This window comes from Eleutherodactylus coqui, chromosome 6, assembly GCF_035609145.1.
Source record: "Eleutherodactylus coqui strain aEleCoq1 chromosome 6, aEleCoq1.hap1, whole genome shotgun sequence".
Taxonomy (NCBI): domain Eukaryota; kingdom Metazoa; phylum Chordata; class Amphibia; order Anura; family Eleutherodactylidae; genus Eleutherodactylus; species Eleutherodactylus coqui.
In genome coordinates, this window is record NC_089842.1 from 183,838,497 (window position 1) to 183,910,585 (window position 72,089).

Genomic DNA, 72,089 nt, shown 5'->3' on the forward strand with positions numbered 1-72,089 from the left:
TGTTTGTCTTTTGTGGTAATCAAGCTACTGTGAGTGTGATGTGGCACCAGAAACACTGCTACTATAATGTCCTAATAATTACTACCCTGTTTCCCTGAAAATAAGACATACCCTGAAAATAAGACATAGCATGATTTTCCAGAATTTTTGAGGATGCAAAATGATTTTTCAGGCTTTGAGGATGCTTGAAATATAAGCCCTACTCCAAAATTAAGCCCTGCTAACAGTTAATTTAAAAAGTCAATTTAAATAGTGTCCAGGCAGCTATACATGTAAAAAAGTTAAACCTTTTTGAACAAAAATTAATATAAGACACTGTCTTATTTTCGGGGAAACACGGTAGTTGTATCTGTAAACGCAGGTTGCATTTGTTTTTGTTCAAATTATAAATAAAACTACCTCTGAAACACACATTGCGTTTCAACCAGAACGCCATACATCACTACGCAATAGCTCCCACGCAAACTCCGTAGATGACGTCACTGCTCCCAGAATCGGCGTTCTGAGCCGAGTAATGAACATGCTAATGAGTAAGCCTTTTAACTCTTATAAATCTCTATAAATGACATTAACTGTATGCTTGAGAAAGGCGCGTGTTGCGCTGAAACAAGATGCTTATCCCATTTATTTTGTTAATAAATTTATGTAATAGTAAAACGGCCCATTTTTCCTGATCCATCGACCGTGGGGAACTTTTTTCTTTTACCTCGAGCTGCCTATATGCGCTCTAGGGAATAGGGTACATATTCTCCTGGTCGTCTCTACGGACTACCTAGATCAGGACGGGATCCAAGTGTGGCTGTATATTATACACGGCAAAGCGGGACAAGAGGTGCTGGCGGGCAGTACTCTTTTGAGGGACCCCCGCTGGATACCAGGTTCCTAAGCACAAGACGCTGTTCACCTGTTTTTTTAAAAGCGTAGAAGGAGTGGGAGTCCTAGAGGGACCTAAGGGCTCGTATGAATGCCTCCCCAAACCTCATTTGTTGCAATACATAGAATAAATAGTCCCACGAAAAGGAATTAAATGCCTTCTCAATATCGAAGGCTAAGAAAGTTGGGAGTGGTAAGGTCCATTTAGACGCAATGATTATCGCTGAAAATTCGCTCAAAAGCCATCTTTTGAGCAAAAATCGTTTCATGTAAATGTGCCCATCCTCCAGTTTTCTGCCAAACGACGGATTTCAGTTCAGCTTGAACGGGACATGCTCTCCTTTAATATTTGGTCTGATGGTTAGATGTTTCCATGAAGACACAAAATCTACAAACAAGGCCATCAACTAACTTTTTTGAATGTTCCTGGAGAAGCCCGCTCCAAGTAAAGCACAGGGTAAGGAAAAGTTCAGCGACTTTCTAACATAGTTTGCATTTCAATTTTAAATATTCAAGATCTTTGCTTGCTGTCGGCAAATGGAAATATTGTTTACATGTCAAGACAGTATTATTGTATCTTGTCACCACCAGGAAGCTAGGGGTTTGACAGGGCTTGGATGGAGGAACGCCCGTCACACCCGTAGCTCCAGATTGGGTGACTTCTGTAAGGTCCTTGAAGGTCCTAGCTGCAGCCTCTGTACTGCTTTTGGCTGCCCTGGAGGGTTAGGGATTAGTTTTCCAGTTAGGCATTAGCTATAAATGCAGAAGTCTTTACAGCTATAAATGTAAGCCTAATAGGAAAACTAACCTCTAACCCTATAGGGCAGGCAAAAAGCAGTACAGATGCTGCTGTCCTCCGCTGCTCCGACTGTTGCCGCGGTCATCCTCCCCACTTGCAGTATTGCTCGTCGTGTCCTCTGGCAGTGGTGACCAGGTACAATAATACCTCTTAAGGCTATAAAGCTGCCCTTGATCATATGCTGTTCCTGGCATGTTACAATGTATCAGAGCTCTCCCTTCTAGTGAGCAGTGCAGCTGTGTGAGCAGGATACGTTTTCAACTTCTCGTGTTTGCATTCACTGATAGCAAGCAGAGATTTTGAAAATTGTCAGCAAGGGATACACAAGTATATTAGAAGTTGCAGACCTTTTCATTATATAATGGCAAGAGTGATTCTGTAGAGAACTCTGGCAGAACGCACTCAGCATTAAGTGCCCGGTGGCGCCCGTCAGTTGGCTCCAAACAACCTCATTTTCTCAGCAAGGAGCTGGGATCGGACAAAATCTGATACAGTCCAAATCTGATCCCCTCCTCCATCAGACGCAAGAATAAATTGACTTCTTTGTTAAAATAGCACGGGAGGGTCAGCATGTGCAACATCCCAGAGGGGAGACTCTGGGCACCTGGCTAACGTGAAGAGCTGGGAGGGTGAAATGCTGACGTGTCATGGTGGCACTCACCATGCTCTGGTCCTGGAGGGATGACACGCTGCCAAGGCTAGTGTAGATTGCCGGCCGGGCTTCGCATTCCTTTTGGCTGGGAGTGCTAATAATGGGGGATGAGGGGGGTTGTAGTAGATATCACATTGTGACACTACCATTCCCACACACCATTATTCAATGTGGCAGAGTAATAACACAGAGATTGTGTGTAGTACCTCAGATACGGTTGAGGCCCGGTAAAACTTTACTTGAATAAACTTGAATAAAACAGGTAGTTACAGGTATCATTCACTTGCAGAAATTACAGGCTAGAGCTCAGAGGTAGGAAGGATACACTCTGGCGGACAAAATTATTCAGAAGAATGGCTTAGCCTAGATGCCTCCCGCACAACAGCCGCATGGGTGTCACAGTTATGTACCTCTGTGCGGTGATCCTATTGACGGATGGCCGCACAGCAAAAAGATGCCTGTGATGTGAATGGGTACCTGTTTTCAGTAAACTGGGGTAGTGCGCTCTCTCTCTGAAAGAGACTCACTCCTCTCACATCCACTCTCCAGACGTTATGGCTAGTCACTCTTTTTCCTCCATCTTCACCGACATAGAAGCTAAAGGTGCTTCCATGCGGCTCTGTGTTAGCACCCTACAGCAGGCAAGATAGAACCCTACTCTAACACAGATTGAAGAAGACAGACCTTTTCCCGCTCTCAAACACTCACTTTTATAACCTCACTTGAGCTAGAGCTGACGGGCAATGTTTTTATGGGAGTTAACCCCTCAGACGCTGCAGCTGTGCAACACACTTAAAGAAAATGACATGACAACTTTGCACAGTGCATCCACATGGGGCAAATCATGTATGACATTTATAGAGGGGACCAGGATGGTGTTCTGGGCCACTACAGTTTGACTTTAAATAGTTCCTCAAGTAAACGAGCACTGCCGACCGTTCCTGGTTTTGCTATTTAAAAGTTCCCTGTGTGCGTGGACCATGTATTTCATCATTTTAAAAGTTCCCTGTGTGCGTAGACCATGTATTTCATCATCCGGATTCACAGCAGAGGAAGGAACGGCGTCGTCACCCGTGACAAAAGACTGTTAAAATGTAAGACAGAACATGTATGACAATTATGGAGGGGACCAGGATGTTGTTCTGGGACACTACACTTGAAAGGTATGGCAAAAGCTACAAAAAGTGAGTTCTTCACACCCAAACTATTCCACCTTCTTAGCATTACTAAATAACCTAAGTTTCCAAAGCCACGGATCTTGGGGATAATTGCCACGATGGAGGGCTGGAGGAATACATAACATCAGCTGCTTACTGCAAAAAAAACCCAGAAAAGATATTAACCCTTCTAGAACTACAAGAAAAATATCCGCAAATCCATATCACTTTCTTTTCATACCTACAAGCCATAAGTTACATTGATAAATTGCTTGCTAACATTCGGCCATGGGAGGGATCATTGCCTGATAACACTTACTTGGGCCATACGTCGCACATGAGGAAACATACAACAAATATATACAAACTCCTTCAACGCCCATAGATTACACTTCCTCTCCAGCGGCAATTATCAAATGGACCATGGATATCTGGGATTTAAACAATACCACAGTTACTAAAGGCCTTGAAATATAGCTTGTGTGCTCTCCCCTCAAGCCCATACGTAGAGATGACCTTATAGATATACCACAGGGCATGCATTAACCCCCTCAGGGGATTCAGAATGGGAGTATTCACGGATAGTGGTTTTCGCTGCCGGAAGGCGGGGTGGGTCCCTGCCATTGTCTGGGATTGCCCTGTTCAAACCTTTTGGACCAGAGTGTATTAGATTCACTACCGCAGATCTAACATCAGCCTGTCCTTTTAACCCAATATGGGCAATTTTTGGACACATTAACCCCATAGAATTTGTGTATATTTGTTAAAAATGTCAAAACTGGGAAAATGTTAAAAAAAACGCATCATTTTTTCACATTTCAACTACAATATCTCAAATATGTGCAAACATAATAGACATTTTTGATAAGATATATATTTCCATCTGTTTAATTTATTCTGGACGTACATTGGAAAAACTTGTTTTTTTAACCATTTATGAGATGTACAAATTTAACATTACCTAACATTTTGAGGAACACTGTTTTCCTGCACCAAGCCAAGATTGCAAAGGCTCATAGGTGTCAGAATGATAGATACCCCCAGAAATGACCCCACTTTAAAAACTACACCACTTAATGTATTCACTGAGGGATGTCATTAGTATTTTGACCCCGCAGTTTCTTTTCAGGAATTAATGCAATTTAGAGGAGAAAAAATAAAATGTCATGTTTTTTCAAATATGTCATTTTAAAGACAGGAATTTTTCTATAGTACACGTGAAAATGAGGATTTGCACCCCAAAATGGATACCCCCATTTGTCCTGTGTTCATAAACATACCCATTGTTGCCCTAATCGTCTGTCTGTATGCACAACAGGGCCCAAGCCGAAAGGGGCAGCAGGTGGCTTTCAGAACAGACATTTTGCTTGAAGACATTTTAGGCCCCCCATTGCTCACTTGTAGACACCTTGAGCCGGCAAAACGACAGAGAAACCCCACAAATGACCCCATTTTGAAAACTAGACCCCTTGTCAAATTTATCTAGGGGTCTACTGAGTATTTTGCCCTCACAGTTTTTGAATGAATCTAAGCAAAGCAGAAGGAAAAAAAATTATAATTTTTGTTTTTGGCAATTGTGTCATTTAAAAAAAGTTTTTTTTGTACAGCATACATATGAATGAAGACTTTCACCCCAAAATGGATACCCCCATTTGTCTTGTGTTCAGAAACATACCCATTGTGGCCCTAATCTTTTTTCTAAATGCACAACTGGGCCCAAACTGAATGGAGCATCAAACTTTAACTGTCTTTTAACTTTTACGTGATCGCCATTTCCATTGGATGCTCCGCAGCTTCTGCTCGTGTCTGCAATTTTGGGGATGGGCGCCAAAGTTCCATAGATAAGGATCCCATTGGGGGACATCACTGCAGGCCTTAGGCAAGTAATTTCACCTCCCCTCATGGTTTGGATCCATGACGGAAAGTGAAACTTTAGCTTTTATTTACTATTACATGATCACCGTTATCCATTGGATAATGGCGATCACGTGACCAAGAACCGCATACTGCGGCCCCCTGTGAGATCTCCAGGCTCTCGGCTACATTTAATAGCCAGGTGCAAGGAGATTTGGCAATCTGCGGCTTTTGTGCATGCATCCACCATTTTGGCGACAGGCACGTGCGCAAAAGCCGGGGTAAGGTCTGGGGCCTTAGGTACCTAATTTCATCTCTCCTCACGGATATGAAAAACGTTTTTTAACACTTTTAAAAAAACTTTTACATGATCGCTTTTATCCATTGGATAGCAGTGATCGGGAACCGCATCCTTTGCTCAGTTTTTAAATTTTCCGTGTCTCCCGGCCCTCTGCACGTGACGTAATGACGTCTGGCGCGCATGCGCAGACGCCGGCATCAGGTCCTGCAGGACATTGCGGAGGACAGGGGTGAGGATTCTCAGCTCCTCTTACCAATCAGATCCTCCATAAGGGCACCTCCGGTAACAGGCAGCATGGAGCTGTCACATCCAGAGCCTGCAGGGTTTTAATCCCCAGAGGATGCATGTTTTTACGTCCTTGGGGATTAAAGCCCAGCAGGCCAGGACATGAAGACACTATGGGGTTAACCAAGATGAGACGAGATGCACATCAGGTAGCCGAAAACTATTACACATGGTAGCTATGGCTGTGGTTAACGCATTTCCCCCTCCTCGTATGCAGCACAGTGCATAACGCAGCTGCATGGGACTGGGGGCGGAGCTTAAAATGGTAATAGCGAGCTAGATGGGGGGAGGAGTTAGGAACGGAAGAAGAAGGAAGAAGACAGGAAGAAGAACAGAAAGAGAAGAAGCGTGGAAGAGAGAGGACAGAGCCAGGCAAGACGAGACCGACTGTAACCGAAGGCAAGAGAAGAAGAGAGAAGAAGAGAAAGAACAGAAGCAAGCGACTGACCAGCGGAGGACGGGAGATACATCGGGAAGTTTTGCAAGAAGAGAGACGGAGGACAAGCGAAGAAGAGAAGTAAGATGGAGGACCTGATGGCTCGGATCCAGGCGGCGGTCATGCAGGACGGCACCGGCTGGCTAGAAGAACTGCTGTCGAGCTGCAGGACGGCTGCGGGAGCGGCGGAGCCAGAGGGACCCGGAACGCAGCGGAGCAGAGCCACAAAGTGCCGCCGGAAGCCGAAGAGCAGTCGCGGGGAAGACCACAACGGAGGAAGCAGCCTCCGGCGAGGCTCAGCCCGAGCCCAGCGACCAAACGCCGCAGACAACGAACCAGCCGGGGAGAAGAAGGAGCGGCGGGAGCCGCGAGCACCAGAGGAAAAATGGCGCCGGATTCAAATCGGGTGGCGGGAAAGCGGCCCGCCATGAGGCAGCGCTCACCGCCGGCGAGCGGGCGCAGAAAAAAGACAATTGGCCGTCAGCAACAGCTGCAGCAAGCTCCGCACCGTCAGAGCAGCGCGCATCCGGGCGCAGGACGTCGCAGAGAGGGAGAGGTGAGCCAAGGAGAGACGGAGAAGAGAGAGGGAACACGCGGGGAGGGCGCGTACCCCACCAAGATGTCGGATCACCGCGCCGTCACATAGAAGTAGAGCGCGGCGATGCACAGAGTAGGCGAGCGAGGGAGCAGCGTGGGGGGGGGGGGGGTACAAGTCAGGGGGGAAATATACCACAGGCGGCGGCCCCCTTTAGCACCCCCACCAGCAGCGCTGCAAGCAGCCCTGGCCCCGCTGCATTAACCCCACTGAGGAGCCAACGAGGGGGGGCTAGCTCATTCTCGGGGTCCCGCAGCCCGACCCCTGAGCCCCACACATCTAGCCGCCCGGGCCATAGGCGCAACCGGGCCGATTATTACCCTGGGAATAGAGCTGAAGCTTCTCAATTTCGCAGCCAGCAGGCTGCGGTACACCCTACCCAGATGACAAGCGGACACGCTTCACAATTCCCACCACCCACTACTGCCATACAGCGCCGTTGTTTTGTTAATCCACGATACCTTGACCCACTGCTGCAAGAAACTCTGGGTTATTTGTCCCAAACGTCGGATAATCGCGCTAGCAGTAGCCGCCAAGGTCAGGGCGCCAGGCGTAGGCAGAGGGATAGAACCAGAGCGCTAAGACAGGAGGCCAGGCGTTCCAGGCAGATAGAGCAGGCAAGCTGAGCTTCTAGTAGCAGCAGCTGCAGGGTGCGAGGAGTCAGCAGGGCAGATGGGAGCAGCTCAGAGGAAGAGATACGGTGCTCAGAAGATCAGCGTCAGCCGCTTAACTCACGATCTATGCAACGCGGAAAAGACCACAGGAGCAACAGGAATCAAGGCCTTTCGCAGGGACGGTCAAGCAGACACCAGCCTGGCACAACCGCAAAGGGCGCAGGAGGCTACGCGAACAGTCAGTCGGCAGCCCACGCCCGAGCACAGGATCCGGAGGAGGGAGACAGCAAGGACATCACCCTTGGCATCGCCGGAGGTCGGTCGAGCTGGTGAGTCATCATTGCATAATGCTTGGTGTAAGGTGATGGATCCCGTGAGGGGCGCGGATAAACAGGATTTGGTCACGGTGTTAAAGTCATTGTTGAGCAAGGTGGATCCGCAAGAAGGGCTTTTAGTGTCCTGTGGTTCACCAGGGGCAGAGGCCCGCCTGTGAGTAATGTGTCTGGAAGCTCAACGTTGTGTACAGATGGTGACCCAACGGAAGGTTTAAGATATGCCGATTCTATGTTTTGCGGTGTTGCCCCTCTGGGGGTAGGTTTGGCTGATGATATTACGGAAAAGATCAAAAAAGGCTTATATGTGGATATTTGGTCCTTGCTTTCAGCGGACCATGTTATGGTAGACAAAGAACGGTTGTCCGAACGTGGAGCGGAGAAAAAACCAAAAATCGCTAAAACGTTCGGGAACTGGCTTCAAGCTTATCTGGTTTTGGGTCACGTAGTGTGTCAGCATCAGCCGAGTAAAGGACCGGAGTTGATGGTTTATTTAAACACCATCTACAGCGCCTACAAGCTGCACGGTGGGTCAGCTTGGTGGCGCTATGATGAAGACTTCAGACGGCGGGTATCGGGAATGAGCCACATAAGCTGGGCCACAAAAGCAACTGATGTGTGGATCCAGCTTATTCTGGCGCAACGGCCCGCCAGAGCGTCCTTTCCTACCGGAGCCGCAGGAGGCGGGCAACAGCCCCCCGCGGCAGCTCAGAGACCCAATGGCTCTTGTTGGCTTTACAATGAGGGCCATTGCAGGTTTTACGCTACCTGCAAATTCTGACATGAATGTTCGGTTTGCGGGGGCCAGCATGCAGCAATTCACTGCTTCAAGAAACAAAGAGCATCTGCCACAGTGGGCGGTGCCGGTGGAGCGCCGAACCCCAGTGAGAAGCCGGGTCCTGGATCTGTGGTTAGACAAATACCACATGAAACAGGCGGCAAAAATTCTTAAGTGCGGTTTTTCGGAAGGTTTTGTTATTTCGTTTGTGTTCATCCCCGCGTCTATGTTCGCCCCCAACTTAAAATCGGCATTAGATAATATCCAATTAGCAAAAGAAAAATTGATTAAAGAAGTGGAGCTGGGCCGCATGGCCGGCCCTTTCGAGGTACCGCCTTTGACGAATTTGCGGGTGTCTCCATTGGGTCTAGTACCCCAAAAAGAAACTGGGAAATTCTGTTTAATTCACCACCTATCCTTCCCAGCCGGAGATTCAGTTAACAACGGCATATCAAAAGAACAGGCAACGGTCTCGTATACGTCGTTTGACTGCGCGGTTTGTTTGGTCAGGGCGGCGGGTAAGAGAGCTCAGCTAGCAAAGACGGACATTGAGTCCGCTTTCCGCTTGTTGCCAGTGCACCCCGATTGTTTCCACCTCCTTGGGTGTTGGGTTGACAATCAATTTTTTATAGACATGTGTCTGCCGATGGGATGCTCAATTTCATGCTATTATTTCGAATTGTTTAGTTCTCTTTTGGAGTGGTTACTCAAGTATGAGATGGGCATCTCATCGGTGATACATTATTTAGATGATTTTTTGTTCGTGGGCTCGGGAACTCAGGTGATTGCGCTTTCTTGCTTAAAACTTTCCAGTCCCTCATGCGGCGGGTGGGGGTCCCGTTATCAGAAGAAAAAACAGTGGGCCCTGTAACCCGGATCACCTTCCTTGGAATCGAGATTGACTCTGAGGATATGATGTTTAGACTACCGTTGGAAAAAGTAGCCCGGTTGCGCCAGGCGGTCATTGAGGTTGCCAGTTGCAAGAAGGTCACCTTGCGTCAGATTCAGAGGCTGGCAGGCCTGCTCAATTTCGCATGTAAAGTTATCCCCATGGGGCGGGTCTTCTCGAGAAGACTGACGTTAGCTATGGCGGGGGTACGGGAACCCCATCATTTAGTTCGTGTAACACAGGGGATGAGAGCAGACCTACATATTTGGAAAGTGTTTCTGCAATCCTTCAACGGGCAAGTTATGTGCCCGATGGAGGAGGTGTCGGGTAGCAACATCTGCTTGTTCGCGGATGCGGCCGGAGCGGGAGGTTTTGGGGTTATCTTTAACAACCATTGGTGCAGGGAACCCTGGCCTCAGAGTTGGTTGGATAGGAAATGGACCAAAGATATTACACTATTGGAATTTTTTCCGTTGGTGGTAGCGTTGGAATTATGGAATTCGGAACTTCAGGACTGTAAAGTTTGTTTCTGGTCGGATAACGTGGCTGTGGTTCATACTATCAATAAACAGTCCTCGGCTTCTCCACCCGTATTGGCTTTGTTGAGACATGTGGTTTTGAGGTGCCTGCAAAACAATATCTATTTGCGAGCCAGGCATGTTCCGGGATGTGACAATGGAGCGGCTGACGCACTCTCTCGTTCACAGATGGAGGCGTTCAGGGAGCGGCACCCACAGGCGGAGGCCGAGGGGGTACGATACCCTCCTCACTTAGGGAGTCTGGCAGAGCAGAGTTGATGAAGCTGGTGGAGGCATCGGTCACGTGTGCGACCTGGAAGAGTTACAATTCCATTTGGTTGGATTGGTTATCATTGGCAGGAGGCTGCGTGATCGAGGGTGAAAGGGCACGAGCGGCCACTTTGGATATGTTGTTAGTTTTACGGAATAAGTGCCTGTCGGTCGGAGCAGCTAAAAAACATCTATCGGGAGTAGCTTTCTTGTTAAAACTACATGGAAAGGCGGATGTCACGAAGGAGTTTATTTTTCGACAAATAATACGCGGTTGGAAAAAAGATAAGACGCACATCGATAGACGACGGCCCATTACGTTTTCCCTGTTAATTAAGCTATTAGAGTTGTTGGAAAGCGTATGATCGGAAGCATTACTATTCAGAGCGGCTTTTTTGGTGGCGTTTTTTGCGGCAATACGGATTGGAGAGCTGGTTCCGGCAAGTAAAAATAAAGCTGGCGGATTGCGACACAACGACGTAATTTGCTCGGGAGAGTCGTTGCGAATATGTATCAGAAAGTCCAAAACGGACATTTATGGCAGAGGCGAGTGGATAGCCGTTAACAGCCTGGGCTCCAAGTGGTGCCCGGTAAGCACGGTACGGTCTTATATGAGCTCGCGTAATATTTGTGACCAATTTTTTGTACACTCCGCGGGTGTTCCCCTTACACGGTTCCAGTTTACGGCGGTTTTTCGTTCAGCTCTACGTAAAGCAGGTTTGGATGCGTCCGAGTTCGGGACGCATTCGTTCAGAATAGGCGCGGCAACCATGGCAGAAGCACATGGTATGCAGGAAGAGGAATTAAAACGGCTGGGTAGATGGAAGTCGCAGGCCTATAAATCATACATTAGACCGGACTTAATATTATAAGAACATGAAGGTGTTATTAGTTTGGCCATGTTATGGCGTGTTTCGGTTTGGTTGGTACGGGGTTTTTTCTTTGTTTTTCTGTGTTTCAGCTGAACCATGGAAAGTCTGGATTATCGGTCATTCCTTCCTGTATTGGGCGGAATAGAGGGCAGCAACTCGGCCATTAGGAAGGAGCTTAGGAATGACGGATACGGTGGTAAACTGGCATGGAATTCGAGGTCTACAATGGCCTAGGTTGCTGCAGATCGTGACGGAAATTAGCAGGTGGACCCCCCGGAGAGTCATTCTGGTCATGCACGCTGGGGGGAACGACCTAGGCAAAGTGAAAATGGGCGACTTACTCGTCTTAATAAAACAGGACATGCTCCGATTCAGGGAATGCTTTCAAGAATCCGTTCTGGTTTGGTCGGACATTATCGCCAGGAGATGTTGGAAGGGAGCCAAAAACCCCGAAGCGATCGAAAATGTACGAAAGGTGGTTAACCAGAGGATATCTAAGTTTGTACAATCCCTGGGAGGGATTGCTATACGCCACTGGGAGTTGGAGGACAGAGAGAGAGGTGCGCTGAGAGATGATGGAGTACACCTGAATGACGTGGGTTTGGACACATTCCTGTCAGGACTGCAGGATGGCGTGGAAGCCGCATTAGCTCGGGTCCGTGGGGTGGGGCGGAATGCGCCGTAGGCGATACGGCGCATGCCGTGTGGCTTGAACTTTCCATGCTGGATAAGAGGAAGGTTTACAAGCCCAAGGAAAGCGGGCTTACAGACGTCCGGTGGAACAGTTAAAGTTAAAATGAGTTAAAGTTAAGCGGGTTGTAGCATGGGAAGGGTTATGGAGTTAAAATAGTTAAGAGTTAGTAGAGGTTAAATCTTTAATAAAAGCTGTGGCCTACCCCACATTTACACAACAAGAAGTTTCTGGGTAAGTTTTTGTTATATGGTTAAGGGAGCGTCACTCAGGTTGATGCCCCCAGTCCTTTTGGCTTTTTATGGAGAAACTATCTTTTCTCATGCGTATGGACTGGGTAGAGACAACCTTAGCAAAAGAATCACATGTTCAAAACTTCTCAAATATGGAAAAGCTTCATTGAGATATTGGCTCGTCAGGTAAAATAAGCCATTAAGGAATCCTTTAAACTGACTTGCTGGTAAATGGAGCGAGTGATAGTAGGGGACCCGCCAATCATTACCGCATAGGAGTGTTCTGTGAGGTGGGACGGGAGACCTGTGCGTCACGAGATAATAGTGAGAAGACAAAACCTGAAATATACCTAAGGATTAGAGATAAGCGAACGTACTCGGACACGCCCCTTTTTCACTCGAGTTCCCCCCTGTTCCCCGCTCCGCCACGCCGCCCCCCGGCGCCCCCCGAATCTTTTCACCCGAGTACGGAAGTACTCGAAAATAGCGATGCTCAATCGAGTAATTACTCGAAACGAGTATATTCGCTCATCTCTACTAAGGATCATTTTGGCATCAGACAGGTTAATTGTTATTGGTTACCAGAGGCCTAGTTAAAAGCCTCTGTGGTTATCCCCTACCCCGTTCTTTCCTCCCCTCTCCGCCCCTCCCCCAATAAATATATCCCTAAGGAAAGCTATGTGGGAAGATGTTTTGAATGTCGGCGTAAAATGTGGATTGGATGGGTTACACTGAATAATTTTCAGAAATATCTGACACCATCTGCTACTGCCCTATCATATGCAAAATGTCCCTGTAAAACAAATGTATTACCAACTTACCCTTGTAAAGGGAAAAGAGTTTAATAAAAACCATTTAAAACAAAATAGCAAGGAAGGGTCCAGCTGCCCAGATACCGGATGAGCGCCTCTATGAACTGCAGGAAGCGGTCGGCCATACTAGACTCTGATCAATCAGAAGAGTTGTCAGTGACATGGAGAAGGACAATATTTAGATGGGTTGAAGACAGTTGGCCAAGTTCTGCGCGATGCTGGCAGATACTCCTTAATATGTGTAAGAACTTCTGCCAAATACCAGAATCGTTGCAGTCCTGCGCCTAGAGGCGGAAAATCTCCTTGCAGTGATAGCTCATTTGCCAGAGCTTTTTGGACGGGGTGGTAGAGTTGGCGTATGCCAGCAGGACAATGTCTTTGGTTTCAGCTAGAGCTGAGCGAGCGTACTCGCTAAGGAAAACTACTCGAGCGAGTAGTGATTTATGCGAGTACCTGCCCGCTCATCTCTAAAGATTCGGGTGCCGGCGGGGAGATCGGGGAGGAATGGGGTGGATGGAAGGGGAGGGGGGGGGGCGATAGATCTCTCTCTCACTCTCTCCCCCCTGCTCACTCCCGCAACTTGGCGCTCTCCCCTAGCCGGCACCCAAATCTTTAGGGACGGGCGGGCAGGTACTCGCATAAGGCACTACACGCTCGAGTAGTTTGCCTTAGCGAATACGCTCGCTCATCTCTAGTTTCAGCCATTGGGAAGACATTGATCATCACTTGGAAGTCTTAATGGACAACCTCAAGTCTAAGGTCATGAGCGGCAACAAATGGCTAAATATTGCACTTGAGGACTGTCCCGATTGACGGCCACTTAATGGATGCTGTGATGGTCTTGTACAAGGATTTCATGATTATCCTGGTAGTAAGGTAGCCCCCCAACATATACCTGTCCCATGGACTACTCCCCTGGACCGTATACTCCAGATTAACCCTTTTAATTATCCAACATAGAGGGTCATTGAGAATTGTTTCCGGCCCTGGTATGAAAGTCCACAGATCCGGTTCAAGTATTAGAGGCAGCAATCGTCAGCCTGGTCTAAACTGGTAATGGGGAGGCCATTACCCAGGGAGCCTCCCAACTACATGGCGAAGAAAGGCATTTCAGAGTGTTTTACCTTCAGAAAGTCCTAGAGTCTGCTAACAATGTCCAGCACCATCTGTCTGGCCACTTGTGTCTTGTCTTCGGGCACAACTGCTTTGTGGGTTGTTGAGGGTCTCTGCTCGACAAGCTGTGATATCTGTAAGCATGGAAAGAAAAGAATCAGGTTGTCCTTCGCTCCCTCTCTTGCTTTAAAAAGGAACTTGTCAACTCTGAACAGCACCGTAAAGGGAGTCGGGGGGGGGGGGGGTATTTTTTTATACTCACCTGCTACTAGTGAAGTTCGAACGCGGTCCAACAATTTGTCCCTTTTTAGACCGCTGTGCGAGCACAATCCCATAGGCTTCTACGGGAGAGCATGTGCGAAGCAGTTTGAAACGAGCGTGGAGATGCAGAAAAGTAAAAAAACAACAACAAAAAAAACCCCACATTTTTTGACTCTCCCAAGGTGACCACAATCCGTCCAAAAATTTGATTTTTTTCAAACTGCTGTGCATCCACCATGTTCCTCCTGGCACCTCCCCATACAGCACTGTAATATGGACCAATTTAGACAACGATTATCTCTCAAAGCCATCTTTTGAGCAATAACCGTTGTGTGTAACTGCACTTACATCGTGCAGTTTTAGTTAAGTCGTGTTGTCTTGCAGCGTGCTGAAAGGCAACAATGAGCCTTATCAGGGATTCACAGCGGGATACAGCTGATACTATTGTTTCAGCTGTATCCTGCTCCCTGATGCCAGCTGATGACAGGTGGGATATGAAGAATGCAGCTGTCCAGCTGCGTTCTCCATACCCCGCACAGAGCGCTTGGCTGTGTAACAGCTGGGCGCTCTGTGCAGAAAACAGCTTGTCTTCTGCATCCTCCACTCAGAGCAATCGGCTATATAATAGCTGGGCGTTCTGAGCGGGTGAAACAGCTGGATGCAGAAGCAGCAGGGAACAGCTGAATGCAGAATTCTTTTTGTTTTTTACACATTTTAGGGATGATTTTCAGGGAAGGGCTTATATTTAAAGCCCTTCCCCCAAAATCCCTGGGCTTGCTGGCAGCCCATTGCTTTTAATGGAGCCAGCTGTAGCGCCGGCTCTATTAAATTCAATGGGAGAACATCGCGATCTTCTGCTATAGCTGTGACAGCTGTGGCAGAGGATTTCTTCATCTCCGCGGGGAGTCCCATTGTCACTGGTGGATCGCGATGTTCTCTGTATGTCAATGGTGCCGCCACTGCTGCCGCCAGGCCCATTGACTGAAAGTGAAACCCCTAGTTGTGACAGCATCCAGGGATTTCACGTCCAAGCGGGCAGCGCACTGTGTGTGGAAAAATGCAGCCAAGTGAGTTTTTTCTGCGTGCTGCCCGCTTTGGTCATGCAAATTTTAGTGCGTTGGCGTTCTGCGCACAAAAAACAAATTGCACGTTAAAAACACCCATCCGACTAAGCCCTAAGGGACATTCATAGAAGATTACACGCCAGTTTCTCACAAAAAAGGAGAAAATTTTTGCACATGTGGGGATCTGTGCAAAAATGTGCGACTTTTCCGCTTTCCGTCACAGTCTGCTAATATTTATTTTTTAACCACAGGGTGTGGCTTGTCAGAAAGGGGCATTGCTACCACCGATAGACAGATTTATGTATACGCTTGTGTAAACTATACCAGAAATGAACACCAGATCGGATCCTGCATACATTTCTGAATATGTGCATGGAGAATCCGAGATGCACCTAATATATGAAGAGTCGTGTGCCTACTCATGTATTAGGTGGGTCATACGCTGGAGGAAATATTAACACCAACACTTGAAATACAGGTCACCACACATGGCCAATCGCACAGCGGGCACCCTTTTATTAAAAAATTTATTTATTGTTTACCACACACAGCCTCCGCCAGAGAGACTGCCCGTCGCTGGAGCCTCCGCCAGAGAGACCGCCCGTGTATTATGGAATACACATGATAAATATGAATTCTAATATTCAAAACCAGGCACCAACACTACAAAAACCACAAAGTGTGAACGCTGCCACACTGCTTTTCAGGTAATGTGAAGGGTGTATTTGAAGGGCAATGTTAAAGCTGTATTCTGGGACTTACTACTGATGACCTATCCTTGAGACTGGATCATGAATAGTTGCTTGGTGGGGCTCCCTGCTGATCAGCTGATCCTCTGGCCCAGTGTCAGTGCACCAGAGGCAAATAGTCACATCAGAGATCAGGGCTGGAAGTGTAAGAGACAGTTTAACTCCTATTGAAATAAATAGGAACAATGCCTTCTATTACACTTTCAGCTCCTCATTGCAGACAGAGTCGAAAGCGTAGTAGAAGGCTTCTGCCTTTCTCTGGATCAACAAGGGGTGGTGGAAACAAGCTAAACTGGATGGACATTTGTCTTTTTTCAGTTTAGCATACTATGTTACCAAGTTACCCCTAAAGATTTCATTATGAGTGAAGCTGTCTATTATATTTCCAACCCTGACCACAAAGGCAGACATCTGGCCTCAATAGGGGGCCGCAGAATCAGCTGATCACTGGGAATCCTGAGCAGCAGAGCTCCACCAAGCAACTATCGATATCAATCCTGATGACAGGTCATCAGTAGTACAAGTTGCGGAATACCCCATAACAACCACTCATACATCTTTCAGCACCTGTTAAGGGGCTTTATTCTGATGCAATTGCCTTTTTACAGTGCTGCATCAGAAGCTGCCAGAGGGAGCGGGTGCTCTGCTGTTGGATAATAGCCTGGAACTTGCTCAAACAGCGAGGAATGGAGAGACCTCCAATCCCCACTGTTTAACACTTCACATGCTATGGTCAACAACCACAACATATAAAGGGCTGATAGGGGAAGGGTGCTCCCTCCGTCACCCATTAGACCTGATGTGATCACAGAGGCCCAATGGGTTGCTATGGCACCTGGGTACTTGAATATGGACTCTGTGCCTGCCATCTATTTTATTAGCCTGACTATGTGTCCAAACAGCAGTTTATGTCCATCTGACAGACATTTCCGTTCTCGGGATAACTTGGGTAACACATTGTGGAGTGCTTCTTCTTTTGTCCCTAGAAAAAATAAATAAATCTGAGGCTAAACCTACATATTACTGGAAAAATTGGAATAAATAAAAACTAAATTCACAACACACAGTGGGGTCAAAAAATTATTCTAGCAAAATCTGCATTCCAAAAGTCCAATAGCGCTCCTTCCCTTCTAAACCGGCCCTGTGCCCAAACAGTGAACTGTTCTAATTTCTGATGCGCTTTTCTTTAATGACTGTGAAACATCTAAGAGGGAACGTGAAAACTTCCTCAACTCTTCTGTGAAATTGCGATTCTCACTCACGTGATAGGATCACAACAGTTTCCCATTGCCTTCAGTGGGAAACATCTCACGGCATGCAGTTGCCATGTGATGTATTTTAAGGTCCCACTGCATTGAAAACAATGAGGGAGGCGTTCTGAACGCCTAAACATAGAACGGGCTCTGAAGAAAAAAAAAAAAAAAATCGTTTGTGTAATTGAATCCATTCAAAAAGAGTAGATAGCAAAAAAACTGATGTGAGAATATCGTTCATGTGAATAAGCCCTTAGAAGGAGAAAAACAGTCTGAAAATTGCAACTTTCTAAATTTTCAGTAAATATTGATTTTCATTAATAAAAAGACTGCATTTATTGTTGAACATTCAAAAGTTATCAGCGTACTAAGTGACAGATGTCAGATTAAAAATAAGTTAGTCATTAGGAGGTAAAAAAAATTAAAGTTAAACCACACGTTTGATATCACTGCATGCGTAACCACCAGTATAATACATTGAGCACTGTTTAACCTGCAGGGAGAGAAAAATAAGAGCCAAAATGCTTATTTTATTAATTTTGACTCAAAGAAAACCTTTTTTTTAAAGTGATCACAAAAGCCGTATCCACCCCAAAATAGTACCAATAAAAAAACTACAGCTTGGATATAGAAGGAACAATAGGAGCTCCATCTTGCAGTTTTGCACAGATAACTGCAGCTACATATTGATCATCGCATCTCAATTACATTATTCACATTGGAAAATTGCAGCTAAAATCCGCATGCCGCGCTGTTCAGTGTGGGGTGCAAATAATTACTGGGTAGTTTTGTGGATAAACTGACATTTACCTGAAAAACAGCCTTTAAAGCTGAATATAGCAGTTTACCTGGAAAATCGTGCAGCCATTAACTACAACTGAAAACCACGCAGGACTGCAGGTCAGCAAGTTTAGGCGACAAGTGTGAACGCGGCCAGAGGTGGAGAACAAACCGGGTGGACTTTGTGTGTTTGAAGGGCAAAAAACCCCCCAAACATTTAAAATAAAATTAAAATCACTTAAAAAACATCTGTTTTTTGAAAAAAAAACAAAATGCGTTGTACGATTTCAACCAATAATGATCACTGATCATATTCAGAAAAACAAGTAAAAACACATTATGTGAGGGGCCGGACTATCGAGAGCCTTTGGATCATCAACATAATATAGATTTTCATTCTTTATTACTATTGTAAGGGGGTGATATGGGCCTTTTATTCAGTGCTTCTGGGCCAAGACATAATAGTGATAGACCTCTGAACAGCGCTGGGCTGAAGTGGGCGGGGCTGGGAGTGGGAGGAGCCTAGAGTGAGAGGAGCCTGACATAATGCTTGAAGGTTATAAGTTACAGTTGGTGAGTCAGTCGCCATCTTGAAGCTAGATGAGAACTGCTGCTGACATTGACAAGAAGTGAACCTGACTGGGTTGGATTTTGGCAGTAACAGCCAGGAAAGCTAGAAGAGGAGGAATAGCGCCAGAGAGATGAAGGAAGAAAAGGCAACAGCAAGACCTTCAGAAGATACAAGGAAATATATCCAGCTGTCAGAAGAGCCACAACGCAGACATATCCAAGGGCCAAGTGTGCTGTGATTGGGGGACTGAAGGAGCAGCACCATTATGGATATTACCATCAGCGAGAGGGACCACCGTGAAGCGTAAGTGATCAATTCATGGAAAATGTTTAAATCAGAGTTTGAGGTTGTGGATTTTGTCTTGAAGTTCGGCATTTGTCGCAAATCTCACCTTTTTGGTTGTAAAGAGTGAAATCTGCAGCAAACCGCCATCATGCTACGATTTTAAATATCCTGCAAGCAATTTTCTTGCCACACTATGGGGCAGATTTAAGAAACTGCCTACAAGATAAACAGGTCTTAGTTGCCCCTAGCAACCAATCACAGCGCAGCTTTCATTCTACCAGGACAGAATACAAAACAAAAGCTGCACTGTGATTGGTTGCCAGGGGCAACAAAACAGTTTTTCTTTTAGACGTACTAATAAATGTAGTTGGGATTAATTAAAATCTCATCCATATGGCTTATTTTGTAAATGCTGCGAATTCTCCAGGTGGAAAGTCTGCACAAAATATCTGTAGCATTTTTGCCCCATGTGAAATGTACCCTAATCAGGAGCGGACTGGGATTAAGAAAAGACAGTCCTAGTGCACAACAATCAACACCCCAAATACAATATGAACCCCCTCGCTCCAAGCCACATTGCAGATATATAATATAATAGACGCTGTGCCGCTGAAATGAAGATTTTTGCTATATGAACGCGCAATAAAAACAACAAAACAAGTTTTAACATTTTCACAGAAAACTGTATTTATATCGATACATCTGTAACACTACAAATTCAAGCACCACCCAAGCTTCAGCCGTGTAAAGGAGCTTACACTAGCTATACAAAACAAATCACAATGTTAATTATCATCAATGTACTGGTGCACCACGTAGTGCTTATTTAGAGCACAAAATCAGAGGGCCCGCCGTGGCCGCGCCTGGACCGGATGGATGACCCGCGCCAGAGGGCCCGCCCTGGCTGCGCCTGGACTGGATAGATGGCCCCCGCCAGAGGGCCCACCCTGGCCGCGCCTGGACCAGATGGATGGCCCCCGCCAGGGGGCCCACCCTGGCCGCGCCTGGACCGGTTGGATGGCCCCCGCCAGAGGGCCCGCCCTGGCCGCGCCTGGACCGGATGGATAGCCCCCGCCAGAGGGCCCACCTTGGCCGCGCCTGGACCGGATGGATGGCCCCTGCCATAGGGCCCGCCTTGCCCGCGCCTGGACCGGATGGATGGCCGCTGCCAGAGGGCCCGCCCGAGCCGCGCCTGGACCAGATGGATGGCCCCCGCCAGAGGGCCTGCCCGAGCCACACCCCAGCCTGGCCGCGCCTGGACCGGATGGCCCCTGCCAGAGGGCCCGCCCTGGCCGTGCCTGGACCGGATGGATGGCCCCCACCAGAGGGCCCGTCAGAGCCGCGCCTGGAGTGGATGGATGGCCCCCGCGAGAGGGCCCGCCTGAGCTGCACCTGGACCAGATGGATGGCCCCCGCCAGAGGGCCCACCTGCGTCGTGCCTGGACCAGATGGATGGCCGCCGCCACAGGGTTCGCCCGAGCCTGGACCAGATGGATGGCCCCCGCCAGAGGGCCCGCCTGAGCCTGAACCAGATGGATGGCCCCCGCCTGAGGGCCCGCCCGAGCCGCGCCTGGACCAGATGGATGACCCCCGCCAGAGGGCCCGCTCGAACCTGGACCAGATGGATGGCCCCCGCCAGAGGGCCCACCCGAGCCTGGACTAGATGGATGGCCCCTGCCACAGGGCCCGCCCGAGCCTGGACCAGATGGATGGCCCCCGCCACAGGGCCCGCCCAAGCCTGGACCACATGGATGGCCCCCGCCAGAGGGCCCACCCGAGCCGCGTCTGGACCGGATGGATGGCCCCTGCCAGAGGGCCCGCCAGAGCCGCACCTGGACCCGATGTATGGCCCCCGCCAGAGGGCCCGCCTGAGCCGCGCCTGGACCGGATGGATGGCCCCCGCCAGAGGGCCTGCCCGAGCCACGCCTGGAGCGGATGGATGGCCCCCGCCAGAGGGCCCGCCCGAGCCGCGCCTGGAGCGGATGGATGGCCCCCACCAGAGGGCAAGCCCGAGCCGCGCCTGGACCGGATGGATGGCCCCCGCCAGAGGGCCCGCCTGAGCCGCGCCTGGACCAGATGGATGGCCCCCGCCAGAGGGCCCGCCCGAGCCTGGACCAGATGGATGGCCCCTGCCAGAGGGCCCGCCTGAGCCGCGCCTGGACTAGATGGATGGCCCCCGCCAGAGGGCCTGCCCGAGCCGCGCCTGGACCAGACAGATGGAGGGCCCCCGCCAGAGGGCCCGCCCGAGCTGCACCTGGACCGGATGGATGGCCCCCACCAGAGGGGCCGCCCGAGCCTGGATCAGATGGATGGCCCCCGCCAGGATAGGACTTAATTCACGGAGCTTAGCCCCGCCCTGTTCCGCCTCTCCCCATTGCAAATAGTGCAGAGGGACGGAAAGGAGGCAGAGAGGGCGGGAGCTCAGTTCCTGCTCCTGGCTCTTCTATCCTCCCCCCCCCTCCTGCACATGAGGACGACGTATATCGGCTTGGCGTGAAAACTGAGCTGATATACGTTTGTGGGAATGCAGCCTTAAGAAAAGTCTGCCTAGCGACTAGGATGTTAAAGGAGATGTCCCGCGCCGAAACGGGTTTTTTTTTTTTTAAACCCCCCCCCCCGTTCGGCGCGAGACAACCCCGATGCAGGGGTTAAAAAAACCACCCGCACAGCGCTTACCTGAATCCCGGCGCTCCGGTGACTTCTCTACTCACCGCTGAAGATGGCCTCTTCCTCCGTGGACCGCAGCTCTTCTGTGCGGTCCACTGCCGATTCCAGCCTCCTGATTGGCTGGAATCGGCACGTGACGGGGCGGAGCTACACGGAGCTACACGGAGCCCCATAGAGAACAGCAGAAGACCCGGACTGCGCAAGCGCGGCTAATTTGGCCATCGGAGGCCAAAAATTAGTCGGCACCATGGAGACCAGGACGCTAGCAACGGAGCAGGTAAGTAAAAAACTTTTTATAACTTCTGTATGGCTCATAATTAATGCACAATGTATATTACAAAGTGCATTATTATGGCCATACAGAAGTGTATAACCCCACTTGCTGCCTCGGGACATCTCCTTTAATTTTCTTGTTTAGTTTTTCAAACCAATGATAATAAATGAATTGTAGTAAATTATAATTATTAAAGGTGGGGCGTGTTTTAGTCCCGCTGCAAATGTCTTTTGGTATATACACTTCTGCTTGATAATTGAATAAACAGATGACTTCCAATCACATCAGCTTGTGTGTAGTTTGCTAGTTACTTTGAGCACAAATATAAAACAACTAACTTGGAAACATAGCTTTAAGGCCTCGTTCACATGAGCGTTGTTTTCATGCATTAGAGGCACGTGAAAGGAGCGCTACTATAAGAACTAATGGTTTCCTATAGAAGCGTTCACATGAAGGAATTTTAGATGTGCTAAATACTTGCACCAATCAAAGATAGGACATGCAACTCCAAAGCTCGCATCTCAGGCTTTGTTCCCATGAGCATATATTGGCAGCCGTTTTCACGACCGGCCGTTATACGCTACAATCTGAGAAGTAAAATCTAACGTTTGTGCGCCTGTTCAGACGGCATGGGCCCCAGCGCATATGCACCGAGGACGCCGTGCCATGCCGTTGCCTCTTCCCCTTCCCTTGCCGACTCACCTCCCCTCTGGCTGTATGCAATGGGAGGGGACAGGATGGGGGCGTAGCTAAGCTCCCACCCCTTGTCCGCAGCCAGCAATGGGAAGAGGCATGATGGAGCGGTGCTTAGCTCCACCCCTCCCATTGCAATCAGCCGGAGGGGAGGAAAGAAGAGGGAGGGACTTTAGCAGTCACGCTGCTAAACTGCCTCCCACCTCCTTTCTCCAGCCGCTGTCTTTGGCTCCCATAGGGGCCTATGCAGCTACTGACGTATTCCGCCCCAAAAGATAGTTCTAGGACTATCTTTTGACCCTGACGTAAAAGCGCCCGGCGCAATATTGGCCCAGCTGGGTGCTTTTATGTGTTGGGAATATGGCCATGTAATCTGATGCATTGGAATCCAATGCATTAGATCATAGTATATATCGGCCGACCATGAAATCGGCGGACTCATATACACTCGTGGGAAAGAACCCTAAGGTCCGTTGTGCGAGAAAAGATCGGTCCTGGGCTGCACGTTTTAAATGTCCCACTGTGAGCAGCTGGAAATTCCCCAGCAGTGGGGAGCAGTAGGGGACTCCCTTCACCTTTCTCCCCAAGAGATTTCCCTATAGCGGGGAGAGAGAGGAAGTTACAGGGCTTCCCTGAGAGCGTGGGAGAAGAGGACAAGGCTAGAGGGATCTGCCCTCGAGCCCCGCCCCCTATCTGTTTGCTAAGGGGAATCCCTGTGAGAAGGCCTATAGCCCCACCCCCTCTCTAGCCCTGCCCACTCTCTCTGGGATATCTCTCGGAGACCCCTAGACCAGGGAGAGAGAAGGGGGGGCTACGGATTAATCTGCCATAGCAGGGAGAGGTATTGGGGCTATGAGGGATTAACCCATAGCAGGGAGAAGCACAGAGCAAAGCTGTGGGTTAATCCCTTATAGCCCCGTTCTCTCTCTCCCTGCTATGGGGAAATCATGAAGCCCTGTGGGGTTTCTTCTCTCCCTCCTGGAGTAGCTGCCTGTTCACACAATTTTTAGCGCAGCATAGATGCATTTTTTTCATGCACCTTTACTGTTCTAAAACCACGCTTTTGTGAATGAGGCCTAAAGAAAAACTTTACTGCTTTCACTAACAATGCTTCACTGAGACAGAACAGTTTCCTTCTAGGTTCACCGTGGGGCTAATTTGTTAGGACAGAAGCTTTGTCTGCTGGTCTTATCATGCAGCCCCGCTATCAGAAGATTCCTTAATATATGAAGAGGTGCAGGGATTCTGTCAAACGCTGCAGAGCTTCAGAATGAAGACACTTAATGACAGGCTCACACAAGCGTAATTTATTAGTGTATTACGCGGTGAATGGAGTCAGTGAAAGTACATTGATTTTCATTGATCAATTCACACTTGTTTATATACATTGCATATAATACCCACGTAAAAAAGAACGCTGCATGTTCTACTTTACTGCGTATTACACACGATAGAGCCCTATTGTTCTCTATGGGCATGTAATAAACACTGTACATATGCAATTACTTTGCGTATGTACGGAGTTTATAAGTCACTAAGCCACTGATCGGGAAATTAAAAAAAAAAAGCCATAATGTGAATGACAGCATGCGTGAGATATATGCAGCTGTGAATGAACCCATTGAAATCAATGGGCTCTATTCGCTGTGTAATACGTTGCATATTTACATCCATGTGAATGAGCGCTAACACATTTGCAAAATAAAATAAAGCTGTTATGTGCCGTAAAAAACCTCTGCCGTACACAGCAATAGGCTGGCTCACACAGCGGTATGCTGCGCTATGCACATAAAGTTTGACTTGGAGCTATGCTCTGAGTCATGGAGCCGGCCGCACCAGCCTCTCCCTGCCCGCTGCATGAAGACTGACAGCCTCTCCCTTTTTGTATCTCATTTGTATATAGGATAATGATCTGAGGATGAGTGATTGATGATTTAAGAATGCTTATCCAGGAGAGTCACTGTACATACATTTAAATGCCTGATCGATGTTTGGGGGATCCTACACTGCCCCCCACGCTAAGATCACAGGTTGCCGTGCGATTGCAATGGCAGCCGAGGGCCTTTTCAAAGCATTTTTACAACACTGCATCAGAAGCTGCCAGAGGGAACGGGTGTTCTGCTGGATAATAGCCTGGCACTTGCTCAAACAGCGAGGACTGGAGAGACCTCTGATCCCTGCTGTTTAACACTTCGCATGCTACAGTCAATGACCACGGCATATAAAAGGGCTCTCAGAGGGAGGGGGCTCCCTCTGCCACTCATCGGACCCCTGCACTGTGATCATAGGGTGCCATGGCACCTGGAGACTTGAATATGGCCTCCGTGTCTGCCAGCCATTTCTTCCTATCTGCTGACCAGCTTTTATACATGTTTTTTTGGCTATTCATTTTGTTTATCAATTGCTGTGTAACACACGGTGGGTAATACATTTGAACACTGGGACTTGTATGTGCTACAATTCCACTTACTGTGGGTATGGCTGGAGGCCTAGTCCCTGTCACAGTGCAGCCGAGTGGTAACACTAGGGGAAATGTTTGTAGAAGTATATATCATGTTGTGACGCCAGCCTTCCTACTTCGTTATTCAATACTGTGGAGTAATAAATAGAGATGAGCGAGCACCAAAATGCTCGGGTGCTCGTTACTCGGGACGAAATTTTCGCAATGCTTGAGGGTTCGTTTCGAGTAACGAAAACCCATTAAAGTCAATGGGCGACCCGAGCATTTTTGTATATCGCCGATGCTCGCTAAGGTTTCCATTTGTGAAAATCTGGGCAATTCAAGAAAGTGATGGGAACGACACAGCAACGGATAGGGCAGGCGAGGGGCTACATGTTGGGCTGCATCTCAAGTTCCCAGGTCCCACTGTTAAGCCACAATAGCGGCAAGAGTGCCCCCCCCTTCCAACAATTTTTACTTCTGAAAAGCCCTCATTAGCAATGCATACCTTAGCTAAGCACCACACTACCTCCAACAAAGCACAATCACTGCCTGCATGACACTCCGCTGCCACTTCTCCTGGGTTACATGCTGCCCAACCCCCCCCCCCCCGCACGACCCAGTGTCCACAGCGCACACCAAAGTGTCCCTGCGCAGCCTTCAGCTGCCCTCATGCCACACCACCCTCATGTCTATTTATAAGTGCGTCTGCCATGAGGAGGAACCGCAGGCACACACTGCAGAGGGTTGGCACGGCTAGGCAGCGACCCTCTTTAAAAGGGGCGGGGCTATAGCCCACAATGCTGTACAGAAGCAATGAGGAATATAATCCTGTGCCACCGACATCAGGAGCTGCACACGTGGGCATAGCAATGGGGAACCTATGTGCCACACACTATTCATTCTGTCAAGGTGTCTGCATGCCCCAGTCAGACCGCGGTTTTTTATAAATAGTCACAGGCAGGTACAACTCCGCAATGGGAATTCCGTGTGCACCCACAGCATGGGTGGCTCCCTGGAACCCACCGGCTGTGCATAAATGTATCCCATTGCAGTGCCCTGGACAGCAGAGCTAACGTCAGATTAAATGCAGGTGGGCTTCGGCCCACACTGCGTGCCCCAACCTGACCGGGGCTTTTAATTCATAGACACAGGCAGGTACAACTCCCTATTGTGAAGTCCCTGTGGACCGACAGCATGGGTGGGTGCCAGGAAGCCACCGGCGGTACATAAATATGTCCCATTGCATTGCCCATCACAGCTGAGGTAATGTCATGTTTAATGCAGGTGGGCTTCGGCCCACACTGCATGCCCCAGTCAGACTGGGGTTCTTTAGAAGTGGACACATGCAGTTACAACTCCGTGTGGACCGACAGCATGGGTGGCTCCCTGGAACCCACCGGCGGTACATAAATATATCCCATTGCATTGCCCATCACAGCTGAGGTAATGTCATGTTTAATGCAGGTGGGCTTCGGCCCCCACTGCATGCCCCAGTCAGACTGGGGTTCTTTAGAAGTGGACACATGCAGTTACAACTCCGTGTGGACCGACAGCATGGGTGGGTGCCAGAAAGCCACCGGCGGTACATAAATATATCCCATTGCAGTGCCCCGCACAGCTGATGTGACGTCAGCTTTAATGCAGGTGGGCAAAAAATTAATTGGATTACACATTGTAGCGAGGGCCCCAAAAAATTGGTGTACCAACAGTACTAATGTACATCAGAAAAATTGCCCATGCCCAACCAAGAGGACAGGTGAAACCCATTAATCGCTTTGGTTAATGTGGCTTAATTTGAAACTAGGCCTGGAGGCAGCCCAGTTAAAATAAAAATTGGTTCAGGTGAAAGTTTCAACGCTTTAATGAGCATTGAAACGTATAAAAATTGCTTACAAAAATTATATGACTGAGCCTTGTGGGCCTAAGAAAAATTGCCCGTTCGGCGTGATTACGTCAGGTTTCAGGAGGAGGAGCAGGAGGAGGAGGATGAATATTATACACAGATTGATGAAGCTAAAAGGTCCACGTTTTTGATGGTGATAGAGAACAATGCTTCCATCCGCGGGTGCAGCCTACGTATTGTTTAGGTATCCCTGCTGTCTGCTGGTGGAGAAGAGAAGTCTGGGGAAATCCAGGCTTTGTTCATCTTGATGAGTGTAAGCCTGTCGGCACTGTTGGTTGACAGTCGGGTACGCTTATCTGTGATGATTCCCCCAGCCGCACTAAACACCCTCTCTGACAAGACACTAGCCGCAGGACAAGCAAGCACCTCCAGGGCATACAGCGCGAGTTCAGGCCACGTGTCCAGCTTCGACACCCAGTAGTTGTAGGGGGCAGAGGCGTCACGGAGCACGGTCGTGCGATCGGCTACGTACTCCCTCACCATCCTTTTACAGTGCTCCCACCGACTCAGCCTTGACTGGGGAGCGGTGACACAGTCTTGCTGGGGAGCCAGAAAGCTGTCAAAGGCCTTAGAGAGTGTTCCCCTGCCTGTGCTGTACATGCTGCCTGATCTCCGCGCCTCCCCTGCTACCTGGCCCTCGGAACTGCGCCTTCGGCCACTAGCGCTGTCGGATGGGAATTTTACCATCAGTTTGTCCGCCAGGGTCCTGTGGTATAGCATCACTCTCGAACCCCTTTCGTCTTCGGGTATGAGAGTGGAAAGGTTCTCCTTATACCGTGGGTCGAGCAGTGTGTACACCCAGTAATCCGTAGTGGCCAGAATGCGTGTAACGCGAGGGTCACGAGAAAGGCATCCTAACATGAAGTCAGCCATGTGTGCCAGGGTACCTGTACGCAACACATGGCTGTCCTCACTAGGAAGATCACTTTCAGGATCCTCCTCCTCCTCAGGCCATACACGCTGAAAGGATGAGAGGCAAGCAGCATGGGTACCCTCAGCAGTGGGCCAAGCTGTCTCTTCCCCCTCCTCCTCATGCTCCTCCTCCTCCTCCTCCTCCTCAACGCGCTGAGATATAGACAGGAGGGTGCTCTGACTATCCAGCGACATACTGTCTTCCCCCGCCTCTGTTTCCGAGCGCAAAGCGTCTGCCTTTATGCTTTGCAGGGAACTTCTCAAGAGGCATAGCAGAGGAATGGTGACGCTAATGATTGCAGCATCGCCGCTCACCATCTGGGTAGACTCCTCAAAGTTTCCAGGGACCTGGCAGATGTCTGCCAACCAGGCCCACTCTTCTGTAAAGAATTGAGGAGGCTGACTCCCATTGCACCGCCCATGTTGGAGTTGGTATTCCATTATAGCTCTACGCTGCTCATAGAGCCTGGCCAACATGTGGAGCGTAGAGTTCCACCGTGTGGGCACGTCGCACAGCAGTCGGTGCACTGGCAGATGAAACCGATGTTGCAGGGTGTGCAGGGTGGCAGCGTCCGTGTGGGACTTGCGGAAATGTGCGCAGAGCCGGCGCACCTTTCCGAGCAGGTCTGACAAGCGTGGGTAGCTTTTCAGAAAGCGCTGAACCACCAAATTAAAGACGTGGGCCAGGCATGGCACGTGCGTGAGGCTGCCGAGCTGCAGAGCCACCACCAGGTTACGGCCGTTGTCACACACGACCATGCCCGGATGGAGGCTCAGCGGCGCAAGCCAGCGGTCGGTCTGCTCTGTCAGACCCTGCAGCAGTTCGTGGGCCGTGTGCCTCTTCTCTCCTAAGCTGAGTAGTTTCAGCACGGCCTGCTGACGCTTGCCCACCGCTGTGCTGCCACGCCGCGCGACACCGACTGCTGGCGACGTGCTGCTGCTGACACATCTTGATTGCGAGACAGAGGTTGCGTAGGAGGAGGAGGGTGGTTTAGTGGAGGAAGCATACACCGCCGCAGATACCACCACCGAGTTGGGGCCCGCAATTCTGGGGGTGGGTAGGACGTGAGCGGTCCCAGGCTCTGACTCTGTCCCAGCCTCCACTAAATTCACCCAATGTGCCGTCATGGAGATATAGTGGCCCTGCCCGCCTGTGCTTGTCCACGTGTCCGTTGTTAAGTGGACCTTGGCAGTAACCGCGTTGGTGAGGGCGCGTACAATGTTGTGGGAGACGTGGTCGTGCAGGGCTGGGACGGCACATCGGGAAAAGTAGTGGCGACTGGGAACTGAGTAGCGCGGGGCCGCCGCCGCCATCATACCTTTGAAAGCCTCCGTTTCCACAACCCTATACGGCAGCATCTCCAGGCTGATAAATTTGGCTATGTGCACGTTTAACGCTTGAGCGTGCGGGTGCGTGGCGGCGTACTTGCGCTTGCGCTCCAACGCTTGCGCTAGCGACGGCTGGATGGTGCGCTGAGAGACATTGGTGGATGGGGCCGAGGACAGCGGAGGTGAGGATGTGGGTGCAGGCCAGGAGACGGTAGTGCCTGTGTCCTGAGAGGGGGGTTGGATCTCAGTGGCAGGTTGGGGCACAGGAGGAGAGGCAGCGGTGCAAACCGGAGGCGGTGAACGGCCTTCGTCCCACCTTGTGGGGTGCTTGGCAATCATATGTCTGCGCATGCTGGTGGTGGTGAGGCTGGTGGTGGTGGCTCCCCGGCTGATCTTGGCGCGACAAAGGTTGCACACCACTGTTCGTCGGTCGTCTGCACTCTCAGTGAAAAACTGCCAGACCTTTGAGCACCTCGTCCTCTGCAGGGTGGCATGACGTGAGGGGGCGCTTTGGGAAACAGTTGGTGGATTATTCGATCTGGCCCTGCCTCTACCCCTGGCCACCGCACTGCCTCTTCCAACCTGCCCTGCTGCTGCACTTGCCTCCCCCTCTGAAGACCTGTCCTCAGTAGGCGTAGCAAACCAGGTGGGGTCAGTCACCTCATCGTCCTGCTGCTCTTCCTCCGAATCCTCTGTGCGCTCCTCCCTCGGACTTACTCCAATTACTACTACCTGAGTGATAGACAACTGTGTCTCATCGTCATCGTCCTCCTCACCCACTGAAAGCTCTTGAGACAGTTGCCGGAAGTCCCCAGCCTCATCCCCCGGACCCCGGGAACTTTCCAAAGGTTGGGCATCGGTCACGACAAACTCCTCCAGTGGGGCAGGGGCCCGAGAACAGTTCCTGGGAGTCTGCCTGCTCCTCAGAATGTGTCATTGTAATGGAGTGAGGAGGCTGGGAGGAAGGAGAAGCAGCAGCCAGAGGATTCAGAGTTGCAGCAGTGGACGGCGCAGAATTCTGGGTGGTCGATAGATTGCTGGATGCACTTTCTACCATCCACGACAGGACCTGCTCACACTGCTCATTTTCTAATAAAGGTCTACCGCGTGGACCCATTAATTGTGAGATGAATGTGGGGACGCCAGAAACGTGCCTTTCTCCTAATCCCGCAGCAGTCGGCTGCGATACACCTGGATCAGGAGCTCGGCCTGTGCCCACACCCTGACTTGGGCCTCCGCGTCCTCGCCCGCGTCCACGTCCTCTAGGCCTACCCCTACCCCTCAGCATGCTGTATTACCAGTAGTGCAGAAACAGAACGCTGTAATTAAATGTGCCGCTTATTGGCCTGTGGTTGGAGGCTGACGTAGCTTACGGAATGCACAGCAGAGGCAGGAAAGAATTTTGCGCAAGCCTGCTGTAACACTTAGCTGGCTGCGTATGAATTAGGACAACTACCCCCAGCAGAGACGCAGTACAGTCAGGATGGTCACAGGCAGTCCAAATAGATTTTTTTCCCCAAATTTTTTTGGAAAAGCCCACTGCCTATATAGACTGGATATGTCTTTCACTGTCCCTGCCTCACCACCACTACTGGCCGTGGACTATATAAAATTACTGCAGACTGTTTCACTCTGGACAGGATGACAGCGGTGATGTAAGAGGCAACGCAGAGGCAGGAAAGAATTTTGCGCAAGCCTGCTGTAACACTTAGCTGGCTGCGTATGAATTAGGACAACTACCCCCAGCAGAAACGCAGTACAGTCAGGACGGTCACAGGCAGCCCAAATAGATTTTTTTTCCCAAATTTTTTTGGAAAAGCCCACTGCCTATATAGACTGGATATGTCTTTCACTGTCCCTGCCTCACCACCACTACTGGCCGTGGACTATGTAAAATTACTGCAGGACGCAATGCTCTGGACGCAATGCTCTGCACGGCCGATATACAAAAAAAAAAAAAAATGTGCAACACTGCAAAAAGCAGCCTCAACAGTACTGCACATGATCAGATGTGGCCCTAAGAAGGACCGTTGGGGTTCTTGAAGCCTAAAATCAATCCTAACACTCTCCCTATAGCAGCTCTAGCATCAGCAGCACTTTCCCTGATCTCTGAAAGAATGCATCTGTGGCGAGCCGCGGCAGGGGCCGATTTATATACTCGGGTGACACCTGATCTCGCCAGCCACTCACTGCAGGGGGGTGGTATAGGGCTTGAACGTAGCAGGGGGAAGTTGTAATGCCTTCCCTGTCTTTCTATTGGCCAGAAAAGCGTGCTAACGTCTCAGAGATGAAAGTGAAAGTAACTTGAACATCGCGTGGTGCTCGCCTCTAGTAACGAGCATCTCGAACACGCTAATACTCGAACGAGTATCAAGCTCGGACGAGTATGTTCGCTCATCTCTAGTAATAAACACAGAGATTTGTGTATCGTAGGTTGGGAGGAAAAACACACAGGAACAATACGGCCCTATAGTCCACTTCATCTATATGTCACCGGTCCTGGACATTAAATAGGAGGTAGGGGTCTCTCCACTTACACGCTGGCAGGCAATCACTTAGAAGAAGGCTTAGCCTAGATGCACCCCGCACATTCTCTGCGTAGGTGTCACAATCACGTACCTTTGTGTGGTGAGCCTAATGGCGGACAGCCACACAGGAAAAATAATGCCTGTAGTGTGAATAAGTACCTGTTTTAGTGGACTGGGATTTGTTGCGCTCGCTCTCTCTTTCTCTCTCTCCCTGGAACGGACTCACTCCTATTACATCCACTCTCCATGCACTACCGGTAGTCATTCCTCCTCCTCCATCTTCACCAACATGGAAGCTAAAGGTGCTTCCATGTGGTTCTGTGTTAGTCCCAAGCAGCAGGTAAGATGGAACCCTACTCTAAGGGCTAATGCCCATGGCCGGATTTACGCCACGTGAACTGTGACGGAAATCCGCTGCATTTCACCGCAGCTATTAGGTTCTATTGAACCTAATAGCTCAATGTACATGCTGCGGAATTCCACCGCAGAATTCCGCAGCGTGAAATTACCCGTGGCATGTCCTATTTGCCGCGGAAATACGCATTGTAGTCAATGGAGGCCGCCTGTCAAGCTATACTTCGGCTGTAGCACGGCGGAAGTATAGCGTGAATACCGAAGGCCGCGTCATATGACGCTGCCAGCGCGTCATATGACACCGCCGGCACTGTACTGCACATGTGTGCCAGCGCTTCATGCGTGAGCTACTCAGCAGATCCGGAGGTAAGTATGGGGTCTTTGAGGAGGGCGCTGTGATGGACTCCGATGCAGTATTCCGCTTGCGGAGCCCGTCACGGCCGTGGGCATGAGCCCTAACACCGATTGAAGAAGAACACTCTCTGCTCCCAGACACTCACTTTTATAACCTCACTTGTACCACATGACACAGTAGGAAAGATACATTCAGCAGCAGAGCTGACAGGCAATGATTGTATGGGAGTTATGCAACATACATACAGAAAACGGACATGACAGTTTTGCACAGTGCATCCACATGAGACAGAACATGTATGACAATCATGGAGGGGACCAGGATGTTATTCTGGGACACTACACTGTCCCTGGAATTTTAATTTCATTATTGCATTGAAGCACCATTATATGTTTTACCCTGATATACTGTGTACAGCTCATACATAAAGCCCCATGCCAGTCTTTCCCTTCTGAGCCCGGCCGTGTGCCCGAACAACAGTTTACGTCCACATATGGGGCATTTCTAAAAACTGCAGACTCCGAATAATAAATTCTGAGTTTTGTTTCTCTGCTAACTCCTAATGTGTTATAGAAAAAAATGGTTTTAGGCTACATTCACACAGGCGTGCACGATATTGTCCCGTTACAGTGCTTGCCAACATGTGTTTTTTGTGCCGAAGTGCGGAATTTTTCATTTAAAAATGCCTCAAATCGCTTTTGTGAAATTGATCCTCAGGCAATATCAATGGGAATCTTCACGTTGCATGGTAAGGAATTGCAGGGCAATCTATTTACAGGCTTCAATGTCCTGCATTCAGTCCTGCAATGTGAAATAAAGGGCATAAAGTCACATTCTGACCTCCTTTTACTGTTCGGTGTAATTTCCATTGTTAAAAATCTTGAAAATGAAAATATCTGAAGCTTGGGGGCGTGGCCTGGATGGAGATCGGAGCGGCCGCATCTCTCTGAGCTCCGTGAGACCCGGCCGTTTACAAGCTACTTAAAGCACAAGGAGAAGGAAAACACCGACGGAAAGCTTACCGGAGAGACAGCAGTGATGACAGCTAGAAGAAGAGCGAGAACGGGACCGCAGCAGCTCACCTCGTTCTTCTCGGCATGCTCAAGTGAAGGAGGAGGAGAGGAGAGTGACGCTGGCAAGCGGGAGCAGCGGAACCCGGTAGGAGCGCCATCCAGGGGAAACAACCTCCAAAGTGGAAAAGGTAGGGGAGCTCCCACCGTCCCCCCACTTCAGGGATCCCCCCCAAAAAACACAGGGACACAGGCAGGGGTAGACAAGATGGCGCCTGACACATCTGCTCTGAGCAAGCTTCCCGCGCTTCAGAAGCAGCAACTACACGATGCAGCAGAGCTGATCACTCACAGCACTTCACTAACCAATGAAGCTGGGCAGCAAATCACAAACTCCCCTAATCCTGTGCTAACCACAGATGATATTGAGAATCCTATCCAAAAGATGAGCTGCACTGATCAAGCAGCTTCAGAAATCTTTATTAAGCAAATGATAATGGCGTTGAGGGGATCCCTACAAAAGGACTTACAATCTGTCTCAGCCGCTCTCAACTCCTCTATGACAGAGCTAGGAACAAGAGTGGACCATATAGAGAATAAATTTGCCGAATTTACATCCTCTCACAACGACCTCATCGACACACACTATAGCGTCGAAGAGGAACTGGAAGCACTTAAAAGCAAAGTAGCAGACATGGAGGATAGGAACCGGCGAAACAATTTAAAGTTCCGAGGTATAGCAGAAACAGTGACTCAACATGAACTTAAAGAATTAGTCCAAAAACTAATAAAAAACATCTTGCCAAACACTACAGAGGAAGAGAGAATAATCGACAGGGCACACAGACTCCCGCGCCCGAAATCGGTCCCAGACCACTTACCTAGGGACGTGATAATAAGAATCCACTTCTTTCATGTGAAAGAAGACCTGCTAAATGCAGCAAGAACATAAACCTTCCGCCGCCATATGAAAAAATTAAGTTATTCACAGACCTCTCCCAAGCCACTCTACAAATGAGGAGAAAATTTCAAAACATCACGCAAACACTACGGGAAAACAATATACAGTACAAATGGGGCTTCCTGACCAAACTAATCATAACAAGAAACGAAAAGATCCACGTCATTAAAAAGCCAGAAGAAGGCCAGCAACTCATAAACAAGTGGGGGCTAACAACAGAAAACCAGAACCAAACTCCGCATCTTGAAACCGAGTGGAGCAAAGCACCTAACCGCTGAACGATTGATGTTCTTTCTCCCCTAAAGAGTTGAAACCAAGAACTCTATCCATCTCTCTTATACAAGTTACACTCTCCTTTGAAAAATTCTCAGCAACTTAGCCGGGTCTTACAACGGCTGGACAGTTTCCCCCCAAGAAGGAACGGTCCCCTCATACGGGCGCTGACACGTCCAAAGAGGGCAGCCGAAATACTGTTATAAGTTTGTTTTTTCCCACCTGTTTAGGTCTTTCCCATTCCCTTCCCCACCACCCACTAACTAGGAGGAGCGCACCAAAAACCAACTCATCATCTTCAATGCCACAACAGAACAAAGAAAACACAACAGAGAGGAAACCCCTTCAACAACTCGACAGTAGGAGTAAGAAGACGGTAAATATAATCGACTCTACAAAGCAAGGTAAAACTTTCCAAGATGGACACAAAACTGATGTCCCTTAACGTTAAGAGGCTTAACACCCCCTACAAAAGGGCCTCCCTTTGGAAAGATGCTTTAGCCGCTCACGCGGACATCTTGTGTCTACAAGAGACTCACTTCATAAGAGAAAAACACCCTAAATTTTCTCACCCGAAATACCCAGAAATTTTCATGTCCAACACAGACAAAAAGAAAGCAGGAGTCCTTATAGCGTTTAAGGACTCCATCCAACTTAAATTGCATAAATCTGTAATAGACGAAAAAGGCAGATATATAATTTTGATATGTGATGTTAATGGATACTTGATAACTCTGGTTAACATCTACGCACCAAACACTTCCGAAATAAGCTTTCTCAACAAATTAATGCGTAAGATTAAGAAATGTCAAAGGGAACACTTAAGGGCACACAGGAAAAGTTTAGGAAAACATGGTACCACTGGATAGAGTTCCAAGACACAGAAGAATACCGCACGCTACTCAGTCCCCAATCTACCTGAACTAACTACAAGACCACCAGCACATCCCGTCCTCTTGCCCCCCCCCCCTCCAATTTATTTACTTTTTTTTTTCCTTTTCCCTCTTTTTCTCTCTCTCTTTCCCTTTCTCTTCTTCATCTTCACCCCCCCCCCCCCCGCGTACACACCCCAAGCGTCTAACCCTCATGTGTCCCGTAAGTCTACAAGTTAAACCAGTTAAGCCGGCTTAAAGAAAAACCCAACTGTTCCTACACGAAGACGTAACAGATGATCACCCAAGAAGACAACTAGCCCGGTTTCATGGGATCCAAAGCAGTTTATTTTAGAAATAACATATTTTGAAAAAGTTCATAAATTTTCAATTGTTGAAATTGATATGCAGATTAAGAATACTGTAAAAGCGAATGTTTATGTAATAAATAAAGAATTTATAAAAAAAAAAAGAAATGTCAAAGGGCCAGCTCTTATTATGCGGCGACTTTAATATAATCTCCGATAGGGCACTGGATACTAACAGTAAGGGAAAATCAAAACCGCCCACCTTAACTCCATGGCTCATTAAAGGGGTTGTCTCGCGACAGCAAGTGGGGTTCAGCACTTCTGTATGGCCATATTAATGCACTTTGTAATGTACATCGTGCAATAAATATGAGCCATACAGAAGTTATTCACTTACCTGCTCCGTTGCTAGCGTCCCCATCGCCATGGATCCGTCTAATTCTGATGTCTTCTTGCTTTTTTAGACGCGCTTGCGCTGTGCGGTCTTCTTCCTTGTGAATGGGGCCGCTTGTGCTGGAGAGCTGGTCATCGTAGCTCCACCCCGTCACGGGTGCCGATTCCAGCCAATCAGGAGACTGGAATCGGCAATGGACCACACAGAGCCCACGGTGCACCATGGGAGAAGACCCACGGTGCATCGTGGGTGAAGATCCCGGCGGCCATCTTGGTGAAGGAAGAAGTAAGAAGAAGGAAGACGTCGCAGAGCGGGGATTCGGGTAAGTAATAATTTTTATTTTTTTTAAACACATCCCTTGGGGTTGTCCTGCGCCTATGGAAAAAAAAAAAAAAACCTTTGGGCGCGAGACAACCCCTTTAAAGAAGAACTTTACGACATATTCAGATGTGTAAACGGGAACTCGAAGGAATACACTTTCTATTCCACGAGACATAAAATCTTCACGAGAATAGACATGTTCCTGACTGATTTCTTTCTACTCCCAAGGGCAAAGTCGGTCACAATAGGAACTACGTCCTGGTCGGCCCATGCCCCTGTATTTTTGTCCCTGGGACTTTCAAAATCGGAGTTCCTCCCTAAAATATGGAGAAATAATTGCTACCTGATGAGAGCTGACCCCTACAAGAGTCAAATATGTTCTGCCATAAAAGAATATTTTGCGACAAATAATACACCTGATATTAGCCCATTTACACTATGGTCCGCACATAAAACAGTAATAAGGGGTCTGATGATCCAACAGGGATCTAGATATAAAAAAGAAAAAAACAAAAAACTTTCGGATCTTCTCACAATGTCAAGAGATTTAGAATTAGCTGTACAACAAAACCCAACAGAAGAAAAACATAGAAATCTCCTGAAAGCCAGACAAGACGTAAGAGACCACTTAATGCTGAAACATGAAAGACACCTTAAAATATACAACACCACCTATTATACAGACAACAACAAATTTAGCAGCTACATGGCCAGGAAAATCAAACAAAAACGCATCAAGTCCAGAATATCACACATTATAGAACCAGACACAGGACAGAAAACTAGCAGTCCTAGGGGCATAGCGGAGGCATTCTCATGATAACTCAACTAAACAACCAGAAGTAAAAAGCATAAATAATTTCCTAAGCGACATCAAACTCCCGCAACTACATGAGGAACAACTGGAGAAACTTAATACCCCATTCTCTACCCAAGAAATTCTTAAAACAATCAATAACCTTAAAAAAGAAAAAGCCCCGGGTCCAGACGGGTACTCTGACGAGTACTACCAAACATTCGGAAAAGAGCTATCAACACATCTAGCCAAAACATTCAACTCAGCCATGAAATCTGGCCAACTACCAACGGAAATGCTCCAGGCTACAATTGTCACGATTCCAAAGCCAGACAAAGATCACTCATCCCCGGCCAATTATAGGCCAATTTCCTTGCTTAACAGTGACACAAAGATCTACGCAAAAATTCTAGCCCAAAGGCTTATGGTAATTATACCGAATTTGATCCACAGTGATCAAGTTGGTTCCACCCTGGGCCGTCAGGCTTCAGACGGCACAAGAAGGATTATGGACCTTCTGGCGGCGGTGACAGAAATGCGAATGCCTTCTCTGCTCCTTACATTGGACGCAGAGAAGGCGTTCGATAGAATACATTGGGGCTACGCATTCGCGGTGTTGGACAAGTTTGGATTCAAAGGGGAGATACTTGGAGCTATACAGGCCTTATACTCCTCCCCAACAGCAAAGGTACTGGCCAACGGGGTACTTTCCAACAGTTTTCATATCACTAATGGCACCTGACAGGGGTGCCCCCTTTCCCCTCTATTATTTGTGCTAACAATCGAACCCTTTGCAGAAAAAATCAGAATGGATCCTGAGATCAAAGGAGTTCCTTTGTCCTTCCTCCAACACAAAATCGGACTATTTGTCGATGATGTGGCACTGATAGTGACCCACCCAATCACATCTTTGAGAGCAATCACAAAAAACATAAACGAGTTTGACCAGGTGTCATATTACAAAGTTAACGCCCACAAATCCCAAATATTGGGAATAAACATAAAAAAAAGCACAAAGAAGTCAATACAAACAGAATTCCCATTCTCGTGGGAAGCAGAGGAAGTACCATACCTAGGCCTTAAACTAACAATCCCGTTAAATAAGATGCCGCTAACAAACCTATCCCCTCTAATTAACTCCCTCCAAAAAGAATTAGATAAATATGACAAAACAGAGCCCACGTGGTTGGGGAGGATAGTACTATACAAGATGATGGCCCTACCAAAACTCTTATACATATTCCGAACAATGATTGTACCCATCCCCCAGAGCCTCCTAAAAGCCTTACAAAATCAAATGCTACAGTTCATTTGGAAAACAAAGAGACCGAGAATGGCGGCCTTCATACTCTATTCATCCAGAGGAAGAGGGGGAATGGGAGTACCCAATATAGGTGCGTATTACAGAGCCACAATAACGCAACAACTGAGAGCATGGTGCGTCCCCCAAGACTCTGGCTGGCCAGCTATAGAACAACATCTGGGAGGGGGGAAAAACCTCCGTACAATGCTACTGGCGGTAGCAATCGACCCAAACATAAAGACCCCAAACTATCCATCAATTAAAACCTCAATAGGAACATGGATAAACGTCCTGGGAATCACTAAAACACACACCCCCAGGACTAATATACCAATACCAATTGAAGTTCTGGAACTACTCATCCCCAACACATCATTGAATGCCTGGAAACATAAAGGAATCAAATATCTATCAGACATATTAAAAGGCTCTGAATTGATACCGTTCAATAGACTCTGCGAGAATACAAAACTCACCAACTCACACTTACTTAAAGGGGTTGTCTCGCGGCAGCAAGTGGGGTTAAGCACTTCTGTATGGCCATATTAATGCACTTTGTAATGTACATCGTGCATTAAATATGAGCCATACAGAAGTTATTCACTTACCCGCTCCGTTGCTAGCATCCACGTCTCCATGGCTCCGTCTAATTTCGCTGTTTTCTGGCGTTTTTAGACGCGCTTGTGCTGTGTGGTCTTCTGCCTGGTAAATGGGGCCGCGCGCGCCGGAGAGCTGGTCTGCGTGTCGTCATCGAAGCTCCGCCTCCGTCACATGGTGCCGATCAGCCAATGAGGTGGCTGTTTTGGCAGTGGAACACGGAAGACAGAAGAAGAAACTCCACGGTGCACCATGGGAAGACCCGCGGTGCACCGTGGGAGAAGACCAGCGGCGCCATCTTTAACCCCTTAGTGACGGCCCTATCGTAAAACTACGTCCTGCTGTTGCAGGACGTGTATGGAGAGAGATAGCGCCGCTATCTCCCTCCATACAGTGCGGGCATCAGCTGTTTATTACAGCTGACACCCGCAGGCAATAGCTGTGTTCGGCCGATCGTGGCTATTAACCCTTTAAATGCCGCTGTCAATTCTGACAGCTGCATTTAAATCCCCCCAACGCTGTTCGGGGGTCCCGCACGGCCCCCCCGCAGTGGGATCGCGGGAGCCATGCAGGTGTCATGGCAACCGGGGGCCTAATGAATGGCCCCAGGGCTGCCTTAGCAGACTGCCTATCAAGCCATCCACACAGGGTGGCTTGAAAGACTGCCTGTAGTATTGCATTATTTTTCCCGCATGGTGAACGTCGTCTGAAAAAGAAAATAAAGAACGCCAGAAATACACTTTTTTAGTTACCCTGTCTCCCAGAAAAACCGCAATAAAAAGTGATCAAAAAGTCGTATGTATTCCAAATTGATACTATCGGAAACTTCAGGACATCCTGCAAAAAATGAGCCCTTGCTCAACTACGCCAACGAAAAAATAAAAAAGGTATTGCGCGCACAAAATGACCGCAGAAAATAATTGAAAAAAATTAAATATCTTTAAAAAAAATAAAAGTACTACAGCAAAAAAAATACTATACAAGTTTGGTATCGTAGCAATCGTACTGACCCATAGAATAAAAATATCAGATCGTTTTTGTTGCAATTTGTGTGCTGTAGAAACAGGATGCACCGAAATATGGTGGAATGTCATTTTTTTTCCATTTCTCTCCGCTAAGAAATTTTATAAAGTTTTTCAGTAAATTATATGGTACAATAAATAATGCCATTGAAAAATACAACTCGTCCCACAAAAAAAAACCCCTCATACAGCGACGGCGATGGATAAATAAAGGAGCTACGATTTTTTAAGATGGAGTAGGAAAAAACAAAAATGGAAAAAAAGCAAAAAAGCTCCGTCACTAAGGGGTTAAAAGAAGAAATGAAGAAGCTGCAGAACGCAGATGCAGGTAAGCGCAATGTGCTTTTTAAAAACTAACAAATGCTTTCTTTTTCACAGGGCATAATGCAGGGGTCCATTTAAAAAAAAAAATTTGCTTTCGCCGCGAGACAACCCCTTTAAAAATATGCAAATAAAAAGCTACTTGATAAGTAACAAAAATCCCTCACTCTCACTTCCGACACACCTGCACAACTTATTATACGCACAAAATCTCCCAAAAAATAAGCTAAAACAATGGTACGAAATACATAACGGAGAAGCAAGAGAGGATCCGAATAAACAAAAAAATGCACATACTGAACTGGGAAAAGGAACTAAAAATATCATATGAACTAGATTACTGGACAAAAACCTGTAACTGGGCATTTAAATGCACTCTAAGCGCCAAACTATTAGAGGTCCATCAAAAAACACTGACAAGGTGGTACTACTCTCCCCTAAAACTCCCAGATGTTCCTCGGAAACCCGGGGAAATGTTGGAGGGGGTGTGAAGAAAAAGGTTCTCTCTCGCATATATTCTGGGAATACCCTGCCCTAAGCCCCATATGGTACGCGATACCCACAATCACTCAAAAATTTGGGGAATAAAAACAAACTAAAACCCCAAACAGCAATCCTTTAATTGGAGGTAGAGAATTTCCCATCCTACTGCAGAAAATTTATAACACATATGCTACTATGCGTTAAGCTACTGACAGTCAGAAATTGGAAATCTACTAACGCCCCTACCCCAAACAACCTCATTAAGATGTTATTGGAACATAGCACACTTGAAAAGATTTTCGCAATAAAACAAAATAAGATGGCCAAATTCAAAGAAATGTGGCAACCCTGGATAGAGGCAAATAAAAAGAACTCAATCCCCTGGGAACCGCATTAACAACAAAAAGGTAAAAGAAATAAAGAAATCTCCCCTACAAGGGACCTCCAACGACCAACAAGATACACTGGTTAAAAGTGGAACGCACTCAAACTCCTCCTACCCTTTTCCCTCTCTCCCTCCGCCAAAAATCATTGCCTCTTTAAGCCCAAAATAGACCATGTCATTAAGGGGGTTAAGGATACTCGGGGGACTTAAACTAGCAGAGATTTCTCTCCATGACAATAAACAGTCTAATGAACCCCTGCAGGCTGCTGATACTACTATGTACAGCGGCACTAGCTGCATGCTGGGGGAATACAGCCGTCCCATCGCTGACCGTCACAACACATTGTAGGAAGAGGATTCTGACATTGTAACATGGAAAGATATTTTACTACAATCATCATTTTCCATTTCTGGTTGTAGTAAAATGTATCCTCATATTGCATTGCATTGCCCTAAATGGATATTCTTGGCCAATTTATTAAACGCTGAGGGCTTATTCACACGGACGTATATCGGCCGAGTTTACACACCCGGCCCATATAGGTTGCCCCACTCTGCAAAGGGAGGAGGTGGGACGAGGTGGGAGCTAGTGTGCTGAGCTCCCACCCTCTCTCCGCCCCTTAGCACTGTTTGCAAACAGTGGCAGGGGGCGGGAGCTCAGCACACTAGATCCCACCTCGTCCCGCCTCCTCCCCTTGCAGAGAGGGGCAGTGTATATCGGCCAGGCGTGAAAACCCAACTGATATATGTCCATGTGAATAAGCCCTAAAACTGAATGACAACGAACTAAAAATAATTTCCAGGCCACTTTTAGACGATCGTACAGTAACACATCCATAATACGGATGCGTTACAGAAGACATTACAACCGTACATTATCGATATTTCATCACTATTTGATAAGTATTTGCCTTTGTGTATATTTGTTTTTTTGCTACTGGACAAATATTGACCTGTTTTTGCTAAATAAAAAATAGCAATATGTTGGCAAATGCAGCAAAATTAGGTCATGCTACATTTTTAACCCCTTAACACTACAGTATGTACAGTTACATCCTGCAGCTTCGGGGTATGTATGAAGGGAGATCGCGGGGTGATCTCGCTCCATAAAACCTGGGTGCCGGCTGTTCCTTAAAGCCAGCATCCGCACGCAACCGCTCTGATAAGCCGCGCTGCTGATGAGATCATGGGTTGCCATGTGGGTGTCATAGCAGCCAGGGGCCTTCTGAAAGACACCTGGGCTGCCATTGCAGAGTGCCTCTAGAGTGATAGATTGCCTGTCAGATCGCAGTATAATGTAATGCTATGGCATTACATAATACTGTAGGAGTGAATAACCCCTTAAGGACATGGCCTATATTGAGCTTAAAGGGGTTCTGTCAATACCATCTGTATTTTTTTAATCAATAAATCTGCCCTGCCTAGCACAGGCGGTTGTCAACAACACATACAAAACGTTTTTTTTCAGAAGTAGTACTTACCAGTGCTCCAATTTTCAGCTCCATGCTTTATTTACATCTTCAGCCCCTCCTGCTAGAAGGTCAACTCCCAGGTCTCCTTGCTGTGATGATCACTTCCGCCCAATTGAGGGGAGTGAATAGAGCTGTGCCTACTACACCAAGCACTGTGTACTAATGCCTGCTAGTGCTTCAATCTTTCTCTCTCTCTGAACACTCAACGTTTCTCGTCCGTATCATTGGGGGCCACAGCCAGACCATGGGGATATAGCCACTGCCACTAGGAGGCGACACTAAGCACAAGTGTTAGCTCCTCCCACCAGCTATATCCCCCCTGCAGGCACTCCGCTAATCAGCCTTTAGCTTAGTGTCTGCAGGAGGCAGACGTTGCTACGTGCGGGAATCCGGGGAGTCGGGGCTTTTCCCTGGCTTTCCCATCCTCCCGGGGGAGACGCAAGCAGGGGGTGTCTCCACCACCTTGCGGCGTCTTACCCATGGACGAAAAGGTGGATTGACACTGCCTTGTGCATTGGAGTCGGTGCCCGCCAGCATTAGAGTTCCTCCTCCCTGGAGCGGCGCCCCTCGGAAAGACTGGCGCCGAGGGGGAACTCTGCTGGAGCATGGACGTGGCGGGCAGAGCACCAAGGGAACCCCCTCTGGTTGGACGCGTGGGACCCGGGAGAAACCCCCAGGAAACTTATCCAGCGCTACCAGGTGGAAGCCATGAATCTCTTACCTGCACAGATGTGGCCAGGTCAGAGTTAAAGCGACGGCAGGAAGAGCTCCACAGAGGACCACAGGTCCGGGAGGGGCGCGGCTGGCAACATGCACGCCCCGACCCGCGGTCGCACCTGAATACAGCGGTGCACGGGCCAGGCATACCGCACAGCATGGCGGAGTTCCCGAGAGCGGCGGTGGGCGGATGCGTGCCGCGGTGGGCGGCTACGGTGCCGCGGTGAGCGGATGCGACGCCCTGGGGGGTGGGGCGCCGAGCTCAGCCACCAGCCTGACTAAGGGCAGAGTACTTCCGGTATCGCGGCGTGGCTTCCGGGTCAAGCCACGCCCCTCCAGCCGCGGGCAAACGAAAAGGAGCGGCCGGACAGAGAGATGGCCGCTCCTGCTATGCGCTGTAGCGTAGCAGACAGAGTTCTGTGGAGACACCAGCTCTGCCCAAGTACCGCACCTAGGCTCCACATTCCCCCGGTACTCGACCTCAGCACCGGCCTCAGTGCAGGCTCTGGTTCCGGCCTTAACATTAGCCCTACCGGGACCCACCAACCGCAGCACCATCTACAGGCCTTAGCGCCGGCCACCAGCCGCAGCATCGACCATTAGCCGCAGCACCAGCCACCGGCAGCAGCAGTATTGGCCAGGTTGCTGCACCACCATGGCTCCAGCTTAAGCGCCAGACGCAGTCCCGGTTCCAGGGTGGATGTTACGGCAACCGGCAGCACCAGTTCCAGTCGCAGCCGGCAAACGGCACAAGTGCCTGCCCAAGAAAGCACCAGCATTTTCTATTTCTGGTACCCATGTCGTCGTCCGGAGGACCACCGGGAGCTTTAGGATCCAGAGGCTCCAGCTGGACGAAGGAATCCGCGTAACAGCTGCCGGACCGGGTAAGCCCTGCCAAGTCAGCATTCCCGCGGTTCCTCCCCCCCTTCCTGCAGGTACTCGCCCGCAGCAGTACGAGTAGCCCCCCCGTTTCTCGGTGGAGGTCTCCTTTTGCAGTGCGCCATGTCTGACCCCAGATCCGAAGGGTCCAGCTCGGCTAAGGGGAGGGTTAAACATTATGCATGCACCATATGCAATACCAAATTCGCTTGTGGTGAGAGGGACCCACGCTGTGCAAAATGTACCCCGGCGCGCCCAGGTCCAGGGACCCCGGTGTCCCCCGCCGCCCCTGTGGAGCAAGGGGCCGAACCGGAATGGGCTAGGTCACTTGCAGCGGCAGTTTCAGGCCTAGCCAGTTCATCGGCAGCAATTTTACGTCGACTAGAGTCCGGTTCTGAGGCATCCTCTCCGGAACTTGCGCAGGAGAGATCACGCAAAAGGCGGAGATCCCGCAGTAGCGAGGACACCTTTCGTAGATACCGCCATGCTCGAAGATCTCCCAGGCCCTCCAGGTCCCATCGGTCCAGGGACTCTTATCATGGCTGCCGGGGCTCTAGAGAGTCCATTCGGACATACCATCGATCCAGTCACTCCTCGCGGTCCTGGTACTCTGCGAGACCGGCCCGATCCCACCCGGATTCCCCCTGGGCCCCATGCTCCTTGGCCTCTCAGAGTACGGCTCAAGCACAACAGCCACAATCATCTGCAGGGGATAGTAGTGGCTCAGAGAGGGCGAGCATTCAGGGGTCTCGTCCCTATCAGACTTGGATGAGGAGCAGGTGTCGCGGCTGGCCACCCTGATGGACAGCCTGGTGATAGCTGTAAAAGAGACGCTGCAGGTGTCGGAGGAGCCGCTGGAGGCAACCCCGTCTACAGTATCTTTCAAACGCCAGAAGCGGCCGCGACAGGACTTTGCGGATGTCATCGAAAAAGTGTGGCAAAATCCAGACAAACGGTTTAGGCATCCGGGAAAAACCTGGGATGTCACATATCCCTTCCCAGGGAATCTTGTGAAAAAATGGTCGGCACTCCCAGTGGTGGATCCACCAGTGTCGCGCCTCTCCAGGGGCAAGGCGCTACCGTCAGCCGAGGTCACGACGTTGACAAATCCTCAGGAGAGAAAGCTCTACACACTAACAAAGTCAGCTTTTCAATCGGCAGGCACGGCTTTACAGCCCATTTTTGCTGCCGCCTGGGTAAGCAAGGCCTCCGTGGCCTGGGTGAAACAACTCCGGAAAAACATCTTGGCAGGCGCCCCACCCAGCGAGCCGGTAGAAACCACGGATAACATTATACAGGCAGGCAAATTCGTGTGCGCTGCAGAGCTTGATGCAGCAAAATTTGTGGCACGGGCATCCGCCGCATCAGTCGCAACACGGCGAACCCTCTGGTTAAAGAGTTGGTCGGCGGACGCGGCATCGAAGATGGTCCTTACGAAATTACAGTTTGAGGGTAACAGGCTCTTCGGGGCCAAGTTAGATGACCTAATCAAGGACGCCACAGGTGGGAAAAATACTTCTCTCCCACAGATTCCTACGAGGAGGGAGAAGGCCCCATCGAAGAAAAGGCCCTTTTTTAAATTCTTTCGCCGCTTCATGTCCCGGCCTGTAAAAGGCCAGTGGCCCCAAGCTAGGAGGACCCCAGCTGATCAGGGAAGGGGCCCGCCTTTAAGTCGAGGCCAACCTGGCGGTCCCGGACGGGAACAACCAGGGGCTCTGGCGCGAAGAGCACAGCATGCGTGCCCGCCCCCACCCAGGGTCATCAGGGTGGGGGGCAGGCTCTCCCTATTCCGGGAGATATGGTGGAACTGCGTAACCGATGCCTGAGTACGGGAAATCGTGGCCGTCGGATACTCCATCGAGTTCAGGTCCAGGGTGCCGGCCACTCCGGAAGGGGTGGGCAAACTACAGCTGGCAGTGGAGAACCTTCTGGCACAAGGGGTAGTGAAACCAGTGCCGACGTGTCAAAGAAAACTAGGTTTCTATTCAAACCTCTTTTTAGTACCCAAAAAAGATGGCAGGGTCAGGCCAGTGCTAGACCTAAGACGGCTGAACCGGCATGTGAGGACAAGACATTTTCGGATGGAGTCCCTCAGATCCTTGATAGCATCCATGGAGCCAGGGGAATTTCTGTCCTCAGTGGACATCAGGGATGCATATCTTCACATCCCGATCTGGGAAGCGCATCAGAAGTTTCAACGCTTTGAGGTGCAGGGAAAGCACTTCCAGTTTACGGCTCTGCCCTTTGGCCTCTCAACGTCACCGAGAGTGTTCACGAAAGTCCTGGCAGCCGTGATGGCACTCCTCCACGCAAGAGGAATAGTGGCCATCCCATATCTAGACGATATCTTGATAAAAGCACCATCGCGAGACAGCAACTTCGAGAGCCTGCGCATCACGATACAGACGTTGGAGGAGTTCGGCTGGATGATAAATCACAGCAAATCCTGCCTAGTGCCAGCACAGCGCCTGAAATTTCTGGGAATGGTGTTCAATACCAGACAGCATCGGATCCAGCTACCCCGAACAAAGGGGGAGATACTCCTTCGCAGCATCAGACCCCTGTTGCATGGGAGACCAGTGACCATTAGGCAGTGAATGAGGGTATTGGGCCAGATGGTGGCATCTTTCGAGGCCATACCATTTGCACAATTCCACTCGAGACGCTTCCAACACCTGATTCTGTCACGATGGAACAGGTCCGTGCTGACCCTGGACCGGCGAATTCGGGTGACCCCCCCCGAGTCTGGGACACCCTAAACTGGTGGCTGAACCCCCGGAGGTTCAGGAAGGTCGAGCCTTGGGCCCAAACCATTAATAATAATAATGACCACGGACGCCAGCCGTGCGGGCTGGGGCGGGAAACTGGGGAGTCAGTCAACCCAGGGACAATGGTCTCGGAGCGAGGCGAAACTCCCTATCAATGTCCTGGAACTACGGGCCATAGGTCTAGCACTCCTGCGTTTCAAATCGAGCCTCGAAGGAAAAGACGTGCGAGTGCAAACAGACAATGCTACAGCGGTAGCATATATCAATCACCAAGGGGGCACACGGAGCACAGGAGCAATGAGCGAGGCAGCCGGGATACTCAGTTGGGCAGAGAGTCACCTACGGTCCATCTCGGCAGTATACATCCCAGGCGTGGACAACTGGGTGGCAGACTTCCTCTGTCGGGAGACGGTGGATCCCGGCGAGTTGGGGCTTACATACGGACATCTTCCAGGCGATCTGACAGAGATGGGGCACCCCGGACATCGACCTGATGGCATCCAGGATGAACTACAAAGTTCGTCCATTCGTAGCCCGATCTCGGGACCCGCAGGCGGCAGCAGCAGACGCACTGACCATCCCGTGGGGAGGCTTCAGGCTCCCTTACATTTTCCCTCCCCTCCCCCTCATCCCGAGGGTGTTAGGGAAAATCAAAAGGGAAGGACGGCCAGTAATATTGATAGCGCCAGACTGGCCGAGAAGAACTTGGTATGCAAACATTGTGGAGCTACTGTCGATGTGCCGTAGCAGCTGCCGAAGCAGGAAGATCTTCTCTCCCAAGGACCTCTCTTCCACCCAGATTCCAGGTCGCTACATTTGACGGCGTGGCCGTTGAGACCGAAATACTAAGAAGGCAAGGGTTTTCAGAAGGCGTAGCTCATACAATGATACAAGCCAGGAAACCGGCTTCGTCCAGAATCTACTACCGGGTTTGGAGACGGTTCTTCGGCAGGTGTGAGGATCGGCACATTCAGCCAATGCAATTCTCCCTAGCAAATGTCTTGGCATTTTTACAGTCAGGCCTCGAGGCAGGGCTGAAACTGGGCTCGCTGAGAGGCCAGGTATCGGCACTCGCGGTACTCTTTCAGAGACCAATCGCAAGTAGGCTGGTGGTGCGGACTTTCCTCCAGGGAGTCGCCCATACCTCTCCACGGTTCAGGCCGCCCACTCAGACGTGGGACCTCAATCTAGTATTGGAGGCTATGCTGGATCACCCGTTTGAACCACTGAGAGAAATTCCCCTGCGACTGTTGTCCTGGAAGGTGGTGTTCTTAGTCGCAATCGCTTCGATTCGAAGAATTTCTGAGTTGGCAGCCCTATCAGTAGAACCACCCTACATGACATTTCATCAAGATAAGATGGTGTTAAGACCAGTCTCAGGCTTTCTCCCGAAGGTGGTCTCGCCTTTTCATATTAATGAAGACATCATTCTTCCATCTTTTTGTCCAACACCGTTGCATGCGAGGGAGAGAGCACTGCAACGCTTGGACCTGGTAAGGGTATTAAAAATATACTTGAAAAGAACCAGAGAGTTTCGACGAATGGAGACACTTTACTTAATTCCGGAGGGGCCCCGCAAGGGTTCGGCAGCCTCAAAAGTAACCATTTCAAAATGGATAAGGTCTCTCGTAACATAGGCGTACCGCGCCTCCGGGCATTCGCCGCCATTTCCGATTACGGCCAACTCCACTCAGGCGGTGGGGGCCTCTTGGGCAGTTCGCCACTGGGCCTCAGCATTACAGGTATGCAAGGCAGCCACTTGGACTTCCTTGCATACATTTTCAAAATTCAGTCCATACGTCTGCTTCGTCAGACGCCGCATGCGGCCGGAAGATTTTGCAGGCGGCGGTCCTTTGATCTTATAAATAGCCGACCCTTTTTCGTTTCAGGACTGCTTTGGGAAGTCCCATGGTCTGGCTGTGGCCCCCAATGATACGGACGAGAAACTGATATTTTTGGTATAACTTACCGTAAAATCTCTTTCTCATCGCGTTCATTGGGGGCCACAGCCAGACCATGGGGATATAGCCACTGCCACTAGGAGGCGACACTAAGCACAAGTGTTAGCTCCTCCCACCGGCTATATTCATTGGGGGACACAGCACCCACCCCTTTCTTTAAAGAGCGGTTGCTGGAACTTTCAGTTCTTCGGTCACAGATGGCGTAAGATTAGTCCGGAACATTATATGTTTGGTGTAAGAAATTTACATATTTAATGATAAAATGCTTTTTTTGTGGTCATACTCCCACTGGCTGCTCCTACTGCTTGCATATAGACTGATTAGCTGAGTGCCTGCAGGGAGGATATAGCCGGTGGGAGGAGCTAACACTTGTGCTTAGTGTCGCCTCCTAGTGGCAGTGGCTATATCCCCATGGTCTGGCTGTGTCCCCGAATGAACACGACGAGAAAGAGATTTTACGGTAAGTTATACCAAAAATATCCGTTTTCCAAGGGCTATCAGATCTTGTTTGCTATCACACAGTAGTCACTCCACATGGTAAAAACAGAAAATACACGACTGCTTCTTTTTTTCCCTCTGACTTTCCCCATGCAATGTATTGTTTGAGTGTATGTATATTAATTTATCCATGTGTGTATGTATATATATATACACACTCATGTAATATGCAATATATATATATATATATATATACACACACACACTTATGTATTATGCAATATATTGTGAAGGATTAATTCTGGTTTCCAGGATTGTCAATGCTTTAGTAGACAAATAAGTTGTATTTCATAGAATAATTATGCTTTGCTTTGTAATCTTCATCCCGTCCTGGGAAGATATTCAAGGTTATGTTCCCAAGATTCCCAAGCTGAATGTTTATAGGACGCTTCTGCCTGTTATTTTTGCTGTTCTTAGTAACTGTAATAGACGGAAGAACCCATATGTGTATATTGCCATGCTGTCTGCTGAAAGCATTGACCTGATAGCTTTCTGTTGTGCTTTAACTGCCGGACTCATAATGTTAGCTGTAATTTGTTATAAGGTTACTAAAGCCACGTATAAAGGCAAACCGTGTTCCCCCCTTTCCCCGTAAGAAGGTCTGTGTGACCAATAAGTGTCCTGCCAGTTGCGGACTTGGCAGAAGGGACTAGCCTGATTTACCCGAAGAAAGCTGTGTGCATCCTTATACTGTGTGATTGAGGTAAAAACAGGGAACAAGTCCATAGTACAAATAAGTGTCCTGCCAGTTGCGAACTTGGCAGAAGGGACAAAAAGGTCTGTGTGACTGCCAGATTTACCCGAGGAAGCTGTGTGCATCCTTATACTGTGTGATAGTGGTAAATTAAAAGGTAAGTCCATAGTAGAAGGGGAAGGGAAGGACATTTGTAGGCAAGCCTATAAAGTATATAAACAGATAGGACTTAGAAAGGCGGGAACCTTTAACTATGAGTTCTGGCAACAGTACGGGAAAAAGCATATGAAAGATATCAGAGACGCCGGTCTAGAAAAAGGAATAGAAGCCATAATAAAAGAGGAAAAATAGAGTCAGGGAAGGGATAAGAGGGCTCTAAGAACAAACAATATGGGAAACGTACAGGGCAAGAAGTATGCCTAAACAGCTAGAGAAATAGTAAAAGACAGAGAAAGCAAGTTAACCATGGGGAGAGAATGTAGTAAGTTGTTGAGAAAAAGCATGTGTTTAGAATTTTGGGAGAATAGAGTCTTAAACCAGCAAGTCAAAAGGTTGGATAAAAGTATGTTAGACAGATGGATTGAGGCAAGTGTAGATATGGCAGTAATGGGTTATCAGAGAAAGGGAATCCTTTTAGTCTGTGTTCCTCTGTGACATAAAGCAAGTTTATGCAGAATCTGTGGACAATTATGTGACAAATAACCACTATTGTTTGTCTTGTATGTCCTGATGTTATGTAATCTAATCTTTGTTGTACGTTTTAGTCTCCTTCATACAAGTGTAAGAAAGTTATACCCCACTCACATCTGTTGGGGCTTTTAAGAATACAAGGGTTAAAAATGCGGAAAATGTTGAGCTGTTAGAAGCTCTTAGCATGTTTTCTTTTCTATGTGTTTAACTATTCCCTGCCGTCTGTGTTTCATATCCTCAGAGAAATATACCTCTTGTAATTACTAATGATTAATGTTGTTTAAAGTCTGAATGTTCTGGCTGCTTTCTAAACTCTTAGCTATTGTTCTGTTTCATGGAGAGATAAAATTCAGGGTCATAGAAGGAAGGAAGACAAACGTTGATGAAATAAGAAACTTGTAATGAATTACGTGAATTATACGGTCTTAAAAATAGAAAACATATAGGATTTTAAGGTATAGTTTTGCTTTTTTTGTGTATATGTCAGTTCTGTGATTGGTTGGACGTCTGTATCACTGCTAAATGCTGTTAGTATTGTACTGTCTCTGAGAGAATGTTCTGTAGGAGAAACACGCAAGTGTTATAATTGCGGCAAGGTAGGCCACCTGGCCAAGAATTGCCGTTGTCCTAAAAGACCCCGTGACCAGGAGACGGATCAGGGCGCCACTCCCAGCGGCAACGACGACCTGCGTCGCCCGAATCCGTCCCAATGAAGTCTCGGCAATCCCGCCCCAGTGTCCCTATTGGAAGCAGAAAACAGAGGCATTCAGATCTTTGAACCTGTTTCCATAGGAGGTGGGGAAGTGCCTTTCCTTATAGACACTGGAGCTACAAAATCCTGTCTCAGTTCACGGGTAATACGAGATCCTAATATCCCTGTTTCCACAAATACGCAGACGGTGCAAGGGGTTTCAGGAGTGCCAATTCAGCTGGCAGAAACTGAACCGCTAGAGGTAATGTTTAAAGGGTCGCGATGCCTCACGCGTTTCCTTGTGCTGGAAGGTCCTGAAAGCATATTGGGAACCGACGTGATGGGACCCTTGGGATGTTGTCTCGAACTTCACCTGTCTGGTGAGGCTCGTATACACCCCAGGTCTGAAAGTCACCCGACCTTCTGTCGGATGGCAGCAGACCTAGCGACACCTCTCCCTGTCCTCACCCTCATGCACACAGAGGAACAAGCTCTTAGTCTCGTTCCTTCCAGCCTTTGGGCTACCAGTAAGAGAGACCTCGGCAGACTGTCAGTCCCACCGGTAATGGTTTACCTAAAAGAAAGGGAAAAAGCCCCCATGGTCTGTCAGTACCCCCTGGCACATGCCCAGGAAGATGCAATTGCAGACACCGTCTCTTCTTTATGTCAACTTAAAGCCCTCAAGGAATGTGTCTCCCCAGCCAATACCCCTTTGTTCCCCGTTAGGAAAAAGGGTATAAAGGGCCAGCCAGACTGTCAGTATTTGTTTGCATTTACCTTCAGAGGAAAGCAGTACTGTTGAACAGTGCTGCGACAAAGGGCACAGAATAGCCCAAAACCAGTTCACCAGATGCATGAAGCTGGTATTAGACTCCTGGCCAATTTCCGAGGGCACCGCCCTCTTGTAATATGTTGATGATTTGCTTTTGTGTGCTCCTAACCCGACAAGCTGCCTCGATGCATCACTAAGCCTTTTGTGTTTCCTCCATCAGAGTGGCTGCAAAGCCAGCAAAGAGAAACTTCAGTTCTGCAAGTCCTACGTAGTGTTCCTGGACCACTGCCTAGGTCCAGGTACCAAACACCTGACGCCAGAACGCATGAAGGTGGTAAGTGACATGCAACTTCCCACCTCCCATGCCCAGTTGCGTACCTTCTTGGGACTGGTCACATACTGTCAGCCATGGATACGCTCTGCCTCCATGACCATGCAGCCTCTGTCCGACTGTTTGGGTTCACGGCCCTGACCCCACAGGCCGAATCAGCCCTACATCAGCTGAAAGTACAGATAACCAGTGCACCCGCACTGGGGCTGCCAGACTATGACAAACCCTTCCAGCTGTACGAAACTGAGACCCCTTGCACCAGTGGTGTTTTTCAACTTGGAGTGCTGCTGTTACTCTCTTTTCCTATTCGTAACTGAGATGGCGGGACACGCCACCTCTGTACTGACACAAATGCATGGTGACAAAAAGCGCCCTGTAGCATACTACAGTGCCCATTTGGACGCGGTGTTTAGAGGGTCTCCATCATGCGTCCGAGCGTTTCTGGCAGTTCAGGCACTACTGGACAAAAATTCTGACGTTGTACTAGATCACACCATGGTGGTCTATACCCCACATGACATACATGGTATCCTGACTCAGGTAAGCCGTCGTTATCTGTCCCTTGCAAGACAGATAAAAATGGAACTAGCAGTGCATTCCTCCTCGAACATCTCACTCCAAAGGTGCACCACCTTGAATCCAGCCACCTTACTTCCATTAGGTGACATAGATTCAAATGGGGGATTAAGTACAGGAGATCAGTTGTTTTACAACTCTCTGACTGACGAACAGGAGGCATTTGACGCCGAACACCAGCATGACTGTGTGGCCCTCATGGTCCAGGAAACGGCTGGGTTCGCGCATGTCACAGACAAGCCCCTGCAGAACCCCCAGTTTGAGCTGTTTGTGGACGGATCCAGATACCTAAACGACGAGGGAAAGTTTGTAACAGGATTTGCGGTAGTCACACTGAATGAGATACTGATGCAAAAACCACTGCCACCACACGTCAGCTCAGGAGGCTGAGCTCCGTGCTCTAACTGAGGCCTGTACGATTGCAAAGGGTACCACTGCCAACATCTACACTGATTCTAGGTATGCGTTCGGCATCGCACATGATTATGGACCCATCTGGTGGTCCAGGAGCTTCCTCACGGCACAAGGTAAACCTATTAAGAATGCTGTTGCGGTAGGTAGACTAATGCAGGCCATCATGTTGCCAGAACAGGTGGCCATTATTAAGGTGAAGGCACACACCCAGGGGCAGTCACTAGAGGTTAAAGTAATGACCAAGCAGAGAGAGCTGCCAAGGCTGCTGCGCTTCTAGACCGGACACAAGACCCCGAGGGTCCCATGTGCTATAAGGTAGACTCTGGTATCCCGTCCGCCTCCGACCTGGAGCTTCTGCAAGCTACAGGAAGTGAGGTTGAACAATGGACCAAGGCAGGTGCTAGGTATGTTGATGGAATATGAAGAATGGGAAGTAGAATGTGTTTGCCGGCAGCCGCTTTCCCGCAGATGGCGGACCTAGCTCACGGTAAGGTGCATGCCTCCAGGAATGCTATGGTTTCGGTGGTAGACAAGGTATGGTATGCTCCAGGGTTCGACAGGTTGGCGAAGGCATATGTGAAGGCATGTAAAGTGTGCGCCCTGCACAACCCAGGTCAAGTGGTGAAGACCCCCCGGAAGTGCACCCCCAGACTACTGTATCCTTTTCAGAGATTGCAGATTGATTACATTCAACTTCCCAAATCGGGCAGGTATGAGTACGTCCTTGTGTGCGTGGACCTGTTCAAAGCCACCGCACAATGTACGGCAAAGAAACTTGTGGCAGAACTTGTATGTAGATTTGGGGTACCAGAGACAATTGAGAGTGACAGAGGTACACATTTTACAGGTGAAGTGATGCAAGAGGTGATGTCAGCCCTTGGGGTGGAACAAGCGTTTCACACTCCATACCACCCACAGAGTTCAGGCAAAGTGGAAAGACTAAATGGTACGCTTAAAGGGGTTGTCCCGCGCCGGAACGTTTTTTTTTTTTTTTCAACCCCCCCCCCGGTCGGCGCGAGACAACCCCGATGCAGGGAGGTAAAGGAAGCTTACCGGAGCGCTTACCTTAATCCCCGCGCTCCGGTGACTTCAATACTTACCGCTGAAGATGGCAGCCGGGATCCTCTGTCTTCGTGGACCGCAGCTCTTCTGTGCGGTCCATTGCCGATTCCAGCCTCCTGATTGGCTGGAATCGGCACGTGACGGGGCGGAGCTACACGGAGCCTGCATTCTGCACGAGCGGCTCCATAGAAGATTGCAGAAGACCCGGACTGCGCAAGCGCGGCTAATTTGGCCATCGGAGGGCGAAAATTAGTCGGCACCATGGAGACGAGGACGCCAGCAACGGAGCAGGTAAGTATAAAACTTTTTATAACTTCTGTATGGCTCATAATTAATGCACAATGTACATTACAAAGTGCATTATTATGGCCATGCAGAAGTGTATAGACCCACTTGCTGCCTCGGGACAACCCCTTTAAGTTAAAAGACAGGTCTTTCCCCTTCTGAAGTTTTGTTTGGCTCTGTGCCAAGATTGGGGCTGTATCATCCACAGGCCCTACAGCAGGGCTATGAGACAGAAGCCGGATACGTAAAGCACCTGTGTGACCAACTGAAAGTAACACACAATCTAGTGTTCTCTTCCATTCTAGATCCAGACAACCTAGATGGATCTCACTCCCTGCAGTCTGGAGACTGGGTGGTCGTTAAGAAACACGTCAGAAAGTCTCTAGAGCCCAGATTCGAGGGGCCCTATCAAGTCCTGCTGATCACACCCACCTCGGTGAAAGTTAAAGGAAAAGGCACCTGGATCCACGCTTCACACTGCAAGAAGGTCCAGGCACCTGAGGAGACAAAGTGAAGGAACTGTTGCTTGTTTTGGGACTAATGGGACTTTTCACGCCCTGCTTTGCCCCCTATGAGAAGGAAAATGAAGGACATTTTGTTTATTGTTGGACTTTTTGGACTCCTCACTCCATGCTTTGCCCCATATGAGGAAGTTAAGCTTGGACACAATGCCCAGAACCACTTTGTTAGACACCACCAAATACTGGTAGATGGACTGAACACCTCACAGGTGAAGGACTGCTGGATTTGCACACACGCACCTGGTGCCACTAGTCTTCCTTTCCTGGCTGTTCCTGTTCCGCCGGAAGAATTGCTTGCATGGACAAATGAAACTCAGAGACAAGGGATAGCTGGTAGGGTAACACATTTAGTTATTTGAACCCTGCCAATTGGTTCTCTAGTTTAGGAGGTTGGTTTATGGGAATCTTCCAAATTATACTCCAAGTTCTAATGATTGTGCTTGTAATATATGTCGCCATAAAGGTAATAATTTCCTGCATAACTCATTGTAGTAAAAAAACTATTGCTAAACTTTAACCCAGATGGACTTTGGGACCACCACATGGCACAGGGAATCTGGCAGGAGCCAGCACCACTCGTGTGAAGTACCTGGCATGATGGTGGACCCTATGTCCAAATGGGAGAAATGTGAAGGGTTAATTCTGGTTTCCAGGATTGTCAATGCTTTAGTAGACAAATAAGTTGTATTTCACAGAATAATTATGCTTTGCTTTGTAATCTTCATCCCGTCCTGGGAAGATATTCAAGGTTATGTTCCCAAGATAAGTTTTTTAATTGCCATCTGTGGATGTACGTCTTTTGTAACTTGTTGAAAAAGACATAAATAATGAGTTGTTGTTTTAGAAATGTTCCACTGACCTTGACGGTATACTGAGATGTTACTTATCATACCATATCCTGCATGATTTATCATATCCTGCTTATCATATCCTACGTAAGCAAGCTTCTATATAATCTCTGCTGCTTTGCTAATAAACTAGGCTTTCATTTGGTTAACTACATACGGTGTGGTGTCCATTGAATCCTCCGAGTATACTTGCATGTCCAGACTAATTGGGAAGCAGACAGCATCAGCTGAAGGGTCCCCTTGAGACCCAAACTTGAAACCAATGAAACTCAAAGGAAATTATGTCCATAGGAATCAATGTAAATCCAATTAATTTGTTCTAGACATTCCAAAAAAAAACACACCACACCACATTTAACCGGGAATAAATATGGTTTTTAATACCAAAAACAATAACTGTAAAGAATAAATGAACATTTACATGTTATTTAACATGTTATTGTGTGTTATCTTTAGTGTTACATAGGACTGCATGTCACATCTACTACATTATCCGTCCACCTCATTTCTGACAGTTCCTCAGTGTCTGCAGTGAGTAAACCCGGCTCGTGCATCCCCTGCTGCTGTCTCCCCTTCATGCTGTGTTTTGGGCTCCTGCTATCTTCGTTAGGCTGCTGCTGTTTCCAGTTATAGCCACAGCCCCACCACTCCTGCTGTCTCTCCTCTGGTTGGTGCTGTCCCCAGCGCTGTGGAATCGGTTGCAGCTTTCTCCCCTCGGCTCCTGCTGTCTCCGTTTAGGTGAGCCGGCCGGCAAGGTGCTGCCATCGGCGGGGGACAGGGGAGTGCGCTTTTTGACAGCAGAAGACATGGGTGGCAACATCCTGGCGGCGGCGGGTGAGCATGGGACTGCAAGGAGGAGGTAAGTATATAGATTGGGGGGAGGGGTTAAGGTTGTTACTGTGGGGTTAATGTTATTACTGGGGAGGGTTAATGTTGTTACTAATATTTTTGCTGGGGCTACAGTAGGTTTAATATTACTACCGGGGCCGTAATTGCGGTCACCTATTACTACCAGGACCCCAATAATTACTACCGAGGCCACTGTTGGGGTCATCATTACTACTGCGGCCAATATAGGGGTCGTTATTACTACTGTGGCCACTAGTATAGGAGAGCCGCTATCACTACTGGGGTCACCATTATAGGGGGTCGCTATTACTACTGGGGCCACCAGTATAGGAGGGCCGCTATCACTACTGGGGTCACCATTATAGGGGGTCGCTATTACTACTGGGGCCACCAACATAGGGGAGGACACTGTTACTACACAGGGTGAATTATTTGTGGAATTTATAGTAGCTGTAGCAGCAAAGTGGATGAGATTTTGAAAATCATCCACACAGTGTGGAAACAATCTGCACAAAACCCGTGTGGATTTTGCCATGTGGTGCGGGATTTAATTTCACGGCATGTTAATTTTTTATATATTGTATATCAATAGCCCACCCAACGCTCCAGTGTTCCTCCCTGTGTTTTTTTAAATAGCCCTGTCCTTTTTATAATGATGGAGGTAAAAATCATATGTTGTAATAAGCCACGCCCTAGCCATACCCCTGACTACACCATAGCCACACCCCTGACCACACCTGCTTTTGGTAGGGGTGCCGCACCATAAAAATGTTTTCCCAGGGGTGCCCCAAGGCTGAAAAAGTTGGGAAACACTGCTATATACTGTAACTAGGAACATATGCCCTACAGGAGAGTGGGAAAGTTTGGTAAACCTTCTTAGGTTGTCACCAAGCTTTCCCAAGAACATAGTAATGCACCCCTACTCAATGAAAGGGCGGGGGAGGCTTACAAATTATTAAAAGGAAAAAAAATCTTTATTGTGCAATGTAATAGGTTTACAAGATACCTTGGCTAGAGCGTGAAAGCAGTGGAACCCAAAATTATATATGAAAAGTACTTTGAACACCCCTTTAAAGACAACTCATATAAATAGGTTATGTGCTGACAATCCAATGTTTATGAGTACAGGTGAGCGGCACGCATATATGCGCACAGGACGGGTGTTTTCTGTTGTTTAGTGCGGCTGCCGTGCCTCTTTCATGTGGGCGGCACATAACCCTGCGTATGCGTGGTTCTGTTAGTGGCCGGTGTCCGGCTGTGCAGAATCATGTGACCTGTATGCTAGGCGCTGACTACGTAGGGTAGGAGGCTCCCTGGTGGGAGTTTCCTGAGCCCCATATTGATGACCTAGCACTGGAGACACTGGTAGATGCTTTCCCACACTTGAAGGTATTTGGATTTTAATTATGCATATATTTAAGCGGTGTAGATGGGTTTGCTTGACAGGCTTGACAAAGATCTGTTTAGATCGAAACGGCGCTGTGTCATTTCTGCTGTACTGCTGCATCTGTATATTGCTGCTTGTGGGACCAACATGGAATAAAGTTCCTTTTATCTGAAATGGACTGCCGTGGATGCTGCCTCTGATTATATGTTTGTTTTGCTACATGGAAGCTGAAGGTGCTTCCATGTGGCTCTGTGTAAGCACTCTCTCCTCCTGAAGATGGACTCATTTTCCGCTCTCAATCTCTCTCTTGTATAACCTCACTTGTACCACATGACACAGTAGGAAAGATACATTCAGCAGCAGAGCTGACAGGCAATGATTTTATTACAGTTAACCCTTCAGACGCTGCAGCTGTGCAACACACATACAGAAAATGACATGACAGCTTTGCACAGTGCATCCACATGGGGCAAATCATGTATGACATTTATAGAGGGGACCAGGATGATGTTCTGGGCCACTACAGTTTGACTTTAAATAGTTCCTCAAGTAAACGAGCACTGCCGACCGTTCCTGGTTTTGTTATTTAAAAGTTCCCTGTGTGCGTGGACCATGTATTTCATCAACCGGATTCACAGCAGAGGAAGGAACGGCGTCGTCACCAGTGACAAAAGACTGTTAAAGGTAAACTCCGTATTGTTTTACCCATATGTAAGTTTCCCCCAGCAGCGACATGGATGGATCCCGTGCTACCCTCAGGGTGGGAGATGATAGAGCCTAGTGACAGGGCTCAAACTCTAGCTTGCTGCCTCCTAGGCTGTGGGCCCGCACCTCGGACGCTGCACAAAGCATACCATTGAAATTAATGGTTTTGTTTCGTCATGTTTTGCAGCCGTGATTTTCACAGCTGCAAAACATGACAAAATCACGTTCATCTGTTTAAGCCCATATTCTAACCTATGAGATCCCAAATGGACACTCTTTCACCATGTTCTATAAATGCATTTAGCATATGTATTGGGAGAATTTCCACAGACAGAAGCCGAATATCTACACTGATCACACACCTTATGTGTAATACAAGCTTTAGCATCAGTACAGGAGCAGAAGCTTGAAAACCCCTCTTTAAAGGGGCTTGACCAACATTAGAAGTCATCCGCTGTCCACGGGATAGAGAATAACTATCTGGTCGATGGGTCCGACCGCTGAGACCCCCCACTGATCCCGAGAATGAATGAAGCAGAGGTTGAGCATGCACACAAAGGGTCATTTTAGACAAGCTGATTCTCATTTGAATGAGCAAGTGACGTCACCACAAGTTCATTCATTCTTGTGCAGCCTGTTGATAGGGGTCTTAACCAAACCGTTCAGCTGATGCTGTCTGCTTCCAAATTAGTTTAGATATGAGTACTCATAGACAACTCAAATGGACCACCACACGGCATGCGGTTTAGCCAAAGAGAAGTGAGTTTATTTAGCGAAGCACAGAGGATATATAGAAGCTTGCTTACGTAGGATTTAATCACTGCGCATGTCCAAGGTCGTTGGACATCTGGAGAAAACAATTAACAATACGTCTTTCAAAGACACAGGCCACAAGGACAATATATCAACACTGTGATAAGTTTATCAAAGCAAAAGTATCCTTTGACTACGTTCCCAGCACAGGATGACATAGGAGGACAGATAATAATTCATGTAAGAACAAGATTAGAAAGAGAGATAATAGTACAGAAAAATTAAAACCTATTTTTCTCTTATTTATTTCAGAAGGGAAACTAGAATTAACCCCTCACACTGTTTAGACAGGTAGATGCATTGTTTGCTCATTCAAACGAGAATTGCTCAGTCTTTCACATCCGCTGTATAAGCAAATGAGAGGGAAAGAATGATTGCTGTTTAAACTGTACTATAAGCGCACGCGATAATTTTCTTTATACCTGCATAAGATGAATGCCAATTGAAAATTGAATGTTCATGGTTTGTTGTGTCGTTGTTGGCTCGAATTTAGTCTGAACAATGCATTTACTTTCGCTCATTTGAACGATTTTTTGAAGGATAATCGTTCCATCTAAAAGTGCCCTCATACACATTCATTTCATTGGGACTGCTGGAGCTAGCTCCAGTCATATTAAAATTAATAGGGCAGCTGAGAGTATTCAGGGCCAACTAACGTCAGAGATGATGTGGACACTAGAGAAAGTCATGTATAATGAGGACAATTTATGGTGCTGCCGCTGAGGTCAGACACTTGTAACTTCCAGTAAGAGAAGGCAGTGTCAGGCAATTGCTGGGCTTTGTGGGGCACATCTGCAATCCCAAATACTTGGGAAGCTATTGGATCACTTGAGTCCAGGAGTTCTGGTCTGGTCTGCACTATGTCTATTGGGTGTCCACACTAAATTCAGTATCGATATGGTGACTCTGGGGAACCTTGGAGCCACCAGGTTGCCCTAAGGAGGGGTAAACCGGCCCAGGTCGGAAATGGAGCAGGTCAAAACCCTCATGCTGATCTGTAGTGGGATTGTGCCTGTGAATAGCCAGTGTAGAGCAGCTTGTACCACACAGCGAGACGTAGTCTTTATGTACCTGTAAATAATTTACAGTGCCAGTGAAGAAGAGTCCTGAACTTCTCTTTGGCAAGATACTACTTCCTTTTCTACAACCACATTTCCAAAAATTTTGGTATGCTGAATAAAATGTAAATAAATGTGAAGAAAAAAAACAATACAATGATTTGGAAATCTCATATAACCATATTTTATTCACAATAGAACACATATAAGAAGGTGAAAGTGAGACATTTTTCCATTTCATTAAAAAAACGTTAACAATTTGGAAACTGATGGCAGCAACACATCTCACAAAACTTGGGCCATATCTACTACTGAGTAGCATCTCCGCTTCTTTTTACAACAGTCTGTCAACATCTGGGAAGTGAGGAGACCAATTACTGGAGTTTGGGGAGATGGATGTTGTCCCATTCTTGTCTGAGGTAGGATTTTAGATACTGAACAGTTCTGGTTCGTCTTTGACAGATTTTTCATTTCATAATGCGCCAAATCTTTTCTATTGGTGAAAGGTCTAGACTGCAGACGACCAGTTCAGCACCCAGACTCCTCACCGAAGCCATGCTGTTGTGATGGATGCTGTATGTAGTTTAATATTGTCTTGCTAAAATCTACAAGGCCTTTCCTAAAAAAGACGACGTCTGGATGGGAGCGTATGTTGTTCTAAAAGCTCTATGTCAGGAGTCTCATTTTCACTGAGGACCTTATATAAGCCTTATGGCTGCCTTCAAATGGCCGATTGTAGTTGTGTAGCAAGGGCTCGTTCACATTAGCATATTTGCGCAGCACAGTTTACTGGTTAAAAAAGAAAGGGGTAGACTATTGCTGGTTGCACAAATACACAGTGTATTTTTACAACCAGAATGAGCTTACACCTTTGAACGAGCCCTAATAGTGACCTCCATAGTAGAAGCAGTAGTAACAGTGATCCCCATAGTAGTTCCAGGGATGCTGTTCGGACAGAGACCAATAGCAACCCCCGTTAGCCTCTGGCCAGGCAGCATTCCTACAGGCTTTCCAATCGCGGTGGCAGAGTCTGACTGCTGACCTCTCACCGCAACGCAAAAAGTCAGCTGTTAGACTCTGCACTGCCAGATCGTAGCTAAAGGCGGGTGAGTAGAATTCCTTTGAAGTGGTTATCCTGGCAGTGCCCCCCTGTATATGCAGGGGTGGAAGCAATATCTTCTGCTCCGATCCTGATGTTTCCAGGCAGGTGCTGCCTAGATAATTCTTTAAGGTTTAATGCATGGCCAGTGGGCCGCATAAAATTGGACATCATCAGTGCTCAAATTAAACCTGAATTAGTCGCTGAAGACAACCCAGTTACACTCCATTGCAATCCAGTTTTGTCATTGATGACACTACTGAAAACGAAGGTGAAGGTGTATGGGTGTCAAAGGCAGCATACGTAATGGGTGCCGTGAGACCAAATGTTTTCAGTCAAGTGCCTGGAAATGGTTCTGACAGGCACAGGGGCCTGTGTAGTGGCCTGAAGTGTATATATCTGGCCATTCCATAATTGTCATACATGTCATGTCTTCAGTGTGGATGCACTGTGCAAATTGTCCTGTCTCTAGTTATGTGTATTGCACAGCTGCAGCACGCAAGAGGTTAATGTCTGTGAATGTCTGAGATATGTCTGGAAAATGCAACAAATTGTCTAGTCACGTGATGGTTGAATGCTATAAATATGAGTGAGGGATGTCTGATTTTCTATCTTCTTCAATGGCTGACAGTGGATTGAGCATTCCGGCCACATGGAAGTACCTTCAACCCTCATGTGGTGAAGAGATGGAAGCTGAGAAGAGGTTTTCATCGCAGGACCCCTACCTTGAGTGAGTGGAAGAAAGGAGCCTGTCGTGCAAAGTTTAGCCTACAAGTGAGTGTCAGCGGAGTGTTCTTTCCACCTCCGTAGTGTCTGTCCAGGAGCTTTACAGTTAACCAAGCCTGTAGGCCTGGTATCATCCTGTGTCTCGGAGTGTGAGTGTCTGTCCAGGAGCAGTGTCATGTAGATAACTAGGACTATAGGCCCGGTATCATCCTGAGTTCTCCTCCCTGACCTTGCTCAACTGTTATTCCTGCACTGGTGTGTGAAAGTTATATCTGTAGAAGTAAAGTTCCAGTCGCTGTCTGTTCCCAGTGATTGAGCTATTCAATTTTCATCGTGTTTAGACTGTATTATTTCTACTGCGGGAAAAACAATGGTGTGAAGGAACGGTGGGGTCGCGAGTGACAATTTCTCCAGTCCACTACACATCTATACAGGTAACCGCTGTCCCAGCATTGCCTGGAAGAGGCCTAGTGGTATCTTGGCCAAGGTTGCATGCGTCCCTCTGGGAAGGAGTCTGGTTGAGCCACTGTGACGAGTGCCATCTCTATCCCGCCAGCTCCTCAGCGTGTGCCTTGGGTCTCGGTCACCACAGGAGCCCCCTCTTCTTTTGACATCATGAACAGGATCAAAGGCCTCTGTGCTGCATCTGCATACTTGCGTTACCGCAAAGTTTAAATTTTTCATCTGGCGTGTTTGGAGAAAATTCAAATATCCATGTCAAATTTCCACCATACTTCATTCAGTACCCAAGAGGACTCGGATGAGTCGGGACTGAGTTTCCAGGTAAACTCAACTATTTTACAAGAAAATTCCTCTCAAGCTGGATTATCCAGAAAGTATTACGCCATGAGAGATGCTGTAATTATGCTGTTGGACCATATACAATTGCTGGACTTTGTTACAGAGCCCCATGTGAGTTCCAACATGGACACCCAAAATGGCGGCCAGCCACCTTGTTTTCCTTCTTCTTAATCAGGTCTCCTGCCCCAGAATTGCCACCAAAGGTTAATTGCCAAAAAGTTCCCGCTTTGGCTATCAGAAAAGTAGGGGGAAGGATTACACCCACCAAAGGACTCTGGCGTGAAAATCAGGACTGCCCCAGGAGGTGGAGTCATGTATTGTTGAAAAGCCACTGGACCTCTCACTTCAGAACGCCCCCAGCTATTCAAGAAGCAAGATGTTTCCCCTGTGTAGGTATCTCCAGCTACGCCCAGTCCAAGGATTAACTGAGGGAATGCCTCCACATCAAGCCCAATACTACTAGGGAGAGGATCCACAATTATTGCTACTGTTGCCTATGGACTCACCAACCTCCCCTCCACTAGAGAAGTGCTTGGAGCATTGGCGTAGCAAAGTGGGTGCGGGAGTGGCGGCCAGCCCCGGGTGCTATCAGTGACGGAGGTGACACCTCAGCCAGTCAGCTGTGGTCCTAGCCTGCAACAACTTGGCAGTGGTGGGTAGAGGAGCTACTATTGGAGTCTGCCATAAGCCCCTCACAGAGCCTGCACTGCCCCCTAGCGCCAGTAAACCCTCCCACAGCAGTCCTGTCATGAGGGGGCACACAGACCTGCAGAGCCGGCAGCTTCCAGGATCTCTGATCACGTCATGTGATCCCCTGTGTGGGAGGGATCACATGACCACGGGGGAGTTCAGAAAATGTAGGACTCTGCTGTGTTCTGTGTGTGTGTTGGAGCTGTGGGGGTCAGGATGGATGGATGGATGGAGTGAGTCCGTGAGTGAGTGAGTGGAGCTGTGGGGATCAGGATGGATGTAGCAGAGGTGTGTGTAATGTCTGGGGGTCAGGATGGATGTATCGGAGCTGTGTGTGTGATGTGTGGGGATCAGAATAGATGTAGCAGAGCTGTGTACGTAATGTGTGGGGATCAGGATGGATGTAGTAGAGTTGTGTGTGTAATGTGTAGGGATCAGGATGGATGTAGTGGAGCTGTGTGGGTGATGTGTGGGGGTCAGGATGGGTGTAGCGGAGTTGTGTGTGCAGTGTGTGTTGGTGAAGATGGATGTAGCGGAGTTGTGTGTGTAATGCGTGGGGGTCAGGATGGATATCCGGCCAGCCCTGCATTGACAGTGTCGGGACCCGAGGATAAGAGCAGAGGACCAGTAAATGCTACCATTTGATTGGTTGAAATAGTGCATGACTTTATCGGCACTTACAGGATAACATTTTTCCATATCTGCGCTATCTGGTTTCAGTGTATGCCTCACTTTTTGTTGGTTTGTAGCAGTAGGTGTGAGCATATGTTTATGATTGAATTAGTTTTCTTTTCTACTATGCAATCTATTATTAGGGCAGTATGTAGTTCCGACATGCGCAGTAGCGCTCAGTGGAGCGATGACTCGGTGGTTTGTGCTGATATGGGGTGCATGCGCAGTATGGATATGTTGGGCGTTGCCCTCAGTAGTGGTAAGGGCATGATGTGATGTTGTCATGCGTAGTAAGAAGGTGGAGGACTTCATGGGTAGGGCATGACGTGGTTCTGGACATGCACAGTAGCGCCCGGTTAAGTGACGGCCCTGGGTTCTGTGTGAAACCTAGCGCATGCGCAGTAAGGCTATTAGTCGTGTTGCCCTCAGGTGATGTGAGGGCATGACGCGATTCTGTCTTGCGCAGTGGGTTAGCTACGGACGCCAATTGACTAGGCGGGATACATGGCTGAGGATGCCTCAGGACACACACATGTGAGTACATTTGTTTTTAATTTGTGGCTGTATATATATATATTATATATATATATATATATATATGATCAGTGCTTGGTGTGATAACTTGACAAAGGCCATAGCACTATTGGTCGAAACGTCACTGCTGGAAATGCCATTCTTTTATTTAATAAAGTCTGGGAGGTTATTTTAACCTGACTCTTCTTGATATATGGATGAAGATCCTGCGTGCTGCCTCTCCTAGAGTTATATTGTCTTGGTGTATTGGATTCCTGGTGTCCAGATCCTGAGCGGGGCTTGCACGGCGAGTACTCCTGTAATATATTGTAATATATATCAACATTTGTGCGGTGCTGCTGTGAACTGCGTTATATACTGTCAGCAACAGAGCGTCCACCACTATTGTGATCACAGATTCCGAGAGCGATGAGCCACAGGAGATTGTCCGAGCTGACCTGCGGAACTGTCTCCAGAACTCTTTACATAAGAGACGATTGCTGTATTTCCCGTTAAGCTCCTATTTATAAAAAGGCCTGCAAGGTTATTTCCCGTTACATAGTTATGTGCCATATTTCTTGTTTTTCACATTGAAAAGTTATATTTTATTACACGTTTATAGTTCAAGAAATGTTCAGGAGAAAGTGAGTTAAATATGCTTCACATTTGTAAGTAAATCGAAGGGTAATAACAACTGTTCTCACTTGTATGTGCATGTATGAATGGTGTAAATGATTTATGTGTATGACTGGAGGTTTATGTTCCCCATGTTGCGTGCCAGTGTCAGTCCACGGTCCTAGTCTGTCACAGTAGGCAGGGCATCCCTTTTACCTTATTTTTAGTTCCTGACAGGGGTATTGACTTAAGCTACCACCTGTTCTGGAGGCTAGTCTACTTTTTCAGAGAAAGTGATGATCATTCCACTCGTCTCTTTATTTTTCCTGCCAGTTACCCTTTCTCTATTCTGTAGTTTAGTCTCTTTTTTTAAAGGAAGTGATGTTCATTCCACTTTCCTCGTTTCTTTTGTCTTTGGGGAAAATAGTTATGTAATTGCCCCATAGCTATACTAGTGTGTCCTGAATTCTGTTCAGCCTAGTAGAAACTACTTCAAATGTACTTGCAAGTCATAATTTCATATACACTATCATAAACCAAAGCGATACTCAGAAAGTGACATTTTGTGGTAGTCTAAGTACACCAGGAATGGATTAATCTTTTATATAAGTAACCGGGGGTAGGAGTTGTGTTTACATTTTTTGCCATGAACACTCCGTGTCTGTGCAGAGGCCTAACGGTGAATCAGAGTTGCACACTAAGATATTCCTTCTCTGGATAATACATTCTGCTTTAGAGGCGGCAGCTTAATTTAAGTAGGATGGAACTGTAGTGGCCCAGAACATATATTCTTGGCCCCTCCATAAATGTCATGCATGTAATGTCTTGTGTAGATGCACTGTGCAGAAACTGTCTAGTCATTTATGTGTATTGCAAAGCTACAGAAAATGAAGAGTTAATGTCTGCATGGTGCTGGGATATGCTTACAAATGCAACAATTCATGTCATGTGGTATGCCTGAGACTATAAGTATAAGTGATTTGGGTGTGGTAGTGAGTCCCTCACAGAGTCAGCCAAAGTCAGAGATCCACCAGAGAGTAGGATTCTGTGTCTAATCTGATCTGGTGTTGCCTTGGTGTAGAGTGCCAGCCACATGGGGGTACCATCAATTTCCATGTGGTGAATAATGGAGGAAGAGGAGCGGTTCCCTGAAGCCTGCTATGCCAGGGACCACTGAGGAGTAGAGAGAAAGAAAGAGTCAGCAGCAGAAGAACCTGATCATTGTTTTTGGGGTGTATCTGTGGAGAGTCTATCTCTTCCCCATTCCAGGAGCGGTCCCGGATAGATAACAAGGACTGTCGGGCCGGTGTCATCCTGAGTATATCCCCCTTCCAGGAGTGGTCCTGTGCAAGTATCAGGTGCTGTAGGGTGAGCATCATCCTGAGTTCCTCTCAAACCTTCTTTCTCTGTGTTGCCTGCATCTGTGTATCGTTGTGCTTTTATAAAGTGTTCCAGTTATCTACTCTAAAAGTTTAACCAGGCCCTGACTGTTCCCGGGGACTGAGGTACTTAATCATTACACAGTATGTGGACTCTGTTTATTACAGCCAAATCCTTATTCCGGTAATGAGGGAATGGTGGCATCACATGTGACAACCTACAATGCCACCAAATGTTTATTGGCCATCCCTATCCTAGGGGTGTCCAGAAGAGGCCTAGTCGTACTTGGTTCGAGGTCACGTGTAGCCCTCAGGGAAGGAGACTGATGAGTGCTGCCATGACAAGTGACTGTGGATAGTGATATAAGCTGTCACAGTAGCCGGGGCATCCCTTTCACCTTCTCTTTAGTCCCGGACAGGGGTATTGACTTAAGCTACCACCTGTTCTGGAGGCTCGTCTACTTTTTCATAGAGAGTGATGATCATTCCACTTGTCTCTTTATTTTTCCTGCCAGTCACCCTTTCTCTATTCTGTAGATTAGTAGCAGTGTAGTAGTCTCTTTTTCAGAGGAAGTGATGTTCATTCCACTTTCCTCATTTCTTTTTTCTTTGGGGAAAAGAGTTATATAACTGCCCCATAGCTATACTAGTATTTCCTGAATTCTGTTCAGCCTAGCAGAAACTTCTTCAAATGTACTTGCAAGTCATAATTTCATAAGAGCTGTCATAAACCAAAGCTATATTCAGAAAGGGACGTTTTGTGGTAGTCTAAGTACACCAAAAATGGGTTAATCTTTTATAAAAGTAATCTGGGGGTAGAATTGTGTTTACCGGTTTAACCTTGCACACTCCGTGACTGCACAGAGGCTTAAAGGTGAATTGGAGTAGCACACTGAGATATTGCTAATACACTCTGCTTTAGAGGCACCAGGGTCATCTTATTTTATATAGGGGGGAACTGTAGTGGCCCAGAACATATATTCCTGGCCCCTCCGTAAATGTCATGCATGTAATGTCTTGTGTAGATGCACTGTGCAGAAACTGTCTAGTCATTTGTTATGTGTATTGCACAGCTGCAGAAAATGAATAGTTGATGTCTGCATGAGGCTGGGATATGTCTGCAAATGTAACAATTCATGTCCTGTCATGTGGTATGCTTGAGATTATAAGTATAAGTGATTTGTGTGTGGTAGTGAGTCCATCAGAGATTGAGCAAGAGTTCCATCACAGAGTTAGAGATCCATCAGAGAGTGGGGTTCCGTTTTTGACCTGATCTGGTGTTCTCTTGGTGTTGAGTGGAGTGCCAGCCGCATGGCGGTACCATTAACTCCCATGTGGTGAATAATGGAGGAAGAGGAGTCGTTCCCTGAAGCCTGCTATGCCAGGAACCACAGAGGAGTAGAGAGAAAGAGAGTGAGCGACAGAGGTACCCGATCACTGTGTAGAGGTATTGTGTTTGGAGTGTATCTGTGGAGAGTCTATCACTTCCCCCCTTCCAGGAGCAGTTCGTGACAGATAACAAGGACTGTCGGGCTGGTGTCATCCTGAGTATATCCCCTTCCAGGAGTGGTCCTGTACAAGTATCAAGTGCTGTAGAGCCAGCATCATCCTGAGTTCCCTCACAGACCTTTTTTGTCTGCGTTTCCTGCATCGGTGTATCATTGTGCTTGTCTAAAGGGTTTCCATTTATCTACAGTAAATGTTTGACCAGGCCCTGAGTGTTCCCAGGGACTGAGGTACTAAATTATTACACAGTGTGTGGACTGTGCTTGTTACCGCCAAAGTCTTTTACTGGTAAAATGGGAACAATGGCGTCACACATGGTAACCTACAATTCTACCAAATGTTTATTGGCCATTCCTATCCTAGGGGTGTCCGAAAGAGACTTAGTGGTACTTGGGCCGAGGTCGCATGTAGCCCTCAGGAAAGGAGACTGGCGAGTGCCGCCTTGACAAGTGACAACTTTACCCTCCCAGCTCCTCCGCCTGGGCCTCGTGTTCTGAGTGGACCCTCTGGGTCAGCACAGTGCTGCGATTTTAAATATCCTGCAACCTTTTTTTCACACTATGGGGCAGTTTTATGAAACTGCCTAAAAGATCATCTGTTTTAGTTGCCCCTAGCAACCAATCACAGTACAGCTTTCGTTTTACCAGGACAGAATACAAAACAAAAGCTACACTGTGATTGGTTGTCAGGGGCAACTAAAACAGTTTTTCTTTAGACATACTCATGAATCTCCCCTTATGTAGTTGATATTTATTAAAATCTCATCCATATGGCTTACATTGTAAATACTGAGAACTTTTCATGTGGAAAGTCTGCACAAAAAATCTGGAACATTTTTGCCTCATGTGAAATGGACCCTAATCAGGGGCAGACTGGGATTAAAAGACAGTCCTGGTGCACAACACTCACCAGCCCAAATACAATATGGACCTCCTCACCCTATGCCACATTGCAGAAGAATAGCGGTTCACAATACTCACTGTGAACTCATCTTGGAGCTGAAGAGGAGCCACAGAACGAGGATGGTAGATATTAACGGCTGTTAACTACTGGATGAATAAAAGGTACTGTTGTAATAGGTCTCTATCGGAAGTAAGGGTAGAGACATGGTTAGGCTGCACACTGACAGGGAACGCCTAGGTAACGCCCCCCCACTATCGCTCTGTAGGTCTACTGTCAGTGTTGGCCTTAGGGTGAGGGTTAGTGTTAGGGTGAGGCTTAGGTTTAGGGAGAGGGTTAGTTTTACCCCTACGATGCAGGTCAGTGCATCGAAGGCTTCAACACTGAGAATGGGGAAATCACAGCGGCGGGACTTTGTTACACCACACAGCACCCGCCAGTAGACCCGGACGTTGAAAAACAGCGGTGGAGCGTGGACCGCAGACAGGGGAAGAACTACAGCGGCATAGCGGGAGCAGAGCTGGGATCTGAGGCAGCAGTACAATGACAGCACCGATACCGCGACATGAAGGCACAGCGGACGAGGGGTGACTGAGCCAACACTGAGCGCCAGAATGACAGTGCAGAAGCCGGGAAAGGCCACAAGGGAGAGCGGTGGATGACAGCGGCATAGTGGGGAGCAGAGTCATCAAGCAAGAGCGGCGGAGAGCTGAGTGACAGCAGCCAAGAGCCCACATTATGCTCACCCATTCGTCCAGAAGGGGACCAGGAACAGCGCCGTAGGGGTGAGTCACAGCAGGCAGTAGGGCCAGATGATGCTCACTCATTCTCCTGCACAGCCAGTCAAATTGGGGGTGTTGGTTGTGGGCATGCAGCTTGTCTCGACACTCTCTTCCAGTAAAGACAAGATACACCAATACCTGAATACATTATATCAGGGCTCCTCATAAGGTTTCTACTCCAGCTTCATCCGCAACCAAGTATCACATAGTGTCAAATGCCACCCTGCAGTGTCCAAATTATCCAGAAGTGGTAATAAAGAGCCATTTGGAGGCCAAGAAAGGCTAGAATACCCACCACTAGTGCAGATGCTGATCTGCCCACTGACACTTGCAGGAAGCACAGGGATTCAACTTATAAAATGCTTGCCCTCTTTCCAACACCCTTCCTTTCCTGCGAAGAGATGTCTTATTTGCACTGCATAAAAGAATTACAAAATTGGTGTTTTTCTCGACCGGACATTACTAAAGGAAGAAAAGAAACCCCATTTTTGTAGACATTCTGTAAATTTATGGAAGGGTGGCAATCCAGAACACCATGCACCAGAGATACATTATACCATACTATATCCCTGAACACCAATACACACTGAGACCCAGAGATACATTAAAATTTATTTTGGTGCCATTGTATGCATTATACTACTTTTCATGGTCAGGGCAGGTATTACAATTTATTATTCAGGCACAGATACTTAAATACCATAAAGTAATGAGCTCCTATTTGCTTGACCATAAAGTGGTTTTCCAGGCCCACTATCCATGTCGGGATACACTGGGGTCAGAACGGAAGCCGCTGCTCCGCCCCTGTGTAGTGGTCAGTGCTTGTAATTGCAGGCACAACTCCCACTAATTTCAATGACAGCTTGCTAGAATT

General features: G+C 48.1%; 1 pseudogene; it reads right to left on the reverse strand.

Moving 5' to 3' along the window:
• Window positions 1-2,121: 2,121 nt before the first annotated feature.
• Window positions 2,122-19,127, reverse strand: LOC136571793 (mitochondrial dynamics protein MID49-like; annotated as a pseudogene).
• Between the last annotated feature and the right edge of the window lie 52,962 nt (window positions 19,128-72,089).